Source organism: Solanum lycopersicum, chromosome 8 (assembly GCF_036512215.1).
Source record: "Solanum lycopersicum chromosome 8, SLM_r2.1".
Lineage (NCBI taxonomy): Eukaryota > Viridiplantae > Streptophyta > Magnoliopsida > Solanales > Solanaceae > Solanum > Solanum lycopersicum.
This window is the reverse complement of record NC_090807.1, coordinates 35,355,220-35,427,308: the sequence shown is the minus strand read 5'-3', so window position 1 is coordinate 35,427,308 and position 72,089 is coordinate 35,355,220. Positions and strand designations below refer to the sequence as shown.

General features: G+C 35.1%; 2 protein-coding genes across 5 annotated transcripts; both read right to left on the bottom strand.

Annotated features, from left to right (window-relative positions):
• Positions 1-18,996: 18,996 nt before the first annotated feature.
• On the bottom strand, positions 18,997-46,042 carry LOC138337619 (uncharacterized). 3 transcript variants are annotated; one of them, XR_011210959.1, is made up of 4 exons: positions 44,524-46,042; positions 39,099-39,163; positions 36,171-36,243; positions 18,997-19,143 (listed from the first exon to the last, which is right to left on the bottom strand). XR_011210959.1 is itself a non-coding variant. In XM_069287655.1 (3 exons), the coding sequence occupies exons 1-2, from the start codon at positions 45,599-45,601 to the stop codon at positions 39,132-39,134; spliced, it is 1,110 nt and encodes a 369-aa protein (XP_069143756.1). In that variant the 5' UTR covers positions 45,602-46,042; the 3' UTR covers positions 35,947-36,243; positions 39,099-39,131. The 3 variants fall into 3 exon arrangements, 2 of the variants coding, with proteins under 2 accessions (XP_069143756.1, XP_069143755.1); XM_069287655.1 differs by lacking the exon at positions 18,997-19,143 and having other exon boundaries at positions 35,947-36,243; XM_069287654.1 differs by lacking the exons at positions 18,997-19,143; positions 36,171-36,243 and having other exon boundaries at positions 38,889-39,163.
• Positions 46,043-55,230: 9,188 nt separating this feature from the next.
• On the bottom strand, positions 55,231-68,274 carry LOC101266353 (uncharacterized). 2 transcript variants are annotated; one of them, XM_019215415.3, is made up of 4 exons: positions 67,987-68,213; positions 66,835-66,947; positions 65,280-65,368; positions 55,231-55,512 (listed from the first exon to the last, which is right to left on the bottom strand). In XM_019215415.3, exons 1-3 carry the CDS (start codon positions 68,081-68,083, stop codon positions 65,288-65,290), a joined length of 291 nt encoding a protein of 96 aa, XP_019070960.1. In that variant the 5' UTR covers positions 68,084-68,213; the 3' UTR covers positions 55,231-55,512; positions 65,280-65,287. The 2 variants fall into 2 exon arrangements, with proteins under 2 accessions (XP_019070960.1, XP_004244857.1); XM_004244809.5 differs by lacking the exon at positions 55,231-55,512 and having other exon boundaries at positions 65,078-65,368; positions 67,987-68,274.
• Positions 68,275-72,089: the final 3,815 nt, after the last annotated feature.

Genomic DNA, 72,089 nt, shown 5'->3' with positions numbered 1-72,089 from the left:
TAATATAATTACTCAAAACATAGCTTAAAAGCTCTCTTTGAATCGATGTTCCCTTTCTTGATCAAATCTGAACATTTTTTATATTTTTTAAAATACATAGTCCCCAAATACATATTTGAAGCAATGAACTTCAAACTTTACTCTTTAATCAACTTGAACTTTATGTCTTAAAACTTCAGAGTGTATGGTGGGGCGCTCTGGCTAACGCAGCGCCCTAATCTCCTTCCCAGATTTTTATGAATTCCCTCCTCCTTTGTAAAACTCTAAACCATCTAAAATCATTTGGTTTTTCCAAAAAACACTTAGTATAATAAATTTCCTCAACATATATCTAATTCTACTAAATAATACAACTAAAAATATTGGTCGATCTCAAGAAAACTCAAACAACACAAACCATAAGGACTCAAACGAACTTCATCAAGAATTTAAGGGATTTACTTTCAAATCTAGTAAACTTTAATGAAAGAGAATGATGATTAGCGTATGGAAACTAACCCATCACTATGGGATCTTACTTATCTCATAGGGATCACCCCATAACAAAATCCACAAGCGATTCTTGAACGTTCTTGACGAATCTTGAACTTTTTTCTCTTTTCTCTTTTCTCTTTTCTCCAAGACCTAGCATAATTTGGTAAAAGCATAAACTGATCTTCTTCTTTTTGTATCTTAATTTAATTACCTTAAAAGAAATAAAACAATTAGTTAAGGAATAAACTAAAACGCCCTTTAAATATCTGGTCTAAACATTCCTTATTTGAACAACCAAACGTCCAACGGGAATATTTTCACTCATACGAACTTGGAATCGCGTAAACTCGATGGAGCTGCAAAGACTATTCCAACAGCTTTCCTACCATACCTGGAAGTACACTTAAAATATCCTAAGCTAGGAGTTGTTGTCATTGTATCTTGACCCAAAACTTATTTTAAACATAACTTCAAAATAAAATTGAGATTTCAATATTTTCCAAAAATCAATAATTTTAATTCTTAAACTAGCAAAATTGAACTAGTAGACGTCCCTGTGTTTTGTGAAGGTTTGGGAGTGTCGTATGAAGTCTAAAACTTCTACAAAGACTTTTCATAGGTAAAATAATAATTATAGGGTCAAAATTTCCTGTCACTACTCCCCAAGGACCACCTGAAAGGTTATTGAGGAGGACCCAACCATTGTCAAGCATCCTACAAGCAACAAAGATATGAGTACAGTCATACGTTGTGAAACCCGCACTTGATAGGAAAAAAGTGCCTAGATATGCGGGGCCTTCACAAGGCTCAGTGTCTCACAACCGGTTTTCATAAATAAAGATATAGAACTGCCCCTTGATGCGCAACCACTTGGCAAATTTGTTCGCGTCATTTTAAAGTCAATTTGATTTCAGTAAAGGACCCAATTAAGTTAAGAGTATTTTTGTAATTTAGGGGTGACTATACATTGATCTAGGTTCATTTTTAAGTCATTATTACCTACCCAAAAATCAATTCCCCAATATCAATCTCACTTCTCTCTAATTTCTCTCTCTAACTCAACCTCCATTGAAAGCATTGGAAAATTGGAGAAGAAGACCAAGTTCTCAACTTATCTTCTCATATTTTTGGATTTATTCTTTATTAATGGTATGGATTCTTCACGTTTAGGTTTCCTTTCATTATGTGGGTTATGGGGCTTCACATAAGCATTGGACTTGTAGGCATGGGAAGGGGTAGTAAGTAAGGGTCTTATATGGTATGATAATATGAACCCTATTACATGAAATGTTGTTATTTCTTTATGTTAAAGATATTCATGATGATATGAATTTATCTTGATGATATCCATGTTGACTTGACTTTATCAGGATGTTGGTCTTGTGTTGAATATGGACTTGTCTTAAGTTATGTTATGTCTATTGGCTTGCATATGTTCTTAATTGCGCACAAAACCTTTTGAAAGTGAATTAGCACAATTTTGAACTAAATGTCCTTTTAATCATGATTTCAATTGTTTTACTTGAATATGTTTCCATACTTAGGACATATGGCTGTAATAAACCATATTCTTTTCCATTCTTTAACAATGTATGTTCGGGCCATAGAAGTATATGAGGCCACTTTGCAAGACGACTAGGAACTAATTCCCCAAGTTATTGGTAGGTCCTCAATATTTGGGGATGTTACCATTTCACTATTCAAGCTATGAAGTTGTTATGTTTGAAGACACTATTTCATTCCTTTATCTTTAAGAATATTATTGTAAGCCTATATGTGTCTCTTTGTAATGAAGTATGGGCTATGCATAAATGTTTTAATACCCTTTAGATGGTTGAATGTGAGGAAATGTTATTAGACTATTTCCTATGTATTGGTTATGTAGTTTAAAAAAGGAGCCTATGTATGCTTCAATAAGTGAGAAGTCTATGTAAACTCCATAGATGATATGTGTGAGGTATGCGTATGCCTCACTATGTAAAAAAAATTTAATTTTCCGCATTTTTGACCTATGGTATGTTATGACGAATGCCAAGGGCTTGTCCAAGTCCTCTCCGAGGATGACGACCTTATGTCTTCGGGGTGCTACCCGGTCATGAAAAACTTGGTATCAGAGCACGAGGTTGAAGTAATCTTCAGATTAGTGTCTCACTAAACAACGTATACATATAATCCTATTCATGGGTGCGACGCGTGCCACACTTATGAAGGAGAAGCAATCTGATGCTTATGATGTCTAACTTTTTGGTATTCTTGAAAGTCATGCCTCAAGAATGGTAACTCGTTGTGTCCCTTTTATTTCTAATACTTTTCCCTGTGGATATAGGCCATGACTATGATAAGGGAAGCCGCAAAGAGAGTGGAGAAGAATTGGCTAATGTGGGAGCTCTTCCTCAAAAAATAAAACTCCTCCACAAGGCAACAAAGTGCCTCCTCAAGACCAAGCTCCGGTCATTCCTCCAACCATGACGGATGGAGAGATAAGGTTGACTTTTTTATGTTTTGCTCAACATATGACAATCCAAGCCCAAGCGGTAGCTAATCAGTCCCAATCCATGACGACTTAAGCAAATCAAAGAGAAGGACCCCTTGTTCAACCAAATGTTTGTACCATGGATTCTCACTTGAGGGACTTCCCAAGGATGAACCCTCCAATGTTCTATGGGTCTAAGGTTAATTAAGTCCCCCAAAACTTTCTTGATGAGGTCTACAAGATCCTATATGTTATGGGAGTTAATTCTATTGAGAAAGCCGAGCTAGCCTTGTAACAACTCAAGGATGTACCTCAAACTTGGTATACTCAATTCAGAGATAATAGGACTTTTAGAGTGGGTCCTATAACATGGGAGGTGTTTAGAGACACCTTTCTTGATATGTTCCTTCCATGGGAGAAAAGAGAGGTGAAAGTGTAAAAGTTCATCAACCTTTGTCAATGATGCCTAAGTGTGCAAAAATACTCCTTGAAGTTCAATAAATTGTCCAAGTATTCTCTTTCCTTGGTATCTAATCCTACGGATGATATGAGTCTCTTTGTGATTGGAGTATCCAATGATCTAGTTGAAGAACGTCGTTCGGCTGTTCTTCATGACAATATGTACATTTCTCGTTTGATGGTGCATGCTCAAAAAAATGACGAGACTACGCTTATTAGAAAGAATAGGGATTGTATGAGGGCAAGGTCTTATGTAGGAGGTGCTTTTAAGGTTAGTCTTGAAATACAAGAGAGTTCAAGAAGATGTTCAATAACCAAGTTCCTACTATATTTTCTAAGACTAGAAAGGATAGGGTGTCTAACTTAGGCCTCAAGGTGGATGAAGTGGAAATTTCACCAAGTGAGAAACCCACTTGTACCAAGTGCAGTAAGAATCATATGGGTAAATTCTTGGTGGGAACGGGTAATTTCTTTGTTTTTGTAAAAGATGGCCATAAGGTTAAGATTGTCCCATCAATAGTTCTAGAGGAATGGGGAGTAGCCAAACTCAAGCAAGCAGTCCTAATTCCAATGATCCAAAGAGGAACAACTTCTCTGCTCTCTGCTCTAGGGGTGAACAAGAGAAATCTCCCAATGTGTTCACCTGTATGTTACAAGTCTTTCTAGTGATTTTTATGGTTGACTTGAATCTTGTGACACTTGATCATTTGTAACTCCTCTAGTAGCTAAAAAGTTTAATTTTCGATCCAATATTCTAGTTGAACCTTTTATGGTACTACCCTTGTGGGTGACTCTATTATGGCTAGATGAGTTTCTAAGAGTTGTCATATATCTTTGCCCAATAGAATTACATGGTTGGATTTGGTAGAACTTGATATGGTTGATTTTGATGTCATCTTTGGAATGGATTAGTTTCATGCTTGTTTTGCTTCCATTTTTTTTTGTTTTTTTTGCTTCCATTGATTTTAGAATAAGGGTAGTTAAGTTCAATTTTCCTAATAAACCCATCTTAGAATGGATCGGGGGTAACTCAATCCTTTCTAGGTCGAATAATTTCATGTCGAAAAGCTTGTAAAATGATCTCTAAGGGGTATCTCTACAATATCATGAGGATCAAGGATTTTGAATACGACATTCAACCTTTAGAGTTGGTACTCATAGACACGGATTTTCCGAAAGCCTTTCTCGATGACTTGCTCGGAATTCGTCCCAAAAAGCAAATAGACTTCGGTATAGACTTATTACCGAATACCAAGCATATTTCAATGCCTCCTTATAGGATGTCCTCGGATGAATCAAAATAGCTAAAGATTCAACTCAAAGACTTATTAAACACTGGTTTCTTAAAACCTAGTACCTCGCCATGGGGAGATCTGGTGTTCTTTTTTAAGAAAAATAAGTCCCTTACGATGTGCATTGACTACTGTCAACTTAATAAGATCACCATAAATAAAAAGCATCCCCTCACAAGGATTGATGAGTTGTTTGATCAACTCCAAGGGACAAGCTATTTTTCTGAAATTGATTTGATCTCGGGGTATCACCAACTTAAGGTTATAGGTGAAGGCACATCTTAAATGGATTTTTGAACTAGGTATGGTCATTATGAGTTCTTAGTGTTGTATTTAGTATCACTAATTCCCCAGCGACTTTTATGGACCTAATGAATAGAGTGTTCCGAAATTACCTTGACTTTTTTGTAATTGTCTTTATTGATTATATCTTGGTGTATTCTAAGTGTGAGGATGATCGCATGGGTCATTGGAGGGTAGTACTGCAAGTCCTTAAGGAACACCAACTCTTTAGTACGTATGAATTTTGGTTGAGATAGGATGTGTGTCTTGGTCATATCATCTCTAGTGAGGGTATTGAGGTCGATCCGAAGAACAAAGAAGCGGTTAAGACTTGTCCTAGATCTTTGACTCCAATCGATATTAGAAGTTTTGTGGGTTTATCCTGGTATTATAGGAGTGTTTTTAATAATTTTTCATCCATTACTATTCCTTTGACTACCTTAACCCAAAATAATGCTATGTTTGAGTGGTCAGAGGCATGTGAAAGAAGTTTCCAAGTGTTGAAAGATAGGCTTACCTCCACTTCAGTGTTTACCTTACTGGAGGGTTACACTGGTTTTGTGGTGTATTGGGATACTTCCCGAGTAGGTTTGGGGTTGTTTCCTTATGCAACATGGTAAGGTGGCCGCCTATTCCTCTAGACAACTCAAGGTGCATGAGAAGAACTACTCAACTCATGATTAGTGGCCATTGTTATTGCTTTCAAAGTAGTAAGACATTACTTCTATGCTATTTATGTGGATGTATTTACCTACCATAAGAGTCTTCAATATGTGTTCACTCAAAAGGAGTTGAATCTCTAACAAAGAAGATGTTTGGAATTATTGAAGGATATGACATGGTTGTTCTCTACCACCCGGAAAAAGCCAATTTTACTGTGGATGCTTTAAGTTGTATGACCATGGGTAGTTGTCTCATGTGAAAGAAAGTAAGAAAGACCTTGTGAGAGATGTGCATAGATTTGCTTGTTTGGAAGATTCTATGAAAGGTGGTTTTATGATTTATCATAACTCCTACTCATCTTTAATGGTTGAGGTGAAGTCTAAGCGACATATTAATCCTATACTGATGGAGTTGAAGGAATTTGTACTTAGCGAATTCAATGAGTCATTCTCCCTAAGGGGGATGGTGTGCTAAGGTACCAAGGAAGATTATGTGTACCGGATGTTGATAATTTAAGGATTAAAATTTTGGAAGAGTCTTATGATCCCCAATATGCTATTTATCCGGATGTCACCAAAATATATTGTGATCTTAGAGAGGTATATTGGTGGGATGGTTTGAAAAGGGACATAGAGGAGTTCGTAGCTAGGTGTCCAAATTGCCAACAAATTAAAGTCGAACATCTAAAGACGAGTGGTTTGACAAAAGTAATGGATAAACCTACTTGGAAGTGGGAAGAAATTAATATAGACTTCATTGTAGGGTTGCCTCGAACCTAGAGACAAAATGACTCAATTTGGATTATTGTAGATAGGTTGACGAAATCCTCTCACTTTATAACCATTAAGTCTACTTATTTGACAGAGGATTATGCAAGAATATACATTAATGAGATAGTGATCTTACATGGGATTCCCTTGTCCATCATATCAGATAGAGGTTCTCTTTTCAGTGCTCGTTTTTTGATGTCTTTTCAAAAAGGGTTGGGTACTCATGTAAGCTTAGCACCGCATTTCATCCTCAAGCAGATGGTCAAGCAAAGCATAGTATTCACACTCTATAAGATATGTTAAGAGATTTTGTAATAGATTTTAAATGTAATTAGGACAATCACCTTCTGGTGATTTAGTTCTCCTATAATAATAGCTTCTATTTGAGTATTTCCATGGAACTCTTTGAAATACTCTATGGTAGGAGATGTAGGTCTTCAGTTGGGTGGTTTGAGGTTAGTAAATATTCACTACTTGGTCCTTACATAATCTATGAAGCCTTAGAGAAGGTTCAGTTGATGATATATAGGTTGAAAATAGCATATAGTCGGCAAAAATCGTATCCAACAATAGATTAAGAGACCTCGAATTTGAAATAGGTGATTTGGTCTACTTAGAGATTTTACCTACGAAAGGGGTGATGTGATTCGGTAAAAAGGAGAAGCTTAGTCCCCAGTATGTGGGTCCTTATGAATATTGCAACGGGTCGGGAATGTTGCATATGAGTTGAAATTACCTAGTGAACTAACTTCAGTTCATCCAGTATTTCATGTCTCGATGCTTAAAAAGTATATTGGCGATCCCGAATCCATTGTCCCTATTGAAGGGTTAGTCGTGGATGATACCATTTCCTATGAAGAGGTTCTAGTGGAAATTCTAGATCTCCAAGTGAAGAAGTTGACCAACAAAGAGGTGACCTTTGTAAAAGTCCAAAGGAGAAACCACCTAGTTGTGGAGCAACATGGTAGGCCGAGGCCGACATGAAGTCCCGCTATCCTCATCTTTTTCCTTAAAATTTTAGCAAAATTTGAAATTACTAATAATCCTTTACAAATAATTAAAAATGTTGAAGTTTTCTTGCTTTTCTAAATATGTGCATATTATTGGTAAAGGTTTATGCTAAAATAAATTTTGTTGTAAAAATGCTCTTTTGCTTTACGTGCACTTATTTGTGATGTGTAAAGTTGTCTTTATGAAATGATAGTAAACATGTTAAGGCGTGTTGAAAGAAGGTTGGCATAATTGACGCTGGATGTTCATGTTGAGCTCATGTTGATATTGAGAAGGTGGTACCTCGTGTTGTGATTTTGAGCTCTTATATGTGGTAAATTGTAATTTTAGTTTCTATGCATAAATGTCATGTTTATGTGTTGAATGGAGTTGTGAATTACTCATATGGTCTGTGATTAATGATGATTATATTCTTAATTGTTGTTTTTTGTTGGGCAGCTAGTATTGAGTCTCTTTCCTTCCCTATAAATGATTTATGTGTCTTTCAGGGACGAATTTTCTATAGCGGGATAATGTAACACCTCAGAATTCCTATAAACTAGAATAGATCCACATATATTAAATAAAGATTAAAATGATGTTTCCAAACCTATACTAATGTAATAGAGTATATTTAGGTGTATTAGAGCCTAAATGTCAACGAAAAACCTCGACGTCCAACAACTAGCGAAATTGAATAAGTAGACGTTCGTTTTTTGGAAAAGGTTTGGGAGTGTAATATATGAAGTCTAAAACTTGTAATAACACTTTAAATAGGTAAAATAATGTTTATTGGGTCAAAATATTAGTCACGACTCTTCAAGGACCGCCCTAAGTATCCTTGAGGAGGACCCGAACATCGGTAAATTGGCTGTCAAAATAGCCTGCGTGCATCTAAGATACAAGGGCTATCACGCTTCGCACAACCAGAACTTGGCAGGAAAAAATTTCCTTGCGACGTGGGGCCTTCATGAGGCTCAATGCCTCTAGCCGATTTTCAAAAAAAGATGTGGAATCGCCCCGACGACCTGCAGCCACATACCATATTCGTTCGCATCATTTTTAAGTCAATTTGACTTCACAAAAAGATTTCATTAAGTGAGTGGGTACTTTTTGAAATTTATGGGGTTATTATACATTGATTTAGGGTCAGTTTTATCTCATTATTACCCATCCAAATTAATTCCCTGAAATACTCTCACTTCTCTCTAAATTCTCTTAAAAACTCAAATTTTCTTCTCAAATTTGTGGATTTAGTCTTCATTAAGGTATGGGTTTTTCAGTATTGGGTATCCTTTCCCCAAGAGGTCCATTCAAAGTTTATTTCTAAATCACCAAGTCAAAGGGTTTTTCTCTACAAATGGGTTTTCTTCTAAACATGAAATTAATTATTAATTATGACGAATTGTGATTACCTATGACTAATTAAGTGTAAACAGTTGGGTAATTGATCTTGAATAAAAGGGAATTTCATGTGATCCATGTCCTTTCGAAAAATTCCCCAAGTGTTGGATTTTTCTTATGAATTGATTGGAAATAATGAGTACGTTGATTGTTAGCATTGTCTTAACTATGCCATTCCATTCATGGACTCCATGTTGTCATGTATTGTTGGTATTAAATTTACTTAGATATATTCATGGATAAACCCTTTCCCCTAACCCTAGCTTTAAATTTGGACTTGTAGATGATTGGTGTTGTTCGAATTGGCTATGTTATTGCTTAATTCATTATATTATTATGATGATGAGTGGATCATTGGATAATTGTGATGAATTGACTATATGATATTAAATAAGGTTTTGGAAGCTATTGGTAAGACCTTTTATGATTATGAAATCTTAACTTCAATGATGATGACCTATACTTAATTAATATTCAATTGAAGTATGATTATGTGATTAGATTAAGAAAATTATGATACGATAATTATGACGAAATGTCTTTAGTATGTGAATTTTGAGATCGTGTTAAGGGTATGATGATACTAGGTTGAATATAAATCATTAGCGTGCCTTACTTTGATAGTACTATGATGTGTTGATCTCACAAATGAAGGGTTGTTATGAAAGTAAATTCTCATACAATACCTAATGAGATAATTATATGATTATACAAGGGATTAGTCTCATATTTCCTATACTAAGATATGATGATAAAGAAAGGCTTAAAGACATTTCAAAAAGGAAATTTACCTTAGCACCGAGTAAACTTGAAAATGAAAGGTGTTGACTCCTCAGTGGAAGGAAGAATCACCAATGTTCTCATGATATAAAACTCTATTTCTAATGGGCATGAAGAGGGTTTAAGACAAATCTCCTTGTCCCTTAACTAAGTCGCCTCCATAGGAATACTACCAAGTGGATCCACCTTTAATTATATGTTAATGTTTTGATTCTACCTTTGAAAGTAGAGCATCTTCTTTAGGTGTAGGGTTTAATGACACAGGATTCAATTTTTAGCTCACATGGTCAATTGTCAGTTAAGGCGATTTGTCCCGAAAGTAAAATGAATGAATGAAGTAATGAAAGTGAACTCTAACTAGGGTGAATTTAGGGGTTCAACTATTGTAGGTAGGGTTACATAAATCTACTTATACATGGAAAAAGTTGACCTTGATGGAAGTCCTAGGAGGTTGTTCTTATGTACTTACGATATGAACGAAATGTATATGATGACTTTACAAGTTGATGATCCTATATGATGTTAGTTTCATTGATGAACATGCTATTGGTTTAAGTTGATGTACATGATTATGAATTCCTTAATATATATGAAATGTAGTTATTGCTTATGATCCTTTTCTTGGTTTACTTCATTATGTGGGTTATGGGGCTGCACATAGGCATTGCACTTGTAGGCTTTGGAAGGCGTTGTCAGTAAGGGTCTCATATGTTATGATAATATGAATCCTGTTACATGAAATTTTGTTATTTTTTATACGTTTAAGATATTCATGACGATATGAATTTATCTTGTGATATCCATGTTTATTTGAGGGCTCTACTTAGTGTAAGTAGGGGTATAGAACTCTACTTATACATGACACAAGTTGACCTTGATGGAAATCCTAGGAGGTTGTTCTTATGTACTTATTATATGAATGAAATGTGTATGACGACTTTACATGTTGATAATCCTATATGATGTTACTTTCATTGATGAACATGATATGGGTTTAAGGTTATGTACATGATTATGATTATGCATAATATGGATATATATGAAATATAGACATTGCTTATGATCCTTTGATTGCTTTACTTGATTGTGTGGGGTTATGGGGATTCACAAACGCATAAAAGTAGTAGGATTGGGAAGTGGTTGTGATTAAGGGTCTTATATGCTATGGAGTTATGAACCCTATTACATGAAATGGTTTTACATCTTTATGTTGAATCTATTTATGATGATATGACCTTATGGTAATTTTGTCCATGTTGACTTTACTATATGATGATGTTTGTCTTGGGTTGAATACGGACTAGTCTTAAATGATGCTATGTATTTTGGCTTGTATATATTCTTAATTGTTCATATAGGCTTATGCAAGTGACTTAGCATGGTTTTGAACTAAATGTCCTTTTAAACATGATTTCAATTGTTTTGCTTCCATATATTTCCATACTTGGTACATGTGCTTGTACTAACCCATATTATTTTAATTTCCCAATCAATGTAGGTTCGGGCAATTGAAGTATAGGAGGCCACTTTGCAAATGTTCGGGGATGTTACCATTTCACTATTCTACCTATGAAGTTGTTATGTCTAAAGACAATTTCATTTTTTATATTTCAGACTATTATTGTAAGCCTATCATTGGCTCTTTGTAATGAAGTATGGGCTATGTCCAAATGCTGTAATACTCTTTAGATTGATTAATGTCAGACATTGTTATTAGACTATTTTCTATGTATTGGTTATGTTGTCTAAACTTATGTGCGCTTCAATAAGGGAGGAGTCTATGTAAACTCCATATAGATATGTGAGAGGTCTATGTATACCTCAGTATGTAAAAAGTTTTAAATTTTGCGCATTTTAGACCTATGATATGTTATGAAGAATGCTAAGGGCTTGTCCAAGTCCTCTCTGAGGATGAGCATGCCGGTTACGTGTAGGTGGGTGCTCCCTGGTCATGAAAAATTTACCCCACTAGTCTGATTTATATAGAAAGTTATATTCTTGAGATGATCTTAGGCAACATTCAATGATTGTAAGAAAATTTTGACATATACCTTTTTTTGCCTACCCGTGAGCGTGTCAAACTCTCTTGAAAACCCTTTGGTCTTAACCCTTCTTTGAAAAACCTTGATTAATTCTAGAAGTTATGTTAACCATCACCTATAATCCTCTTGAGATGTGTGATATAAGTAAATAGCCAACACAAACCAAAAGACTAAGTTAGGGTGTTGTAAGGAACAAAGGAGAGTTCAAGAAGTGCAAGAATGTGTAGCAAACCTATGGTACTACAGAGAAATGGAATCCCTCCATATTAAAAAGGGGGGTGAAGAAGAAAAAGATAAACAAAAGAAGGTTGTGGAATAAAATCACAAAAGAAGTTCGATTGATAAAGAAAGAAAGGGAATGTTTGAGAAAGTCACATGTCATTGAGGGAAAAGTTACCGAGCCTAAATGACCATACCTTTGCACTTAACCCTTATTACAAACCTTAAAAAGACCTTTTTTTTTGTTGAGTGAGCCGGACAGAAAGTCAACAGGAAAATAAGGGAAAACTTATGGGTGAAAACATGGATTGTGTTCCTTTTTGTGCGTGTGAGTGTTGCGAAAAATTCCCTATACTAAGTTGACATTTACGTGCATGAAAATGGAATAATTCTTTGTGTAAGAACATGTATATACTTTGTTGAGCTTGAACTTGCATTACTAGAAAGTATTATGAGCTCGAGAATCCTTGGTAATGGCGTGTCACAACATGACTCTCTTAGTATACAAATATACATGAGTAATTTGAGTCATGCTGTATATATTCATGATTGAGTCTTGTGTAACAATATTTGAGACATCCTACTTGAACGACTGAACTTGAGTTTTACTTAGGTACAAACAAAAGGTAAAGTTGGAGATGTTGTCGAGTCCTCAAATTGGACTCATCTTGAGCCTTATGTTAATTGAAAATAATGTCCTTGACTTGATATCTGATAGAAACTCCTAAGATTTAGGTATTTGAGGATTTGGTGGGAGAATGGACAGGCGCAAAGCGGAAGCAAAAGGAAGTACAAGAGTGATGATGCAAAGATATGCATCGCCAAGCACACTTGGCTATTCACCGTATAACAGAGTTCTGCCTTCTGCTACAGCAAGTGAGCCCTAAAGGAAGTGGATCAAAAAACAAAAAAAAAGGATCAATCGGTTCATCGTTGTTCAGTTCCTTGAAGTAGAAGATTACTGCCCATAGATAAATAACACATAGAAAAAGAAAGCATCGAGCAAGCAGTGATCTAACAAAGGGCTATTTACCGAATCACTCGGTGAATCACGACTAACTTTTCCGTAAAGATTCTCTTGTACAATTGCTTTGTCCATAAATATTGAACTCTTCTATTGTTTATATATATAGAAATTTAGACAGTGAAACATTGTACACTTGATATTAATTTTAGAAATTTGTTCTTCAGTTTTCTTTCAAATTTTCGAGAGGGTTTTTGAGGAAGCTTGAAGAGAGAAGTTCTTCTTCAAATTTTGGAAGTGGGTCTTATCCATTCACCTTCCTTTTCTACTTTTAAGGTTTAATCTCATATGTACAGTTAATTTATTTATCATTTTTAGTATATTTGATTATTTTTTTATGTGTGGCTAAAAACCCCATTTTTGGTGCGTGATTTAGCAATTATGGGTTGATTAATTTTTTGGGTGTTGCTTGCTTGTAGCTTAGATTGCACCTTAATGGTGATTTCACCTAGTGGTTGTGGTTCAATCTAATGGATTTGTAGTTTCAAATACTAAACCACCCATGTGTATTACACTTCCTCGAGATAAAGGTCGTGAAACTAAGACCTCTAAATTGATCTCCATAAGAGTGGGTCGAAAAAAAGTTCAGTCCCAGAGGGTGAGCCCTAGTCCCATATCAAAGAACTCACGTAGAAAAAGCAAGTGTGATATGGCGTAGGTAGGATAGTTTAGATGAGTGGGTTTTTGAGAGGAAACCATTTTATATGGGGGTAAGTTACCCGAGAGGGAACTTGCTTTCACCCAAAGCTTACACTAGTCACCATTTTCTTGAGAAATTAGCTACCATAAGCATGTACCCACCAGTTTTATCTTCACATATAGCGAGACACCCCAAGAACTCTCTCACATACTTGTTTCTCTTTAGACTTTTTGTTGTTCTACTACTTGTGACAAAACCCCTTTTCGATATTTGACACTTCGGTGTTACAAATTAAACTTATATTGTTTTAACACTCATAAATGATGTAAACTATAACTATTTAGAATCAAATTCTAAGTAGCTATTACTTTCACTGCCACTCCCTCGGGATATGACACCAACCCCATGTTGCGCTACTATTCTCATTTAGATTCATAGACACTCGGATTGTAGGGTAAACGTAGTTGATCACGAGCATATGAGAAAACAAATAAAAGTACCAATTACTAAAATTCATTAAACCCTCGATCAAACCCATGTTCCCAAATATCAAAATTAGGCTTGTTTTAAGCATAGAATCTATGACAAAACCCTTTTCTCTTTAATTATTAACCCACTCTAGTATGTTTTACAGATTGAATAATGGATTAGGGGTTAAACGCTTAGTTTTGGACTCAATAATGATGGATACTGAGCATAAATCTCCTAAGGGTCTCTCTTTAGCTCTAAATGTAAAAATTTGCCAAATAAGGTTGTTTTGGAGTTTATTAATGACATTGAGTCACGTCTAGCCTACCACAACCATTCTCATCAAGGCATAGCGGCGGCACCAAAATTACTCAAGGGCCTGCTATAGTTGAACTTTTGAACTAGTGACCTTTTGATATTATATCTTAAATTTTATATCCCATCACACTCGTCACAGCGCCACATATCCTGTTAAAGGCCTTGCGAGTGCGACCAAACCTAGCGCCAGAGCGGTATTTCCAAACCCGTGAGAAATTAAGGAATTTCCAAATTTCCATTTCACAACACACTAACTCACGACGCTCAGAAAATACCCTTAATGAGTTATCTAACTAGCTATGCAATAAAAATCTTATATGTTCTTCCCGATTGGTACAAGAATTCCCTACACCTTGGTGAGTCCGATTTTCTCAAAATATGGACATGGTTGGGAAAAATCCAAATACAATGAAAAAATATCCTTCCCAAATTTCACCCTATAGGCATTTCAACGACGATGGGAGGTTGTTACAATAGATACCAATTTACCCATCACTCTTCCCCGAGTGACAAAACATAGCAAAATTTGGATAAGAGAAGAAAGATGTAGTACCTAATTCGCCGAAAAATTCAGGATACTTGTCTTGCATGCCCTTATAGGTCCCCCAAGTAGCTTTCTCGACTAGACGATGCTTTCATTGAACCTTCACGAATTTAATATATTTGGTCTTCCTTCACGCATATTTTGATAAAGAATAGCAACTCGTTCCTCCTTAAATTTGAGGTCTTTGTCTAGTTCGATTGAGTCCCACATCAAGATATAATCTCTGTTGCCTTGATATCTCTTCTACATGGATAAATGAAATATAAAATAAACACTTGATAAATTAAGAGGTAACTCCAACCTACACTCTACTATTTCATACATTCAAGGAGCTCAAATTGTCCAATTAATCATGGACTTAGCTTTCCCATCTTACAAAATCTCATCACCACTTTCATGGGTAAATACCTTAAGAGATTGAACACTCCCGTCTGATATACCATGTGTCTTACCTTATGATCTACATACTTTTTTTGTCTTCTTTAGGCTGCTAAAAGCTTATCCTGGATACTCCTAACCTTATCTTGAGCATTCTTCACTAAATTAAACCCTAAAGGTTTCACATCTCCATCCTCAAAAAAACATATGGGTGATCTACATCCTTCCCATATAATGCTTCAAATTTTGCTATATCAATGCTTAACTGATATCTATTTTCATTGGAAAAGCTTAAAGATTAGAAGTTATCACATTGCCTTCCAAAATAAATAACACATGATTTCAACATGTCTTCCAAAACATTAATAGCCCTCTCAGATTGTCCACGTGTTTGTTGATGAAAAGTAGTTCTAAAGGTAGTTGTGTGCCCAATTGATCATTCAATTTTCTCCAAAACTTTAAAGTGAATTAGGTACCAGGATTTGAGATTATAGAAAGGGTTACACCATGCAGCCTTACTATCTCCTTTACGTGCACATTAGCTAACTGTCTAACATTTTTGTGTATCCTTACTGAAATTAAATGAGTTGATTTATTCAATCTATCAACCACTATCCACATAGAATAAAAATTTTCCAAAGTATAGGGAAGACCAACCACAAAGTCCATGGTTATTCTTTCCCACATCCATTCGGGAATGGCGTTCTTGGACACAAACCTACAGGCCTTTAATGTTTATATTTCAATCTAGACAATTTTGACACTTCACCATGAATTTCGCAATGTATATTTAATACCCGACCATCAATAAATTTGCTTATTATGTCTATACATCTTGGTCACACCAGATGAATAGATTATTGTGAACCATCAAATTCTCCCAACAATTTTTTAACCAATTTCATCAACGTAAGAAACAAGAATTCTTCAATTAACACTTAGTACTCCATCCCCATCAAGATTGGCCTCTTTTTCCTTACCATTCCCCATCTTCTCCTTAAGTTAGTTAAGATTATTATCCTCAAATTGTTTTTCTTTTTTTTCCTTAATGAATGAGACCATAAGTTCAATGGTAGCTAGCATTTTTCCACATCCAGAGATGCCCAACTACATGAAATTGGACTTGAAGATCTAAATTTTCCTCGCCCAAGTTGCTTTGTTACACTTTAGTTATCTAAGTTACCCATACGTATTACTTTTCAACTCAAAGAGTCTGCCACAACCGTAGCCTTACTCGGTTGGTATTAAAAGGTAACATTATAATCCTTGAGTAACTTCATCCATCTTCATTGTCTCCAAATAGATCTTTTTGAGTGAACACATTCTCCAAACTATGATAATTGGTAAACACTTCACACTTAACATCGTAGAGGTAATGTCGCCAATCTTGAGAGCAAACACTACTGATGTCATCTCTATATCATGTGTTGGATAATTCTTCTCATTCACCTTCAATTGACGTGAGGCATAGGCTAAAACATTCTTACTCTTCATAAACACACCACCCAAATAAGAATTTAAAGCATCACAGTAAACGATAAAATTTACCTTCAACCGTAATGCTAGAATGGGCACGGTGGTCAATTGAGTCGTGAGTTTTTGGAAACTCTCTTAAATTTTTCAGTCCATTCAAACGATATCTCGTTCTTAGTGAAATTAGTCAAGTGGGTAGCGGTAGAGGAAACATTCTTAGTAAATCGATGGTAATAGATAGCGAGTCCCACAAAACTCCAAACTTCCGTTACCGAACTTGGCCAAATCCAATTATTAACCGCCTAAATATTTTGAGAATGTACCATTACATATTATTTTGAAACTACATGCCCCCAAAAATGCAACTGATTCAACAAAAATTTACACATAGAAAATTTAGCATACAACTTTTGCTTCCCAAGGACACGCAAAACAATGCGAAGATGATTGGCATGATCTTCTTCACTTTTTGAATAAAACAAAATATAATTAATAAATACTATCACTAATGAGACAAAAAATGTTTTGAACGCCCATTCTTCAAACTCATGAACACTGCATGCCATCATAAGTATGCGTGTTTCAATGATAAACACAACATAGGCTTGAAAAGAACTTACCTTTTTCTTTATTCAACTCATAAATAATTTAACTCAATATATAAAGCAATAAAATATATGCACTATATATAAATCTTGTAAAATATCGGAAAACAACTTAGCTCGTTAAAAAATGCAATAACAAACTTATCTTTACTTATGTAAAAAGTAATATATTTTTTGTGGGAAATTCTCTAACCAATAACCACCACTATGGGACTAAGTTGTGATACATCGTCTTGCTCATGTTGTCAGATATGTCCTATATATTACCTTCATATACAATGCCTTGACTAAGTAAGTCCACTAGTGTACGCTAAAAATATTTTTAAGGAGTCATCTAAAAAGTATGATCATTTACTACCCATGATGACTACATGGTTTATAAAGATTAGAGTTAATATGAACTAACATCCCCGTATCGGTGCTCAATACTACTCCCAAAATATACTTAGCTTGTATGTTTTTAAAACACACTTCTTTATTTGGTTGGAGATAATTCCTCAAAACTCATCTTAAAATTTGTATTTGAATCGTGTTCCCTTTCTTGATTGATTGTGAACATTTTTAATATTTTTGGAAATATATAGTCCCCATATACTTCTTTGAAACAATAACTTCAAACTTTACTCTTTACTCAACTAAAACTTTAAGTATTTAAAATTCAGAGAGATGGGTGGGGCGCTCTGGATAGTGCGGACCCCAAGACCCAAACTTCTGAGACTGTTTTGGGGCGCGGTGCACCAATCTCCTTACCCAGATTTTTGTTGATTTCCTACTTCTTTGTAAAACTCTAAACCATATCAAAACCACTTGGTTCTTTCCCCCATACACTTAGAATCATATATTCCCTCAACATACATCATATTCTAATAAAAATATAAGTAAAAACATTTATCGATCTCAATAGATCTCAAACAACACAACCCACAAGGATTCAAACAAACTTCATCAATAATTCAAGGGATTTATATTCGAATATAATTAAATTTAATGAATTTTAATCATGATTGGCGGAGAACTAGACCGTCCCTATGTGATCTTACTTACCTCATAGGGATGACCCCTTGACAAAATCCACAAGCAATTCTTTAACGTTCTTGACGAATCTTGAACTTTCTTCCCTTTTCTATTTTCTCCAAGCCCTAGCGTATTTTGGTAAAAGCATAAACTGATCTTATTCTATTTAGATCTTAACTTAATTACCTTAAAAGAAATAAAATAATTGGTTAAGAAAAATACTCAAACACCCTTCAAAAATCCGGTCTATACATTCCTTATTTGAATAACCCAACTTCTAAAGGGAAGGTTTCACTCATACGAACTTGGAGTCGCGTAAACTTGATGGCGCTGGAAAGACTATTCCAAAATCTTTCCTGTCATACCTGGAAGTACACCTAAAGCATCCTAAGCTTGGATTTATTGTCGTTGTATGTTGACTAGAAACTTATTTTTAACTTAACTTTAAAAAATTAGAGATTTAAATTCTTTCAAAAAATCAATATTTCTAATTATTATATCCTCTTAATTATTTCAACTTGAAATATGATACAATATCACAACCTTTGGAACATTCTTCAATGATATTACTCTTACTAGGCTAATGAAGTAACATTTAACATTTAATTCAAACACCTAACAATCAGTGTAATAACAAAAAGCCAACTTATAAATAAATACCAAGAAAAGGATTAGTACCTTAATTTGGAACTTCTCTACATACAAAGTGATATGGATATCTCTTGTTCATATCTTCCTCAGTTTCCCATGTAGATTTCTTTCAAAATTGTTTCCTCCAAGGGATTTTGACTGTTGCTACCTCTTTTGTCCTCAACTTGCAAACATTGAGATCTAAAATTTCAAAGTGTAATATCTTCGTAAGATAAACTATCCTTGATCCCAATATCTTCAGTTTGTATGATCAACGAAGGATCGCCCATGTAATACTCCGAATGTCTAAATCCTAATATAGGGCCTAACATTGGATTCTAAGAGTTGTAACATTGTTTTTACGTCAATTATAAGATACATAATTCATATAGGAAGTTTAAGAATCAAAACATCAAGGCACGTCCATGACGTCCGGAAACTAGTTCACAGGTGCTAGTGTGCCTTAGCCTATTTGACTAAGTTTTTAGAGTCAGAAAACAATAAAATTTAGTGATGAAGTTTCTAACACATACTAGATTTTGTTTATACTTTAAACATTCAGTAAAGACTCCTCAAGGAGGAACCAAGGGCCCTTACAGAGGACCCTTGCAAATTGGCAAAAAGCTGCCATGAGGCAGTGTCCATCCATGGATTGCAGGAGACGCGGCGTTGGTGAATCGACGAGGCGTATATGAAGAATTAGATAATTTTTTGGGAAGTAATTTTGGACAAATTCTTACCAAAACCATGGACTTTCAGCACGGATGCGACACTTCCCGTCGACTGACCTACGGTTCGTCAGTCCGGGTCTCGTAGGTCAGGTCTGTGGTTGACTATTTTGCTTTACTTATTTCATTTAATTAATTAAGGGGTAAATTAATTATTTAGGGGGTTAATGGAGGTCTAATTAAGTTAGATAATGACTTCTATAAAGACCCCAAACCTAATTAGACTAAATCCAACTCTTATAATTCCAAAAATCCAACTGCTCTTCCTTCTTTCTTCTTTCTCTCTCCCAAAGAAACTCCATAGAAGACCAAGAAAAGGATGGTTATATGGATTCAAAGGAACAATGTTTCTCCAAACTTCATAAATTAGTGAGGTGTGGGATTCCTTTCACGTTTGGGATCTCTTCCCCAAAGGATTCCTCCAAGTTGATCTAAAAAGTATTCAAGTGGGTTTTCTTCTATTACGAAATTGATCTTGTGAATTTATTGTTTACGATTCCTTTTTCTTATTATTAGTATATTAACATGTATTATGATTCAACTATAATACTTCTTGATTAATTGACCTACTTTGTAAAAAGATGTTCTTTTCCGGTTAATCCTAGGTTGTGATCTTGATTTGAATTATATAGTATTGATACAATTGGCTTGGTTAATGTGTGAATTACTATTATATTTGTAATCAAGTCAAATTAATAGTAGATTGTGATATATTTAAATCCAATTATTATAGTTCTTGAGTACCTAACATAGGTTGTGAAGTATATCATAAATTTGATCCAAGTCTCTAACCCTAGTCTATGAACTAGTGTGAATTGTTGTGTAGTGATTCAATTGAATTCATTATTGTGTTAATTACCATTGATTAATGATATTACATTAATTTTTTGGTTGAGTTGGATGGTTGATTGTAAGCCATGATGATGACTTGTGATAGAGATTGGGATAATTCTTGTGATTTCAATTTTTTACCTCAATTATGATTTCTTGTGTTTAGTAATGAAGTTTTATTGAAGTATACCTTATGATAGGATTGATTAGGGTTGATATGATGTAAAATTTAAATGTATTTAATTATGTGATTGTGAAAGTATCCTTAAAATCTATTAACTATGATATAATGATGTTAATGTGCTAATCTCACATATGAGATTGTAATTAAAGGTGTTCTCATGATATTCCCATTAAGATATAACTATGACTATATAAGGGGTAGACCCTATGACCTAAACAAAGTTATGGTTATTAATGAAAGACATTTCAAAATGGACTCTAGCTTAGCACCGAGTGAACTAGTAGTGAATATTGTATGTTCAAACATAGGGAAGGTAGAATAATTAATTTACTCGTGAAATTGGAGACTAAAATGAATGTAGAATAAAGAGGGTCCCAAATATATCTCTTAGTTCTTTAACTATGTTTCCCCCATAGGAATAGAAGCTAGTGAATCTACATAGGATCATGTTTTGGTACTTCCTTGGCAAGTAGTCCACCTTCCTTTAGTGTAGGGTTCCAGGACACCGGATTCCACATTGTCTCATTTCGTCTATGTCGGTTAAGGAATGATGTTCCTGAAAGTAAAATGATGTAATATAACTAGTATGACATAAGGTGTTTTATATTGTTTAGGTAGGGATATGGGACTCTACCTATATATTGCACTAGTTATCCTTGAAGGGAGTCTTAGAATAATGTTCCTCTATGAATTCATTCTCATAAATGTAAATGATATACATATGTTGATCTTACAAGTTAATGACACTATGTGATGTTGGTTTCACTTATGAACATATGGTTGGTCTCTATTGTTAAAGTATGATGAGGTTTACTCTTAATGATGTAGTATGTGGAGTGGGCATTGTTTATAGTTCTTGTTAGATTTACTTGATTGAGTTAGGTTATGGAGCCTTACTTAGTCATTGCATTAGTGGACTTAATGGGGTTCATGTCAAAGTTTCTTGCTTTTATTATGATGTTTTGAACTCTTATACATGCTTGTTGATATTATAACTTGATGATAGAGTTGTCTTGATTATATACTCAATTATGTAGATATGCATGTTGACTTTACTAGACTTACCATTGTTGGTCTTGTGATGTACAAGGTCTTGACTTAATGATGATGTGCTATTTACTTGTATTGGTTCTTCATTGGCATAATGTTTTTCTAAGTAAATTAGCATGCTTTAATGAAATGTCCCTTTTTAGCATGATTTCTATGTTGTATGTGCATATGAATGGTTACATGATGATATTTGAGTAACTTCATCCATATTCTTTATATCAAATTTAGATCCTTTTGAGTGAACAAATTCTCCAAAGTACAATGATTGGTAAACACTTCACACTTAACACCATAGAGGTAATGTCCCCAATCTTTAGAGCAAACACTACCTATGGAATCTCTAAATCATGTGTTCTATAATTCTTCTCATGCACCTTCAATTGACGTGAGGCACAGGCTAAAATATTCTTACTATGAATCAACACACCACCTAAACAAGAATGTGAAGCATCATAGTAAACGATAATATTTTACCGTCAATCGTAATGCTAGAATGGGTGCGGTGGTCAAGAGAGTCATGAGTTTTAGGAAGCTCTCTTCAAATTTTTGAGTGCATTCAAATGGTATATCCTTCTTGGTCAAATTAATCAAATGAGTAGCGATGGAGGAAAAATTCTTAACAAATCGATGAAAATAGCTACTGAATCTCACGAAACTCCAAACATTCATTACCAAACTAGGTCGAACCCAATTCTTAAACGCCTCAATCTTTTGAGAATGTACCGTTACACCTTTTTTTGAAACAACATGCCCCAAAAACACAACAAATTTTAACAAAAAATTAAACTAAGAAAATTTAGTATACAACTTTTTCTTCCCAAGGACACCCAAAATAGTGTGAATATGGTTGGCATGATCATTTTCACTTTTTGAATAAAACAAGATATCATTAATAAATACTATCATGAATGAGCCAAAAATGGTTTGAACACCCATTCTTCAAAATCATGAACTTTGCAAATGCATCGGTCGACCCAAATGATATAACCAAAAACTCACAATGCCCCTAACAAGTTCTAAATGTCATCTCAGGTACATCCTAAGGATTAATTTTCAATTGATGGAAACTAGGTCTTACATCGATCATAGAGAAAACTGCTTCCCCTTGCAATTGTCCAAAGAGAGCATCTATTCAAGGCAAGAGATACTTGTTTCAAATAATGACTTTATTTAATTGCTCGTAATTTATACACATTCTCATTTTACCATCCTTCTTCTTAACAAAAAAATGGAGGCCAATCGGGAAGCACTAGGGCGCATAAATCTCTTATCAAGAAGCTCTTGGGTCTGATCCATAAGCTCTCCAAATTCTGCCGGAGCAAGAAGATGTGGCGGAATGGAAATAGGGAGCATACCACTCTGTAAGTCACTGCAAATATCTATATCTCTCTACGTAAGCATGCAGACAAGTCATTGGGAAACACTTCACTAAATATGGACACCATAAGAATAGTGTCAATAGATAGAGCATCAATCTCAACATCACTAATATGAACCGAATAAGCCAATCACCCTTGCTCTAGTAATTTACTAGCCTGAATGGGGGATATAATATTAACTTGCTTAGGCTTGTACACCCCTTCCAACTCTAACATTTCCCTTCCTGGAATTTCTAGAGTAACAAACTTATATTACAATTAAGTTCATCATAATCGGGGAACAACCAAGTCATGCCTAAGACTATGTCAAAGTCAATTATATACAAAACCTCCAAATTAGTCCAAGTTTGATATCCCATAAACAAAATAGGATAAGCACGATAGACATGGGTAACTATGATTGACTTTCCAACTGGGTTGGAAACATGAATGGGGGCATCAAATACATCACAAATCATATCATATATTGAAGAAAATATCTCGGAAACATAATAATAAGTAGAACCCAGATACAAAAAACACATCAGCAATCTGGTCATAGACAACATTAGTACATGTGATCACTGCGTCAGACGCCTCTCCCTCATTCTTGTTCGGAAAAGCATAACATTGAGCTCTATCATCTTAACAAGCCCCTTCCCTTCCTGCTTGTGCATTACAATGACCTCCACCACCATTTCCTCTACCTCCATTGTCACGATGGGGGACCACCCCCTAGAAGTAACATGGCGTAATTGACCTCTCGTAAGTCTTGTACAAACTTATATACATCATTCATCTCATTTTCATAGGAAATTTAGCGGAAAATTTAAGACTTTTCATACTACATTATATGCTAGAATCATTACTTCATATTAACATAATATAGGTCAGAATACATAGTTAGACTCTAAATCTTTTTTGTAATCTTAGACTCAACATCAATAGAGTAGAATATGGACACGACCCTTATAAACATTTAATAATAAATAAGCTATTACATTAACTTTATATAAGAACTTTGACATAGGAAATCATTAAATCTTAAGGACCCCTTTCTTGAGCTTGGAAAACATCTATCAAGCCCTTAACTTTATGAGACATCATTTAAGCATCCTTATTCACACTTTGACTAAAAATATGAAAAATAATAGTATTTATACAAGAATGCACTAAGTATGATGACCATGCAAAAAATGCATTCAAAGTGGACATTTAGTTAGATACCATGCAACATGTCTTTGAAAGAATCTTCATAAACTTTGACACAAGTACACAATATCATTCATATGCTTTATGAAGGCATAGAGACTACTCATGTAAACACACCAAGTCACAATCATTGCGTTTAAAGAAAATCAATCATATTCATGTCATTACCTTCCTTTACCTTAATTCATTAGCCCTCAAGTAACAATTGGTGCAATGCATGAATAGAGTCCCATTCCACCATCTACACTCAATTATCACTTTAAGGTCATAAAGGTGAACATTCATACCACCTTCATTAACTAAAACATACACAATCATGAAACATAGCATATCATAAGATACATATATCATACATGACTCAACATGCTTTATAGATGACATAAGAGACTTATTCCAAGACAACATACAAGTCAAGACTTCCAACATCATCATAGAAACGCAATAGTCAACATATACATGCAACTTCATTTCATTAAACATCACAAAACCTTACTCATCCTAATCTAAACTTACTAGTGCAATGTACATGTGAATCCCCATAACCTCACACATACTAAGTACAGTCACAAAAAGAACCAAAAGCATACCATTTACTTCATACATCAACATAACCACTTTATCCAACTATATGCATATCAAGTAAGACCTTCATCATATTGAAATTAACACCAACATCATACATATAAGTTAATAACTCATCATATAGTCAATAAGACAAACATTATGCATCTAAAGTAAGACCTCATCATACAGACACAGTAGTACTCATACTATATATGGATATTAATATACAAGCAGGTCAATATCATAATGTCATGCATAAGAAACATATACATACACATATCCATATAGTACACCTTCCTAGAAATCCCTTCGAGAGCTATTGTGCAATGCATAGGTAAAGTAACATACCCTCACCCACACTAAGCTTTTTCCCTTAAGTTATCCTAGTTAGGTTTCATTACTTCACTTCCATTTTCAATTTTAGTTTAGGGAAATCCTAGCCTTAACCGACAATAAAACCATGTTAGTTAAACATGAAATTTGGTATTGTGGAGCCCCACACCGAAAGGAGATGCTCTACTTGCAAAGGTAGAACATTAACAACATGCTAGCATCTAGGTTTATTCACTTGCTAGGTCCTATGGGGAAACATAGTTAAGGAACTAGGATACGTATATAGAAACCCTCTTTATGCCCTTAGGCATTATACTTTCCACCTAGGTGAATCTCCCTCCAAGGGGAGTCAACACCTCATGTGAAACCTTAGGGTTAATCTCCCTCCAAGGCATTCAACACCTCATGTGAATCCATAGGTGAATCTTTCTCCATGGTGAGTCAACACCTCTCATTGTCAAGTTCACTCAGTGCTAGCTAACTTCCCTTTTAAGAAAAGTTGTTAATAGTATTATTTTTATAAACTAGGCTTTAGGAGATTTTTGCAATCAGATGCTTAACTCATAGGTTATAGATGAGAAGTATCCTTTCATTAAACTATCTCATGGGAGATTATCCTTTCACATGGACATAAAATATTCAAGCATTGTCTAATTTATAGTACAATTGAGCAAACCTTTCAAAGGTATCTACTTACTAGGTTATAATACATATTTCATTATGCATTCATTCATGTGTGTACACATATTTATACATGAGGAAAACTTTCGCACACTATATTGAGACACTACACATATGCATGCTTCAATATATCATATACTTAACATTAGCATATACTTTCATTTTCATATGTTAATCATGCATTCATATTCATGTACATAGAATATTACCCTATGAAATATTCTATCAAGGTAGGGATGTTCAATGTATAGGCAAAGTCTTATACTCTTACCTATAATAGTTCACCTATCAAGTCATCCAAGTTAAGATACATTTTTATACTTTCACGGACATATACTTTACATGAATAGTAGTAGACAATAGTGCATATTATAACCATCCTCTCATTAGACACTATGAATCCATCTTACTCATATACATGCATGAAGTGTGAGTGTGTGCATATTTGTCAACATGATCAAATTATGGCTATCAACATAGTATTGAGGCAGCCACCCTCCTAACATCACAATGCACATTCATACATAGACCACCACACCACATTATAGCATAGGAGACAAGGCATATTCATCATTTACATCTAGGACTCATAATCGTTCTTAAAACAATATGTAGATATATGGATTCATAGGTAGGGTTCATTCATCAATAGAACTTCATCAATGTCACACGTATAGACCCTCCTAATCATAGTATGATCATTTATATTTAGGAGACATCATCAATATACCTAAAGCATGATACTAGTAAAGGAGACTAGATGTATGCATTGCATTGTGTAATCATCATAACCACACATTAATAACTCATCAACTTGTCTTAAAGGACATAATCAACACATATAGAGATTGAAAAGAAAGCAAACACCCCCACCATAAGTGGACCATACCACACAATGTTATTCAAGGCGAATTCAGTTCCAATTCAATAGAAAGTAGAGGGAAAAGGGCAATCTTACGAATTTTCAATGTTTTGATCATCATTGAACAATTACCAATAATTGACCATCAACTCGTATAGAAAAACGTGCTATAAGCAATCAGAATTTTAGAATCATAATTCAATCAATATAGAATCAAGATCACAATGCCCAGATTATAGGCTAAAATGAGAAATTATGAGGGTCATGGATTCTTCATGAAATTGATTTGAAATCCTCATTAAAAAGTACGAAATCATAAATTCATCATAAATATACTTTTGAAATCAATTTGAGAATGAACCCATGGATAGATTGAACGACGGACAATTTGATCATGAGATATTTTTTGAAAAGTTTGGAAAGAACTACTTAGATGAATGGATAACTATGGATGAAGGACTACCATACCTCATTAGATGAAAAAGCCACGAAAACTTGATGAAGAATCCATGGAAATCCTATCTCTAACCCATCCTTGAGCTTCAAATCCAATGGAGGTTTCTAGAAGGATTTGTTTTGAGAGGGAAAATCTAATTTGAAGAATAAAGTCTAATTGGGTTTTTCATACTTTTAACTAACTTAATAATCTCAAAAATTGATAGAATAACTTATTAGGGTCGATTTATAACGTGGAGTAAATTTCCCATTGACCCCTTTAACGATCAGCGAGTTGCAGGTAGAACCTGCAGGTTCAGTCGATGTGCATGGCAACACACCGTAGATAGAACGACGGTGCCGTGCTGAAAATCCCTCAACAGTGACAAAGACTCCATTTTGGGGGGCAGTTTCTAGTAAGTCTTTGGGTCCTCTTCAAGGACCTTTTGAGTGGTCCTTGGGAGTTTTTTTTGGACGTTTCGAACCTAATTACGATCATATACATGTTAAGGTTCTTCCCTATCAATTTGAGCATAAAAAAACAGTAAAATGTACCAAGGAACACTAGAACACACTAGCACGCCTAAGGTCTACTTTCGAACGTCGCCAACGTTCTTCGACGTTTGACCTCCAAATCACATCAAATCAAGTATACACACTATAAAGCACTTAATGAACATATTATTTACCTTTTTAGGAAAATGTGAGGCTCTAGTAACCTTACATAGTTGTAAGAGACCTTACATGCATAGCCTCAATGATTACCTCTTTGCCAACGTTGAGGACGTCCTCTACAATCTATCCTCATATGCCCCGGTTCTCCATAATTATAGCAGTTATGATCCAAATATTGTGTGATGCCCATCGAAGGCACGACTCATTGGTTGTCCTAAAAATTATAAGATGTAGTTTCTTAGTAGTTACCTTTAGAGGCAGACATAGGGGACTGAATTGACTTGGCTGGCAGTGTTGGTCTATTAGATCCTCTAGAATATGTTCCCTGAAAAATTAGTGGAATTCTTGGTCTCTTAGCCAACGCCTTAGCGTGACCGTCTCGTTTCACCCCTTGTACTTTCTGAACCAAGTTTGTCGCCTCATTAAATCTTCTTCCTCTAGAAGACATATGAACAAACAACACTTGTAACTCACAGTTTAATCCTCGAATAAATAACTGGATTCTCTCCTCCTCAGCAGTTCAAAACTACGTAACACACTTGTATAAATCATCGAACTTGGACTCACAAGCTACCACAGACATACCAAAAAGCTCTAAGGCCATAAACTTATGCTTATTGTCATCCCTCAAGGTTCTAGGTACGTACTTTTGTATAAACAAAACATGACATTAAGTCCAAGTAAGTGGAGGTAAAGTAGAACATATGCACTCCATATAAGCTCTCTACTATTTCTTGTCCACCTTGAGTTCGAAGGACACAAACTTAACCCAATGTTTGTGAATACTAACCAATATACACATACTCGCATAATAGTTCAAGATAAACTCATAAGCATCTTTAGTTTTAGCACCCAAAAAAATTGGAGGCTTAAGATTCAAAATTTCAGTCAACATCTTGGGCTCATTACGGGTCATAACGGGACCCAACAAAGGCTGAAAAAAAGCATCCCAAACTACTTTTCCACCCGTCTTGGGCACAGTGTTATCAATAGGAGGATTAGCTTGTACTTCAGTTTGTGGAAGAACTCCTTGACCAGCCTACCCTTTTAACAAAGATGTATATTGTTGAGCTAACACCGGATCGATGGGGAGAAAAATTGTAGTCTCTACCGGTATCTCTTCCTCTAGTCCATTTTCCTCAATGTCTCAAACCTCAATATCCTCATCTATCTCATTATTATGGACTGGTGGAACCTCATTTTTGGGAACATTGTCAACTAGTACCTCATTCTCAAGCCTCTTCCATTTTCTCTTTCTCTTCTACTGCCTCGGTCGCGACCTCGTGCTGCAGGATTCTCACTTGGATCATTGAGAGGAGTTGCTGTAAGAACAACGTCAAACTTTGTATTAACCATCTACTGAGAGAAGTGTCAAGGAGCTTAGATATTTATTTGTATCACCTACAGAACAATTAGACCCACGTTATAGCACGAAAGGGGACAAGAGAAAAATGTAGAGATTTCATTAAGTCATATAGCCTCTCGAAGAAATGTAAATGAGTCCCCATACTGTTCCACAAGACTTTGTTGGACTCGTTTCATTACATCGAGATAAATGAACCATGGATTTGATTACAACTTTGTCACGATCCATACCATCGTGATTGATACCCACACTAACCCTCCGATAGAAGAACCACTACTACAACCCAAATCAAGAAATTTACAAAAACTAAGACAATTAAGTTATGGAAGCAAGTTAATAACTAAAGAAGGCGGAAATTAGAACCTAGAATCTTAAATTCAATGTACCAAAACATCTAACAAGATTCATAAATCTAACAAGTAGGGATACATCTCCATACTAGTGAACTACTCTACTATTTAAAACAAATGTCTTTGTTAGAAAATAGTGGACATGGAAGAAAGAGAACCCCATGGATACTCAAAAGAATTGACTCACGCTTGAGGTCTGTCAATAGTCGCGTGAAGATGCGCTATACTAAATAATACTAAGAAGATGTGCAATATAAGTAGAGAACCATAGGATCATGCGGCTATCACACTATTGTAATACAAACAAGTCAAACAACATTTTATCACATGTAAATATATCATAATATATAACATTATCATCATGAGGAATTAACAACACATTTCACATTTATCATCACATCATTGGTCCTCCCACGGAACCAAAACCCAAACAATTAGCTTGTAGAAACGTGGCAATCTGATCCACTACTTATGCTGGAACATTGAAATATGATCTAATATTATGACGGAACATGGAAATCTGATCTTAAGATACATTGGAACGTGGAAATCTAATCAAAGTTAGTTATTCCGGAGCATGGTAATCTAATCCCATTCACACCCTACAATCACAAACACAAGTTTATCATCAAGATGATACATTCAAGTCATGAATTTATGTAAATGTTCATCTATATCATTTAAAACAAGTGTGATCTGTATTGCCACATTCATACATATACATGTATCCTAATGAAGAGATAACAAGCATACATCACACAAAAATAGAATCACAACCATCACCTTCGTTGAAACAATCTTGAACCCTTAGAATTTTGATCCTTCCCTTTAAAAATTCATTCCTCTTGTTCTTGGTCTACAATAATAAATATAATACAAGAACCAATTAACAATTACTAATTACTCAGATTATAAACAATTCTATGAACCCTAGATCAAACCCATGATCCCAACTATCCAAATTAGGGTTGCTTCATCATAGAATCAATTAAAAAACCTTTCCCCTTTATTATTAACCCATTATATTATGTTTTAAAAATTGAAAAATGTATTCAAAAAGTGAAAAACCAAACCTTAAGCATCAAGAATTATGAAAAACAAGCAGAAATCTCCTAGGAGTTATTCCTTAACTCTAAAAGTTTAAAAGTTCCAAATATGGTTGTTTAGGTTTTTTTTTAATAAAATTGATTCGTGTCTGGAATACCTCCTCGACCCTCATCCTACAATAGCAGTGGCGCCAGAGTGACTCAACCACCCACCAAAGCGGCACTTTTGAACCAATGATCTCTTAATATATTATCTTTGATTGTAAGTTTCATCACACCCACCACAATGCCACATATCCCACTATAGTGGCCCTCCTAGAGCTGCAAAACCTGGCGCCAGGGAGGGATTTTTGAACTAGTGAGCAAATTAAAAAATTTTTGAATACCCATTTCAGAACACACCTCTAACTCATGACGATCATAACATACCGTTCATGCTTAGTTCGATGGGCGTTTACTTACCCAAATTCAATTTTGTAGAGTTCTACAATTTGTTAATGATTTTTTTAACTAACCATACATTCAAAATCATAAATAATCCACCCAATTGCTACCATATTTCCATACACTTTTGTGACTCTAATATCCTGCAAATCATGACAAGGATTGAAAAAATCTTAATACTATGAAAAAGTTTTTTTGGCCCCAATTTTCCCCCGTGGACATTTCCCTAGTGATGGGAATATAGCATTTCATCTCTGATGAGAGAACTACTAATACTAATTAGCTAAACCAAAAACTAGTCATTTAAGGATACAGAGGCAGTTTTAGATGCAGAAATAAGGTCGAGTTCCTATAAACTTCGAAAGTCTAATGAATCATCACTAAAACATTGCAAAAAACACCCCTAAAATCTTAAATGTGCCATAACAATGACAGCCTAATTTAACTGGCTTACCCTTGAGTATGATCCTTCTCACTCTCCTAAATAAGGTCGTTGAGTAGTTGTTTGAAGATTCCATGTACTTATCAAACAAAGATCAAGTGTACTATTAGTACACAACCACAATGTACAAGTTGAATCACACGACCGTTCTAGTAAGTGAAACACGTATAAACAGTCACATCAGAGTAAACACATTTATATCCAATATACACAATATCAAATGTCTTTTTAGGAGTAATGTACCATTCCATATTCGGAATAATGCACATACATGAGAAGTCAACGGTCCTCTCATAGAATCCATACCTAAACAATTAATGAGCCAGATCGTGTCATCCAATCAAAGATAGTGTGTGAGAACATGACACCCGTTCCAATATGTGCGTTGGTACCTGACATTCAATCCCAGAAAGTGTTCCGGAATGTGACACCAGATCCATTCAACATGCCACAATCACAATCACAATGTACATTCTCATAATCATACAACCAAGTGTAGATTCATGGCTTACAACCACTCATTCATACTTATTTGCATTTGGTATAATAAATATTCAAAATTCGCATACACTGATGCATTACACTAAAGAAAATACTAACATACATCACACGAACATGAAATCAAATCACGAACTTGAATTTTTAAAGAAGCTTGATTCTTCCCTTTTTGGATTCTTTCTTCTTGTTTTTGGATCAGCAAACAAGTTATATAATGCAAGGATCAATAAATAAGGCCTAATTTTCACGGATTATAATAAATCGAATAAGACGAAACCAAACCAATAACCTAAGGTTAAGCTATGACATTTTCCCACCATCCAATCTACTCCAAAAACCATCCCTAATGATTAATATCTAAGAATCTATTTTCTATGAAGAAAAATGGATTAGGGGAGTAAGAACCTTAATTTTTGCACCAAAAGTAATGGAAATCTGTCAAGAAATAGCATGGGGTCATGTCCTAGCTCATAAGAATGATGTTTGCAAAATAATGACATTTTGGGGCTAAATCCCGACTTAAGACGCGGCTGGCATGTCGTTGCGGGACAAAGCCCGCCACATAAGCCTATCCCAGGTAGCTTTCATAGAAACAGCGAGTCGAAAGTTCAGTTCCAAACCCCCATTTCACAACACACTTTCTACCCATAACAGTTAGAAACTAATTGTTCACGCTAATGTCAGTTTCAGGAGTTCTACTCACCCGAATTTGATATTGTAATATTGTACGGTTCCGTTATGTCATATATATCTACTCGTATGATAAAAACCCATAATAATGTATCTCATTAATTACCAGATTTTCCTAGACCTCCCTAGTTTAAATATAGAAAGTGAAAATTAAAAATTACGAGTCACAAGAAAAGGAAAAAACACTTTCTTGTTTAGAAGGAAAAAAACAAGAGAAGAAATTGAAACGAAGAAGGTATTAAATAAAAACACATTACATTCCATGATCAACATACTGAAAGATAAATTATAATCAAAGATAAAATGAGCATAATTATTAATATGACAATTATAACTCAATAAGTATCAAATTACGTGATAGAATCTTCATTAAAGCAAGAAAATTCTATTCATTGGATCGAGATGGCCCTTCATCAGAATCAGACAAAGAATGTTCTGTAACTCTTAGAGGAGAAAATTCTCTTCCAATGGTTTTATTAGGAAATTTAAAACCGTGCTCTTTTTTATGCTTACCATTCTTTGAATTTCCTCATCCACAACTTTCAAGGCGTTGCACAATTTTAATTGTCAAAGGAACAGAGGTTTTTAATTTGAGGTTCTTTTCTCGATGCTTGGACTGCTTCCCCATATGTTTTTATCTTTCTAGTGAAACCTCCAATATGTTTAGCTTCCTATTGATTTCATTAGTATTTGCATTTTCATGAGCAATAATGATAGACTCAATGGAAGGTGTCCACATGATTTATGTTTATTGTTCGGAGAGAAAACTATAACAACAACATCAGCACCACATAAATTGGAGAGCTCATTTGACTATTTAAAGACTTCATTGCATCATTTTGAGAATGTTACTTGTAAATTCTTTGATTTGGCATAATCACTATTTTAACTCTTTTACAACAATAAGGTTATCTCATGACTAAGCTTCTGTTTTGAGAATGTAAGAAAATGTGAAATTGTGTTTCTCTTCTAAAGATATATTTATATTGATAAAATCATGATAGAATATGTTGAAAATGAACTCAAATGACAAAAAATTAAAAATATGCATGATGTTTCCATATTTTGTAGATTTGAGAACAAATCATTTCATATTAATTAAATTTCTCTTTTTGGTTTATTGTATTGTTAGTCTACAAGTAACGATGGTAATTACAAATGACATTTTTTATTTAGATTTATGTTATTTGATTATTAAAAAAATGGTTTCATTCTTTGTAACGAATGTTTTAGTAAGTTAATATATAAATTGATGATACTTTTTAGGTAAATATAGTTTTTTATTTTGTTTGTATATTTTCTAAATTTTCTCTTGATCTATTATGCATATTTCGTAATAAAGTAATGGTTAATGAAATCAATCAAATATTATTAACAATATTAAAATACATACCGTCTAACTCATATTCAACAAATAAAAAAATATAAGCACATTTATTTAAAATTTTAAGTTAGTTGTGTGTGTTCTAGTGTGTTGCTAAACTCGTAAAAAATACTTGTCACTTATGAAAAGTTAAACAATATAGCAAATAAATAACAATGCACTTTAACATGTATAGACTACTTTAGAATATTCTCGAGCACTTTATAATTCATTTTAAATTCTTAATATGATACAACAAATTTAGTGTCTCTTTTTTTCATTATCCAAAAATCTGATATTTGAACACTATATGATGCATTACGAAATAATACATAATAACCATCCAAAATAGTATAAATTTCAATTTTTCTATATACTTGAAATCATTTTACTCATACTCATCCATATCTCTATTTCATTATTATTTATTTATTTATTTATGTAGGTTACTAACTTTTTTTATTGATGCTTCTTCTTTTTATCTGTAGATATCTATATGTTGTAAAAAATCTATTGCTTTTATAACATGTTCCTTTCCTTAATAATTTATACATGTAAATGAACTGTACACAGTAAACTTTACCCATCAAAAAATATAAAGAGAGTATTTTACTTGAGCAGTTACCTCCTTAAGAGGACCTTTTAAAAACTTATCACAACCAAGAGAGAGAGTTGTTACTTTAACATTAAATTAGATATTTTTTAGTAGTATTTAACACCGATATGGGGAAGATTTGGAATATCTCAAATTTCCCATAAACCATGTAGCCAGCGTAGGTAAGGATCACACTAACTTTGGGGCGAGTCCTCACTGTCTTTTAACAAACTTTATAGTGGATTCATGAGTTGAATTTTCTATATACCCCTGCATGGTATAGGATAGTTCTAGTTTTATCAGTGAGACGATGTATCATCACGAGGCTTATAATAATGGTTGTCCGGTAAAGAGATTCTAACTTGATTTACTAATCACTTTAGGATTTACTATTCTTGCATCCTTATGGTAAGAGCTTAATCATATTTCATCATGATTTATACTATATTTCAGTTGAATTACCTTAAAACATATAGTTCATTTTTTCATCATCAAACTATATTACATACTCGTGCTTTCAATGAATTGATATATTATCTCAACACAAACCGTCATAATTGGCACCCACACTAACCCTCTGATGGGAGAACCATTAATACTAATCAACTAACCAAAAAACTAATCCTTTAAGTATACAGAAGCAGGTTTAAATGCACAAATAAAGTTTAAATCCCATATACTCTGAAATTTGAACGAACCATCACTAAAACATTGAGGAAAACACCCTTAGAATATGAAAGTTAATGTGCAAAAAAACATCTGAAGTTCAACAAGTCTAAGAAAAATGGGTACAACACAAACTAAACATACGAGTAAGTCTAACTAGAAAGTCTCAGTCTGAAAAGAGTGGACTTAACATTAAGGACCCAATGCAGCCTAAAGAAATGACTTACCTTTGAATTTGATCTTTCTCACTAATCTCTTAATTGATGTTTGTTGGTAGTTTCCTGAAGATATCATGTACTCAACAAAAAAGATCAAGTGTATTATCATTACACAACAAGAGTGTACTAGTAGGATCACGGGACAGTTTAAATTAGTGAAACTTATATAGGCATTTACATCGTAGTAGACAAGCAGATACCAAACATGTTAAATATTAGTTATCTTTTTAAAAGCAGTGTATCATTCGACATTTTGAATAATACACATATATTACATATCAATTGTCCTCTTATAGAACACATACGCAGAATATTAGTGTGTCGAATCGTGACACCTGATCCAATTTAGTGTGTCAGAATGTGACACTTGTTCAAATATGTATGTTGGTATGTGAAATCAAATCCCTGTTAGTGTGTCAAAACGTAAAACCTGATATATTCAACATGTCACAATTACAATCACAATGTACATTCTCATAACCATACAATCAAGTGTTGATTCATGGATTATAGTCATTTATTCATACTCATTTGAATTAGATGTTATCATGAGTACAAAATTCGCATGCACACATGCATTACAATGATTCAAATACTAACATACATAACAAAAACATTAAATTAATCCATTACTTACCTCAAAACCAGGTTTGAATCCTCCTAAGAAAGTTGATACTTCCCTTTCCGAATTCTTTCGTCTTGTTCTAGGTCTACAAACAAGTAATTTAATGAAAAGATCAATAATTAATGTTCTATTTTTCCTAGATTAAATAAGATCCTATAATCCAATAACTAACTTATGATCATGAGGTGCAGCTACGGATTTTTTCCACTATCTAATTCATTCCAAAAACCCTCGCCAATGATTAATATCTAAAAATATAAGTTCTATAGATCGAAAATTTCTATAGCGCTTATGAATTATGTTTCCAGAATAATGACATTTTTGAGATTTAATTCCGAATTGAGTCGCACGTGTCCCACCGTAGCGAAACACAAAACGCCACAACGGGCCCCCCTTGGCGACTTGAACACAAATAGGGAGTCAAAATTTCAGTTCCAAACCCCAATTTCACAGCACATCTTCAACCCATGACAATCAAAAACTACCCGTTCACGCTAAGATCAGTTTTGGGAGTTTTACTCGCATGAATTTGATATCATAAAGTCGTAATGGTTCCTAAATATCTTAGTTATCTACTCGTGTGATCTAATTCATAATTATATCTCTCCTTTATTACCACATTTCCTTAGACCTCTCTAACTTTGATTTCATCCAAATTTGAACTAGGCTAGGAATTCTCAAGCTACTACCAAAAAATCTTACTGCCCAAAATTTTTCTTCGTTGTCTTTTTTATAATGACCGGAGAAAGTCATTGCATATAATCCCTTTATTTTCCAGTAATTAGAAGGAAGAATTTTAACCAAACCAAAAGGACTCTTACATTAAGACGATTTCTATTGAAAACTCATAAACATATACATTAATAATACAAGAATTTGAAGATTGAAGGATCCTTTAATTTATCTGAATTAAAGTGTTATAATATATTTATCAATTTTCACTTTTGATCAATATATAACACTAGATAGTATATGTAGTGTCCTTTTATTTTCATGCCCTTAGCCTACACCCAGACGTGGCTAGCACTCAAGAAATATTGATGACCGCAAGCAAACCCTTGGACTAGCTTACTTACTCTGATGGAGACTTAAACACAAGAATATAACTCACGCAATAATCTTAAAAGATTATAACTTATCCAAAATGACAATTAATGTCTTAAATGTATACATATAAAATGAGAAAGACTAGAGGACTAATATTGTTTATATATGAAGCCTCTAAAATAAAAAGGAATGTCAGGACAAGACCCCTAATCATCCTAACAATGAAATAATGACAGAAAATGATAAAAAGGAGTCCTCCATAATGCAAGGACGCTCACTAACAAACTAAGAGTTCTTAACTGAATCAACGAGGTACTAGATGCTCATTTTAGTTACATGTGTCTTCATCAATAGATGATGCAAGCATGTCATGACTCGAGCTTACACTCGATACGGGGATGGCATTCGAGAACAATTGTTGGACCCATGTAAGTCCTTGGTATAGCTTACTTACTCAATAGATGACTTAACTAACAAGCTAATCTCAAAACATAACTTTAAGGAGATATAACTTAGGCAAAATGGTTACTTAAGTATTTAAGCAAAATCTGAATGATACTGTAAAGAAAATTAAACAACTAACTATCTATGAAAGCTCTAAAATAAGGAGGGATGTAAGTAAAAAACCCTCAATCATCCTAACAATGAAATAGTTAAAGCAAAGTAAAAAGAATTCTCCGAAATGCAATGAGCCTCACTAATCTGACTGTGAGTGTTCAACTTGATCAATGAAGTGCTACATTGATCCTAGTTACCCTTGTATACATCAGTTGACAATGAAAACCATAATTTATCAGTCATTCATGCGTGAATTTAGCCTTAGAATCATGCTCCCTCAGTTTGTACTTGCATTTTCAGTGTATTTGCATATTTTTGGAACTCAATTCAGTCAGAAACTCAGTTCTAAGTGTTTACTGGTAGGGATTGCATCTTTCTACCTCTATTTAAGCTATTTTAGTCTTCATTCGACGGTGAATGTTCTCAAGGGAAGATAATGTAACACCCCGTATCCAAAACAGACCAAAATCAGCTTTTCAGAAAAATCATAGTTGCAATCGACGATCACCATCTATGGATCACAGTGTGATATACGACTTATACTGTTGGTCAGTACATTGCCACAGTATCCCATCCCAAACTCAGCTCAGAAAAATCAGTTAAATCTAGACCCACAGACAGACCTACGGTCCATAAGTCAGACTATGCTACATAGTCGTTGTCCATGGATGAAGACCCCATTACCTAATCTCTGATAAGAACTATGGATGACCAGTAGAGACCGTTGTTTGATCTACGTTCCATAGGTCTTCTCGTAGGTGAAAGTTAGCATTCAGTCAGTGGGAAAATGTTGTCGGGTCAACTTCAAATGGTTATAACATTTAGCACAAAAAATGAATTAGGTGTCCCATTACCTATGAAATGATAGACAATTGAATTATCTCTCTAAGTCCACCGAGTTTGATAAAATCCAACCTCCGAGGGAAAAGTTATGCCCTTTATAGTGAAGGCCTATTGGGTAAACCCGAACGATGGACCGTCGATTGAACGACGACCCGTCAGTCCAGGTCGACGTTTGTCACGACCCAAACCGGGCCGCAACTGGCACCCACACTTACCCTCCTATGTGAGCGAACCAACCAATCTAAACCTTAAACATTTCAATATAATATCAACAAAACGTAATGTGGAAGACTTAAACTCATTAATAAAATCAATAACTATTATTATCCCCAAAATCTGGAAGTCATCATCACAAGAACATCTACTTCAAATTACTAAATCTAAGAGTTTCTAAGAAGCTAAAAAAATACATAAAAGCTAGTCCATGCCGGAACTTCAAGGCATCAAGACATGAAGAGGAAGATCCAGTCCAAGCTAGAAGCATTAGCTCACCCTGATATCCGGAGTAATGAAGACTGGCTAGAGTTAATGTTGAGTCGAAGATGACGGCACGTTTGCTGCACTCCACAAATAAACAAGAAGAAAACGTAAAAGTAGGGGTCAGTACAAAACACGGGTACTGAGTAGATATCATCGGCCAACTCAAAATAGAAATCAATATATACCAAGTAATATCATAAAATCAACTATGATACACAACATGTAGCAACAGCAAGTACTATATCATTAACAATTACCGTCAAGTTCACACATGAGGACTCAAGCCTCCATACCATACTCATTTGGGAATTAGATTCATTAGATTGAGTATATTAACATCTTTCAAGATTCATTATCTTTATTCCTCTTGTGTCAGTACGTGACACTCCGCTCCCTCATATTCATTAATCCTCTTGTGTCGGTACGTGATGCTCCGATCCCCTACTACTATGTGTCGGAACGTGACACTCCGATCCCCTAAATCTACGTGCCGGTTCGTGACACCCGATCCCCTAAATCTATGTGTCGGTTCGTGACACCTGATCCCCTAAATCTACGTGTCAGTTCGTGACACCCGATCCCCTAATTCTACGTGTCGGTTCGTGACAACCGATCCCCTAATTCTACGTGTCGGTTCGTGACACCCGATCCCCTAATCTCATTCTATCAATTCATCAAGCCTTCTCCCTTACCAAGGCATCATCAATAAAAAAAGATTAGGTTTTTATCAAGATTTGGGATTCAATAACTTCATCATGTTTAATATAATCACAATTATATAATCACGTTCATGCAAGCATACAATTAAGCACATAGCAGAGTTTACAATACTATCAATACATATAATTCTCTATTAAGAGTTTACTACGAATAGCATGAAAACCATAACCTACCTCCACCGAAGATTAGTGATCAAGCAAGCAATTTCCCAAGCTTTGTTTCTCTTCGTTTCTCCTCTTTCTCGTTCAACTTTCTCTCTCTTTCTCTTGTTATTTCTATTTTCTTTATTCAAACCCTCTTTCTTTTACCCTAATTAGTATATAATTAAGAATAAAAGATGGCAATAATAACCCACTAATTAACTTAAGGTTACCTCTTTTAACCCCCAAGTAATTAGACTTATTAACATTAAACCACTAACTTTATAATTAAAGTAGGAATAGTCAAATACGTCCCTTAAAACGTATAAAGAAATCCGACCCAGACTGGGATTACGCAGCCTGCGACGGCCCGTCATGCCTGCGACGGTCTGTCCTGCTGCTCCGTCACAGACTTCAGAGTCTGTGACGGTCCGTCACACTTGTGACGGTCCATCACACCTGTAACGGTCCGTCACACTTGTGACGGTCCATCACACCTGTAACGGTCCGTCCTGCCATTCCGTTACGAAGTTCAGAGAGTTGATTTCAGTACTCAATTTTCAGATTTTCTAAGTGTTTTGAAACGAGACCTTGCGACGGTCCATCGTGCCCATGACGGTCCGTCGTGGGGTCCGTCGCCTCAGCCTGTTTTTCCAGAAATAAAATTTGCTGCTCAAAACGACTAAACAGGTCGTTACAATAGATACAAATTTACCCATCGTTCGTCCCCGAACGATCAAGAAGAAGGAAAACAAGGGCGAAAAGGAGTACCTGAATCTATAAACAGGTGTGGGTATCTTTCTCGCATATAGGCCTCCTTCTCCCAAGTTGCTTCCTCAACCGGCCGATTCTTCCATTGCACCTTGATGGATGCAATCTCCCTTGACCTCAACTTGCGAACTTCTCTATCTAAAATAGCAACAGGCTCCTCCTCATAAGACAAATTTTCGTCAAGCAAAACTTAATCCCAACAGATAATGTAGTTTCCATTCCCATGGTATCTTTTCAAGACACATGAAATACCTGATGCACTCCGGATAGCCCTGGAGGCAAGGCTAACTCATAAGCCACCTCCCCTATGCGCTTCAGAACCTCGAAGGGACCAATATACCTTGGGCTTAGTTTACCCCTTTTTACAAACCGCATCACCCCTTTCATTGGTGAAACCTTCAACAAGACTTGTTCACCCTCCATGAACTCCAAGTCTCTAACCTTTCGATCTGCATACTCTTTGTGTCTACTTTGAGCCGCTAACAACTTTTCTTGAATAGATTTCACTTTATCTAACGATTTCCTCAGAAGGTCAGTACCCCAAGGTCTAACTTCAAATGCATCAAACCACCCAATGGGAGACCTACATCTTCTCCCATAGAGTGCCTCAAATGGGGCCATTTCAATGCTTGAGTGATAGCTATTGTTGTAGGAGAACTCTGCTAAGGGTAAGAAGTTATCCCAATGACCACCAAATTCTATCACACATGCACGAAGCATATCCTCTAACACTTGAATCGTTCGCTCAGACTGACCATCAGTCTGAGGATGGAACGCGGTACTAAGGTCCAACCTAGTACCTAATTCCGCATGCAATGTTTTCCGAAACTTGGAAGTAAACTGCGTATCTCTATTTGATATGATGGAGAGTGGAACCCCATGCAACCGAACAATTTCTGAGACATAGATTTTGGCTAACTTCTCTGCATTGTAAGTCACCTTGACCGGAATGAAATGAGCAGACTTAGTTAGCCTATCAACAATCACCCAAATAGAGTCATACTTACTCATTGTCTTTGGAAGACCAACCACGAAATCCATTGCAATCCTTTCCCACTTTCATTCAGGAATGGGCATTCTCTGAAGTGTTCCTCCGGGCCTTTGGTGTTCATACTTTACTTGTTGACAGTTTGAACATTTGGCAATAAAATTCACAATATCACGCTTCATTCTACTCCACCAAAAGTGTTGCCTTAGGTCACGGTACATCTTGGTTGCACCAGGATGTATAGAATACCTTGAACTATGAGCCTCTGTCAGAATAGTGTTGATCAAATCGTCAACTCGGGGTACACATACCCTTCCCTTGATCCTTAAAACACCTTCCTCATCGATTTGTGCTTCCTTAGCCTCTCCTCGCAACACTTTATCTCGGATCCGGATCAATTTCTCATCATTAAACTGCTTTCCCTTAATCTTGTCAAGAAAAGAAGATCTTGCCTACACACAAGCCAACAATCCTCCCTTCTCATTTACTTCTAACCTCATAAGATCGTTAGCCAGAATCTGAACTTCTCTAGCCAATGGGCGTCTAGAAACTTGCAAGTGAGCTAGACTTCCCATGCTTCCCGCCTTTCTACTTAAAGCATCCGCTACAACATTCGCCTTCCCCGGATGATACAAAATAGTGATGTCGTAGTCCTTCAGTAGTTCCATCCATCTCCTCTGTCTCAAGTTCAAATCTTTCTGAGTAAAGACATAATGTAGGCTACGATGATCCGTATAGACCTCACACTTAACCCCATATAAATAGTGTCTCCATTGCTTTAATGCAAACACTACCGCGGCCAATTCCAAATCATGAGTTGGATAGTTACGTTCATGCACTTTTAATTGTCTTAAAGCATAAGCAATCACATTCTTCTCTTACATTAGCACTGCACCCAAACCCGAATAGGATGCATCACAATAGACAATGAAATTCTTACCTTCCACTGGCAAGGTGAGAATTGGTGCAGTAGTCAACAGAGTCTTGAGCTTCTGAAAGCTTTCCTCACACTCATCTGACCATACAAATGGAACATTTTGCTTAGTCAAGTTCGTCAGTTGGGAAGCAATAGAAGAGAATCCCTTGACAAATCGGCGGTAGTAGCTAGCTAACCCAACAAAGCTCCTTATTTCTGACACATTAGTAGGTCTTACCCAATTCTTCACTGTCACAATCTTAGAAGGATCCACCATCACTCCATCCTTAGAAACCACGTGCCCCAAGAAGGACACTGCATCTAGCCAAAACTCACACTTAGAGAACTTGGCATAAAGCTTTTTCTCCCTCAACATTTCCAATACCATTCTCAAATGCTCCTCATGTTCCTCCTTACTTTTAGAGTATATCAGTATATCATCAATAAATACGATCACAAAGAGATCCAAATATGGCTTAAAAATTCCGTTCATCAAACTCATGAACGCAGCAGGGACATTCGTAAGACCAAAAAACATCACTACAAATTCGTAATGCCCATACCTGGTTCTAAAAGCAATCTTTGGCACATCCGTTGCCCGTATTTTCAATTGATGATAACCGGATCTCAAGTCAATCTTAGAGAAGACACAAGCACCTTGTAACTGATCGAACAAGTCATCAATGCGAGGAAGAGGATACTTGTTCTTTATAGTTACCTTTTTCAATTGTTGGTAGTCTATGCACATCCGAAAACTCCCATCCTTTTTCTTTACAAACAAAACCAGAGCACCCCAAGGAGATGCACTTGGTCTAATGAAGCCTTTTGCTCAACAACTCTTGAAGTTGGACTTTTAACTCTCTTAACTCCGCAGGAGTCATTCTATAAGGGGGTATAGAAATTAGGCGAGTACCCGGTTCAAGATCAATGCAGAAGTCAATATCTCTATCCGGTGGCATGCCAGGAAGGTCTGCGGGAAACACATCTAAAAACTCACGAACTATCGAGACCGACTCAATTGAAGGTATAACCGGATCTCAAGTCAATCTTAGAGAAGACACAAGCACCTTGTAACTGATCGAACAAGTCATCAATGCGAGGAAGAGGATACTTGTTCTTTATGGTTACCTTTTTCAATTGTCGGTAGTCTATGCACATCCGAAAACTCCCATCCTTTTTCTTTACAAACAAAACCGGAGCACCCCAAGGAGATGCACTTGGTCTAATGAAGCCTTTTGCTCAACAACTCTTGAAGTTGGGCTTTTAACTCTCTTAACTCCGCGGGAGTCATTCTATAAGGGGGTATAGAAATTAGGCGAGTACCCGGTTCAAGATCAATGCAGAAGTCAATATCTCTATCCGGTGGCATGCCAGGAAGGTCTGCGGGAAACACATCTAAAAACTCACGAACTATCGAGACCGACTCAATTGAAGGTACTTAGGTAGTATCATCCTTGAGATGTGCCAAGAACGCTAAACAATCCTTACTAACCATTTTCTTAGCACGAAGGAAGGAGATGATACGAACCAGAGTGGAAGTGTAGTCACCCTCCCACACTAACGGATCTTTCCCAGGCTTGGCTAACGTCACCGTTTTAGCATTACAGTCCAAGATCGCAAATTGCAGAGAAAGCCAAGTCATACCCAGAATTACATCAAAATCAACCATTTCTAATATAACCAAATCTACATAAGTGTTGCTCCCCACAAAGTTCACCAAACAAGACCTATATACCTTTTCAACTACCACAGACTCACCCACCGGAGTAGAAACACGAATAGGCATATCAAGTAATTCGCAATGTAAATTTAGACCATTAGCAAATGAGGAAGATACATAAGAAAATATGGATCTAGGATGAAACAATACAGAAGCCATGCAATCACAAACCAGAAGATTACTTGTGATGACAGCATCAGATGTCTCCGCCTCCGATCTCCCAGGGAAAGCATAACAATGGGCCCTTTCGTTTGTTTGTCCGTTGCCCCTACCATGTTGTGATGTAGTTGCTCCAGTTTGCCCATCACCCCGGCCGTTTTGGTGACCACCATTACCTCGACCACCACGTCCTCCAGAATAACGGCATCTACCATGACCACCTCTACCTCTAGCTATTGGGGGTCTATAACTCTGTTTGGGACAATTCCTCCTAATATGTCCAGTCTCCCCACATCCATAACACTCTCTAGAGTCAAGCATAGGTCTCTCAGAGAAGTGTTGACCGGTCTGAGGTGGACCCCCAACTACAGTTTGTAGTGAAGACTGAATGGGTCGAACTGAGTAACCTCCGGAATCCTGTCCTCTAGAGTAAGAACCATTAAACTCACCTCCCTTTCGAAACCTCTTTGATGTCGATGCCATGGTGAATTCATCTGGCTTCACTCCTTCCTTCTCTACCACGAAATCTACCACTTCTTGGAAGGATTTTGCCGTAGCCGCTACCTGTAAGGCTGAAATCCGCAACTCTGACCTCAACCCCTTCACAAAACGACGAATCCGCTCTTGTGGACTGAAACAAAGTTGGGTGGCATATCTGGATAGTGCATGAAACTTAGCCTCATATGCGTTGACCGACATCCTACCTTGCTCTAGGCTCAAGAACTCATCCCTTTTCCTATCCCTCAAAGTCCGGGGGATATACTTCTCCATAAACAAGCTAGAGAATGAGGCCCGAGTCATAGGTGGTGCCTCCGTTGGTTGACACTCAACATGTGACCGCCACCACATTTTGGCATTTCCTTGAAACTGATAACTCACAAACTCAACACCAAACCGTTCTACTATACCCATCTTGTGTAGTAGCTCATGACTGTCAGCTAGAAAATCGTAAGCATCCTCAGATTCAGCACCCTTGAAGACTGGAGGTTTCAATTTCAAGAACTTACTGAAAAGTTCAATCTGATCATTTGTCATTATAGGCCTAGTAGTCAGACGTGGAAATGTGTCTATGTCCAATGAGGCCTCCATACGAGGAGCCATAGTGGTTGCATGTTGTACTTCTGAAACTGGAGGTGTTGGCACAGAAAACACTGGAGGTGCCTAACCTTGATCAGACAACCCACTGAGATAGGCGAGAACCTGATTGATCATCTCTGAGGTAGGTTGGGGTGGCAATCCCTCATTCTGCACTTGTTTAGTTTCCCCATCCTCCCCTTCTCTTATTACTTCCTCAGTCGGTGGAGGAGTCACTGCCCTAGTATCAGATGGGCTAGGCGCTCGTCCTCTTCCCCAGAGGACGTCCTCCCACGACCTCTACCACGGCCCCTTGCCGCTGTTCTTCCTCGAGCCACAGCCCTAGTGGCTGACTCAGTTGTTTCTGGTCTAGCCGGTGTTGGTGTTGGCGTAGTCGTTGCTCTAGTTCTAACCATCTGCGAAAGAGAGTGAAGATGGTCAGATACCAATTCGTATCGCCTAGATACCAATTGGACTCAAGTAGTAGCACGAAAGAAAGAATGAAAGAGTGAAATTTTCCTAAAGTCTTATAGCCTATCAAGGAAAAGTAAAGGCGTCCCCCTACCGTTCCTTAAGACTCTACTAGACCCGTTCTTGTGTGATGAAACCAACGAACCTAATGCTCTGATACCAAGTTTGTCACGACCCAAACCGGGCCGCGACTGGCACCCACACTTACCCTCCTATGTGAGCGAACCAACCAATCTAAACCTTAAACATTTCAATATAATATCAACAGAACGTAATGCGGAAGACTTAAACTCATTAATAAAATCAATAACTATTATTATCCCCAAAATCTGGAAGTCATCATCACAAGAACATCTACTTCAAATTATTAAATCTAAGAGTTTCTAAGAAGCTAAAAAAAATACATAAAAGCTAATCCATGCCGGAACTTCAAGGCATCAATATATGAAGAGGAAGATCCAGTCCAAGCTAGAAGCATTAGCTCACCCTGATATCCGGAGTAATGAAGACTGGCTAGAGTTAATGTTGAGTCGAAGATGATGGCACGTTTGTTGCACTCCACAAAAAAACAAGAAGAAAACGTAAAAGTAGGGGTCAGTACAAAACACGGGTACTGAGTAGATATCATCGGCCAACTAAAAATAGAAATCAATATATACCAAGTAATATCATAAAATCAACTATGATACTCAACATGTAGCAACAGCAAGTATAATATCATTAACAATTACCGTCAAGTTCACACATGAGAACTCAAGCCTCAATACCATACTCATTTGGGAATTAGATTCATTAGATTGAGTATATTAACATCTTTCAAGATTCATTATCTTTATTCCTCTTGTGTCGGTACGTGACACTCCGCTCCTTTATATTCATTAATACTCTTGTGCCGGTACGTGACACTCCGATCCCCTACTACTATGTGTCGGAACGTGACACTCCGATCCCCTAAATCTACGTGTCAGTTCGTGACACCCGATCCCCTAAATCTACGTGTTGGTTCGTGACACCCGATCTCCTAATTCTACGTGTCGGTTCGTGACACCCAATCCCCTAATTCTACGTATCGGTTCGTGACACCCGATCCCCTAATTCTACGTGTCAGTTCGTGACACCCGATCCCCTAATCTCATTCTATCAATTCATCAAGCCTTCTCCCTTACCAAGGCATCATCAATAAAAAGAGATTAGGTTTTTATCAAGATTTGGGATTCAATAACTTCATCATGCGTAATATAATCACAATTATATAATCACGTTCAACTTTCTCTCTCTTTCTCTTGTTCTTTCTATTTTCTTTATTCAAACCCTCTTTCTTTTACTCTAATTAGTATATAATTATGAATAAAAGATGACAATAATAACCCACTAATTAACTAAAGGTTACCTCTTTTAACCCCAAGTAATTAGACTTATTAACATTAACCCACTAACTTTATAATTAAAGCAGGAATAGTCAAATACGTCACTTAAAACGTATAAAGAAATCCGACCCAGACTGGGATTACGCAGCCTGCGACGGGCCGTCGCGCCTGCGACGGGCCTTCCTGCTGCTCCGTCAATACTATCAATACATATCATTCGCTATTAAGAGTTTACTACGAATAGCATGAAAACCATAACCTACCTCCACCGAAGATTAGTGATCAAGCAAGCAATTTCCCAAGCTTTGTTTCTCTTCGTTTCTCCTCTTTCTCGTTCAACTTTCTCTCTCTTTCTCTTGTTCTTTCTACTTTCTTTATTCAAACCCTCTTTCTTTTACCCTAATTAGTATATAATTAAGATTAAACGATGACAATAATAACCCACTAATTAACTTAAGGTTACCTCTTTTAACCCCCAAGTAATTAGACTTATTAACATTAACCCACTAACTTTATAATTAAAGCAGGAATAGTCAAATACGTCCCTTAAAACGTATCAAGAAATCCGACCCAGACTGGGATTACGCAGCCTGCGACGGTCCGTCCTGCTGCTCCGTCACAGACTTCAGAGACTCAATTTCTCTGAAGAGTCTGTGACGGTCCGTCACACCTGTGACGGTCCGTCCTGCCATTCCGTTACGAAGTTCAGACAGTCGATTTCAGTACCCAATTTTCAGATTTTCTAAGTGTTTTGAAACGAGACTCTGCGAGGTCCGTCTTGCCCATGACGGTCCGTCGTGGGGTCCGTCGCCTCAGCCTGTTTTTCCAGAAATAAAATCTGCTGCTCAAAACGACTAAACAGGTCGTTACAATGTTGCTCCGACATCAATTAACATAGGGGTCTTTTGGTCTATTAATACTTTGTTGGAATCCTATAATACGTCGTTTTGACTCTAAATCATTATATTTTAGTCAGTTTAAGCCTAATAAAATAACCAAAACTTACCCAAGTCAAATCATTAATCAAATCTTAGAAAATTAGAAGCAAAAATAAAAGAGAAAAAGGTCAAAAATCCTTTTTCAAGAACGCAATAAGGTTCCATTAGTTCCAGCCCCAAAATCTAAAGATTTCTCCATGGATTTCATCACTAGTTATGTGGAATTTAACTAGTGGGTTCCTTTCACCCATAGGGTCCTTAACTTTCAGACAGATTCTTGATTTCCATATCATGATTAGACCTAGTGTTTCTAAAACTTCAATGGAATATCATGAATTAGCTTGTTATATGTTCCAAATCAGATTATCATGTTATTACTCAGATTATAGCAAGAATCTATGAACCCTAGCTATGTCTCAATTATGAATGCATCGTTATCAGAATTATTGTTGCATTCTCAGTATGCATGTTCAGTTTTGAGCTATCCAATACATACAAAAATTCAATCATAATGTGTTAAACATTTAATTAATTGTGAGTAACATATTAACGAGTTGGACTAAGGTTTAGCTTACACAAATAGTCACATAACAAGTAGCCAAGTGGGTTGTAAGTTTCCTCTGTAGGCATCAGTTAAGTGACTACATCAGCATACATTTATAACTCTGGCAGGGTATATTAGATCCTCTCTATGGGGCATATACATCAGACTCCACATTTAGCTCATGTTGTTTTATTATCTGTTATTAGTAGCTCCCACAGTTAAATCAGACTCTATTGCATTATCCATATTTATAGTTCAGTTAGTATTCAATCTCAACATGTTATAAATTTGGTTATTGGATCCAGTTATCTCAACGTTCAATATATCATGTTCAAAATATTATACTTGTTTTTGTACTTGTTATGTTTTGTTTCAGTTTTACTCTATCATACATGCTCACTACCTATCAAGCACTGACGCATACGTGCACTACATTTTCTCTTGATGTAGGTTTAGGTTCTTAGTGTCCATAAGCACTTAGATCAATTCTCGATCTCTAGTTCAGCAGAATCAGTGGTGAGTCCTCATTCTTAGAGGACAATAGTCATGAGTTTCTTTGCACTATTTTTAGTTCTTTAGGTTCAGTTTTGCTAGACTTAGCTAGGGCCTATTCTAGCATTTTTATTCAGTTAGAGGATAGTTTTAGACATAATTAGTTTTAGCTTAGTATTGTGTTAATATTTTCTTTGTTTTAAACTCATAAGTTTCAAATATCTCAGTTATAGTATATGGGTATTCCCCATCTTTTCATTTTAATTATTATTTAGCTTCCCCATCTTTGTATGCTCATGATCATACCAACAAGGTTAACTTTGGATCTCTTGTGTTCCTAGGTCCCATGTCTGTGTCTCGAGGGTAGATCGGGGCATGATAATATATCAACATGAACATCATACTAGTAGTGACACCATATCTTCAAGGCGAAAACTACAAAAGCCAACTCTAAGTCATAGGTTGAGTAATTCCTCTAATGAATCTTCAACTGTCTAGAGGCATAAGTTATAACCTTGTCATTCTACATTAACATGAAACCCAACCCAACTCTAGATGCATCATAATAAACCATAAAACCTTGAGTTACCTTTGGTAATGTCAAAACCAGAGTATTTGTCACGACCCAGATTCTGGAATCCGAATTGCAACCGGCGTCGTTCACCTCTGAGAGGTCGCAGACAAGCCTCATCTTGCATTCATCACATTTATATGGTTAATTTTAGCGGAAAAATTAAAACTTTTAAACATATGAAATATACATAGACTTCATATAGTAATTTCATGAATTCATTATATACAAAGATCAACATAAATGTAACAACCATCTATTGATGACTGGTCATCCTTCTTTAGATTTATGAAATGTGAATTTTCCTTACATATCATTCTTTGGTGTTAATGAGACTGGCTCACACATTCTAACACCTTCATACGTGAGTATTCTTTTAACATAGTAGCTTAGGTGTAAGTGAGACTTGTCTCACTTCCTTTAACACCCACTTACTTACTTTATACCCCTTTAATTATGTTATAATTCACGTTACTTACTTACTTTAGTGTAGTAGATTAATATCATCGTTTATGGATGATGAGCACTTCATTCAATAAGTTTTATGAGTTCATATGTAATTCTTTCAGAGCATGTTAGGAGTTGTCCCAATGAGTGGCATGACCTTGATTATGGGTTCATTGAATTAGTTTAGAATTTCTTATATTATCATTTGTTACTCTAATTACAAAAGATTGACATATGATTAGTATCGTCCTCAACCTTTGAATATTTAACTACATAACTATTTTTGTTGGCATGTGCCAATTTTACATATATTAATATTTAAATTTAATATGCATGAACCAATTGACATTATTTAACATAATATTATAGCCATTTACATGCATCAGTCTTAGACAATGTATCGTTACCCATTTTATTGGCATACAATAAGTATTGGCATAAACTATTGGGCATAGATTTAATAACCATATTTGTTGGCATAAGCCAATTTTCATGTTCAACATGCTTAAGTATTTAAACATTATACATTAGCCAATCTTTTAGTTATTTAACATAACATTACAGCCAATTCCATACAACTTGTTTGACAATGTAGTGTTAGCCAATTTATTGGCATATGATTAGTATTAGCATGAGCAATTGTCTATAGATTTCATAATTGTTTTGTTGGCATAAGCAAAAATTTCATTCAATCATGCTCCATATGGGATACGTTATTCATTAGCCAATATTTTACTTATTTAGATATAACATTATAGAAAATTCCCATTTAAATTCTGAATAATGTTTTTGTTAGCTATTTTATTGACATAAGTCAAACATTCACTCAAATTATGATTTCACAGAGATCTTTTTAGATAACCTTATAACAAAAATTTAGGCATAACATTTTTTTAAACATCTTGGACAACATCATATTAGAATTTGATGAATATATCATCTTTATACTATCATATTAACAGCAAGTATGCACAACAGACCGTAACATCTTCATAAATAACATTTTCAGACATATCTTTAACATAGTATCATTCTTTTACATAATAACACTTAGCATAAAACAAGTCCAATTAATAGGTTCATTCAATCATTATTTAATCAAAAATCATACACATTATGATCAGACAGCACCACATACCAACATGATGATTTCTAACCTACTCAACATTGAAATCGTAAGAAGGATACTGGGGAAAGGAGTTCGACAACAACGACGGGAAACAACCCTAGTTTTCAAGATCTTTGGATCATTTGAAAGAAAGTTCTTTTGGAGAAAGAAGTCTAGGAGAGAAACCCAAACCTTAAGTACACTTAATCTATAAAGACCACCTTGAATGAAACCTTGAGGAAACCTTGAAATCTCCCTAGAGATATCGACAAATTTTCTGCCTTTTTCTTTCGTTTATAGCTTACTATTTTTGTGTCGCCTTTACTATGAGTTTGAAAGTGATTACAAGTCTTATAAATTGATCTTGACTAATTAACTTAGGTTTTAATAATTTAATTAAATAAATAAATTAACTAATTACTAAAAATCCCATCCTAAGTTGACTAAACATAGTAGAACGTTGACTTGACCCAAAATCTGGAATTTTGGTGTTGACTATGGTTTTGGTCAATTTTTTGACTTTATTTTATTTAATTAAATCCTTAATTCAATTAATATATGGACCTATGGTAAGTACTAAAGTACCCTTAGGTCATTGGAACCATAATCAACCCTTTAGGATCATCCTAGGTTAAGTACTAGGATGTTTCTTTAATTGTACGAGTTAGCATAAGATTTTCAATTTGACCCCTTTAATTTAATTAATTAAATGTTTAATTTAATTAATATAGTTACATTGGTTAATTACTACGGTATCCTTAAGTCGTTATAACCATAACTACTTCTTTGGACCATCCTAGGTTAGGTATAGAGTTGTCTTTTTCTTGTCTTAACCAAAATCTGGAAATCATTTTGTGATTACGGTTTTTACCCTTAAAATTAATTAATTAAGTTGATAAATTAATTAATTTAAGTAGCTGATGGTAATTACTAAAGTGACTTTAAGTCTTTGCGATCTTAACTAACTCTTTGGACTATCCTAGGTAAGGTACTAGGTTGTCCCTTTCTTGTCTTAACCGAAATTTAAAAATTTCCTTTTTATTTTGGAATTTTGCACTTTTAAATTGATTAATTAATTTGATAAATTAACTAATTAGGTAGTTTACGGGAATTAATAAATTACCCCTAAGTTGTTAGGACCATAACTTACCTTTTGGACCATCGTAGGTTACGTAATAGGTTGTCTCTTTAACTAGTGCTAGGTTTGTGTCAACCCGGTTTTGGTCCTAGGTTGTTGGGTGCACTAATGGGTCCTTTTAGGTTAGTCCTAGGTTATTTATCTATATAGGACAGTAAGTTAGGACCTAGATTTGGTTAGATTTTGTCCCCAAATGGAGTGGTTCCTTGTGCACGTTTTCCCCCCTAACTACCCTAACCGAATTCAATTAGGGTGGTCCCCTCTTTTGGCCGCTTCTTCACATGTCCTACATATGTGCTTGCACACATGTTTGCTGTACTTTCCTCACTCTATTATTTATGGTTACTTTAGGAATGTTTACTTATTGTCCCAAGGACCCTCACTATGTCCTTGGGCACTGCGCACTCTACATGATCATTTTAAATAGTTATGTACTTAGGACACTAGGATTGACACTTGGATGCCTACAACATAATATGTTTGCGACTGATGAAATTCTGAATTTTAGCTTAGGGTCTTCATTGCAGGTACATTTCCTAAAAAAACTCATTAATACTTAAATATATATATGGCTAACACCCTTTACGCAAATATTTTCTATATACCCAATATTTTGCTTATTAGGTATTATATAGAAATTGGCTATTACTCGTTAGCCAATTTATAATACTATGCCCAAAACTTTTCAATATTAAGCATTGAAATGTCTATCTATTCCCAATACGCATTCTTAAAGACCTGTTGGGATCTTCACTAGATATAAAATTTTCCAAAATGTTACAGTAGTAGTCAATCTCTTTTTCAAACTTTGAGCTTCAGAGTATTAAAGTTTAACTATGTTCTAAGTCAACTTGGTGAAGAGAGATGAGATAGACAACAAACCTTCTATAGTAGCAAGCCAAACCCAAAAACTCCTTGCGACAGTTGGATAGGTGGGTCTAGGACAACTTTGAATTGGTTCTATCTTTTGGGTATCAACTCTAATCCTATCACCAAAAACTATGTGGCCTAAGAATGCCATAGACTTAAGCCAAACTCACACATGGAGAAATTGGCATACAACTCCTTATCTTTCAAAGCCTGAAGGACTATCCTGAGAAACTAGCATCATCTTCTTCATTTCTTGAATATATTAGGACGTCATCAATGAAAATGATGACAAACATATCTAGAGAAGGTTTGAAGACTCTATTCATAAGATCCATGAATGTGGATTGTGCAATCATCACCCTAAAATGCATGACTAATAATTCATAATGCCCATATATTGTTCTAAAAGTTGTATTCAGAATGTCACATTCCCTAACCTTTAACTGATGGTAGCCAGATCTGAGATCAATTTTCGAGAATCATGTGACAACCTAAAATTGATCGAATATATCATCTATCCTTGGTAAAGAATACTTATTCTTAATGGTAACCTTATTTAGTTGGCGGTAGTCTATACATATCCTAAGAAAACCATCTTTATTTCTTACAAACCAGATCGGAGAGCCCCAAGGTGATACACTTGGTCGAAAACCTTTATCTAACAGATAGTTCAATTGTTCTTTCAACTCTTTTAACTATGTAAGTTTCATTCTATACGGAAGAATAGATCTAGGAAAAGTATATGGAATGATGTCTATGCCGGACTCTATTTATCTCTTAGGAAAGACTTCTAGAAACTCCTTTATTATAGAAACTGACGGAAGTGAATGTACCTCAACACTTGAGTCGTTAAATTAGATTAAGTGATAGATACATCCCTTGAAAACTTTCTCGCCTTAAGGTACGATGGAAACAACCTTTAGGCACTGCTAAACTACTAATCCACTTTATAACTTGCTCATTAGGAATCTGAGACTTGACAACTTGAGTTCTATACTCTATTGATGCATAACAAGCATGACGTCAGTCCATACCTAGAATAACATCATAATCTACCATGTCTAACTCCACTAGGTCAGCCACGGTGCTCTTGTGATTGATAGAAATAGAAAAATCACGATAGACTCTTTCACTATAATAGACTCTCGAATGGGTGTAGAAATATATAAAGGTTCACAAAGTTTCTCTAGAAGAATCTTAAACTTATTTGCAACATAAAGAGTAACGAAAGACAAACTTGCTCCTAGGTCTAGCAAAGCATAAACATCCAAAGTAAAGACTTTGATCATACCAATAATAACATCTGAAGAGTTCTCTTGCTTTTGGTGGCTAGTGATTCCATAGAGTTGGTTTGCCCCTCCGCCAGTGCCAGAAGTGGATCCTCTAGGTGCAGCCTTGTCTGACGGAGCAACCAACGAAGATTGGACTTTGTTGCCCAGATTTTCACTACCCTACCAATTATTAAGGCACGCTCTCTCATGAAGTAACCCTCTTGACCACAGTTAAGGCAACTTGTCTGTACCACACTTAGCACATGCATGTTATGACCGGAGTCTAGACCCCATACGAGACCGGTGTCGTTGACCATTAAGAGGTCGCAAACAAGCCTACATACGTCATCGTTACTTCATCCAAGTTAATTTTAGCGGAAAATTTGAACTTTTTGTTACTTAACATTCATATAAGACATTCTACTTAAACTCATAAGCGTTCACAATCAACCATCTAATATTAAGATCATCAAATGAAAGAAATAGTTCCATAGTGCATTAAGTGTATACTTGCCAAAATGGCACCAATGCAATGTCTGAAATAAGATGAGAAAGAAACGCTAGTGGAACATACTCCACTAACTCAAACCTATATCTAATCTAGAATATAATGGGCAAGCGTCCTCGAAATAATAAGGTCCTACCAAATCTGAATGAATGATCCACGTTCGGATAGCTTGAGCTTAGATTTGTAAGCTCTAACGTCCACCTATGGCTGCACCTACAAATGTAGAGCTCTGTGGGATTAGTACACACTTGTACTAAGTATGGGTATATCCAAGCATACACCAAGGGCATGCATGATTAAAAACAGATCTTTCCTATCAATATGAATTAAGGAAAGTTAAGTCAATGGACTTGCCAATTTCATATTAGGAAAGTCATGCCATGAGAGTAACATGCATTATCATACTTATCATTTTGAAAATAGCACATAACATATTACACATACAATATCACATAGTTAACATCATTCCTTTATATGCCATGAGACCTTGGAATAGTGGACTTTACATTAGGACTTCCCAAGTGAGGGATCAACATATGGGACCTCAACTAGGGAGCCTTCTTAAACAAACACAGAGTCTGCTTCATTCAAACATACGTACTTCATTCATTCTTTCATATACTTGTGCAGCCACTAGTCATACCTAGGATGCAGTTTAAGACTCTCATCGGGTTCGATGTGCAATGACCAAGAATAACCTAGTGTTATTACTTAAGTCTAGCTCACCTCTTGATCATTCTATCCTAACACCCTTGGCATCGTTCATTTCATTATATTCATTCATTGAGGTTGTCCTCATTCTTTCTTTGGGAACTTTAACCTTACCCGACATAGATCATGTGAGCATCATGAAATACAGTGTGTAATCCCCACACAAAAAAGAGGTAGAATTACCGGCCAAAGTGAACCAAAACATGCTAGCGTATATAGGGAATTGAACCCTGCTATATCCCTATATTGTCAATATAGGTTCAAAGACTATGAGATATAAGAAGACTCTTACCCAGTATTTCCGGACAGTCTCATCTCATGAGAATTACGTGAACCTCCGCCCTTTCCGAAAGAAGGCATCACAGCTCATAGCTAGCCTATCGGTGTTTAGTATTCATTACATTCAACTCATACATCATGGAAGCTGGGTTTTAGCATGAGGATATCATAACTCATTAGATGATTTTTCATCTCATCATTAGTATTAAGTATGCATTAACGTCAATAATTTATCTCTTAACTTTCTCACCTATCCAAGAGGTTGTGGGTTCAATCCCCACACTCCATATTTATTTTGTCCTTTATTTTTCTCCTAACTCTCTCATCCATTCAAGAGGTTGTGGGTTCAATCTCCACTCACCACATCTATTATTCCTTGCATTTCTCATAAAATTTTTATGAAATTTTCATTTGATGAGGTTATGGATTCAATACACAATGACCTCATATTTAAGAAAAAAAACATAGCTAATTTTCCTCATCCTTTGTCAAGACTTCAAATTTCCAGCAAACTGGAAATTTGGTCTCTTCCAATCAATTTTCCTCTCAATCTTTTGTTGATTTTTTTTGTAGCTTTCATGTAATGATGTCTTGGGTTCAATCCGTAGTGATCTCAGTTATTTTACATTCATTGTTCATTACATTTTGTATCACTTTGTTTGGCCGAACCCAACCTACCAAATGCTGGAAATTTGTTAACTATTTTTAGCTTCTTTTTATCATCATTCATACGTTAATTTTTAAGGCATTTCGTGGATCATTTGGTGCATCTTTAAGTGTAATCTTTATATGATTATATTCATCCAAGAATTACCATTGAATTCAGCAACATTACACCACTTTTACACCTCATAATTTACACAAACATTCGCACATAAAATTCAACCATAAAAACATATAATTATTAAGGCTTAAAACCGAAAATCATGTCACGGCATACATATACATTTGCACGAAATTTCGGCAGACATACATCATCGTTCATACAATTCCTAAATCATGAACACATTATCACGAAAATCACGATTCATACCTAATCTACCAACAAACATACCAACCTAAGATCAGTGATAGGAGCTAGTGACACGAAACATATAGTGGGGAACTATCCTAGTTTCGGAATAGAATTATCTGAGTCTTAAGGGCCTCTTAGTAAAGGTACCAAGAGTAAGAAAACCCATACCTGATTTTAACGTTGTTCAACACTTGAACTTGCTTCTGATAACTTCTCCAAATTCACGTCCAATCCGGAAACTAACACCTTACCCACTAGCGTATTACGTTTTGCTTAACGTTTTTGGATTGCTTTCTCGTTTGTGTTTTGCGTGCAAGTTCTTCAAGTGTGTAGAAATTTTGTTTTCTTATTTTTATTCTCACGTTTGGCAGCCAGAAAGAAAGTGTGAAATGAGAGAGAGATAGACGTCAAGCAGAGAGAGATAAACGTGAAAGAGGTGAGTGGCTTAGCATTAGGTGAAGTTGTTTAGACTTAGTCAACTAGGACTCTTTCAAACTTTGGAAATATCATTTAATTAGTTTAGTGAAATTACCATAGTTCCCTTACAAAATCATATTATAAACCTCAATTTAATCCACTTAAACGTTGCTTCCGTCGAGGTTCGAACCCGTGATAACCCCATCGCGAAAATAGATTCCTCCGGGTCGACCCGACCCAAAACGCCCCATTAATTAATTAATTAATTAATAATCTGATTTTCTTTTTTCTTAAATAATAATTTAAATATTAATTAATTAATTAAATTAATTCACCAATATAAATAATCAAGTCAAAAATCATTGCTCTCACCTAGGTTCGAAACCAGGTGAAGCAAGATTTTGCTCAATGGGTAATTTGTCCCTTTCTACCCAAAATGCCCCTCTACCTTATCAATTAAATAACTAATTACATATTTAGGGTAATTACGATACTACCCTTATCCTGGAAAAAGACTATTTTACCCCAAGACCGTCTAAGCTTAAGATTTTCCCTTTTTAAGTCCGATAAAGACTCATCCGAGTAAATCTTCATATTCAAGAGCGCTACATGGATGGACCCAACCTTTCCTAGCTCAAATGACTCCCCAAATTAGTTGGCTTAGATGTCGCAAGGGTTTAGAGGTCTTGTTCTACGCGCATCAATCCGTGGGAACCCTATCTAATCGTAGGCATTCTAGACACATTAAGCATTACTTAGCATATCCATTTTTTAGGGTTCTTACACTGCATTAGACCAACTTCCTACTTGTGCCACAATTTCTTGAGAATGTACTGGGCAGGCTTTGAAATTCTGCGAATTCTAGCTATGATGTTCACCTTTGTTTCTGAGTCTAGGAACACTAGTAGATGATGGTGCAGGCCCCTTTTGTTTCTGAAATTGTGTCCAACTAGGATAACCTTCTCAACTTTAATATGTCCATGTCACCTATCAGCATTGCAACTCTGTTCTCTTTACTTGAAGCATAACCAAAGCCAGCGACAAACAAGCTCATTGTGCTCCTCATATCCTTAACCATTTTAGGAGCATAGCGGGACGTCTCGGTGAACTTCAACACATACCCATGCACACGCAAAGAGTCCTCTTTCAGTGTAAGGAACTCTTGCACCTTTGCCTCTTTCAATTCTTGGGAAAACAAACGCCCTAAGAAAGCTTTTTCAAATCAAGCCCAACTCGAACGCGGTGCATCCTCATCTCCGCCCTCCTTCCACTAATCGAATCAATTCCTAGCCACAATCTTCAATTGATATGCAACAAGTTCATATCTTTCAGCATTGATGACATACATCACATCAAAAACCTTCTTTAGCTCCTCAACAAAATTCTTCAAATCCTCAGTAGAGCTCGAACTGATGAAACTGGGAGGATTCATCCTCAGGAATTCACGAATCCTCAAGCTGTCAGGCTCTTCTTGTCGATCTCCTCGTTGTTGCCCGACTTAGTTAGTCATTGATTGTCTTAACGTCCGGATAGCCTCACAACATTTAGCATTAGTGACTTCTCCTTGAGGTTGCACGTTTAGTGCATTATGTACCTCAAGTTCCTCAACATTCCTTCTGCATAGACGACCTCTTGTTTCTCTTCGTGGAGGCATGATGATTTGAAACACGTGCAAGCACGAATTATTGAGAAACATTTTAGAGATAAACTCTAACGCACAAAAAGGAATATGAAAGAAGTGAGAACTTCCTAAATGTTGTACACTCATAATAGATGTGGTGCGCTTCACATCGATGACTAGGACTCTGCAGACAAAACTTTATACTCTCCCTCGGACTCTTGAACTCTGTGCTTTGATAGCAAATTTTTCACACCCCGAGCCTTATCTCAAGAAATGGCTTGAACCCAATAACTATTGTTGTCCTTAAGCGGATCCTTGGTCTGGCTTACTTAGCTTAGAGGAAGACTTAGCTTATATTTATAATCTTGTAAAACAATGCAAACACTTAGTTCGTTAAAGAAAATACAATAACAAACTCAAACTTTAGTTATATATAAAGTAATACACTTTCAGTAGGAGATTCTCTAATCAATAACAACCATTATGAGCCTAAGTGGTGATACAACTTCTTGCCCACGCTGCCAGAATTGTCTTATACTTTTTCTTGGATCCACTAGCTTAACTTACGTGATCATCTAAAAAACAAGAACCGTTAATACCCATGATGACTACATGATTTTCATGGATACTTGAGTTCATATGAAACTAATCTCCACATTGGTGGCTCAATACTACTCCGAAAATATACTTTAGCTCATGCTTTTAAACAACTTATTTTTCTTGGATTGAGAAAATTTCTCAACACTTAGCTTTAAACTCTCTTGGAACCAATGTTCCTTTTTATTGTTCAGAACTATATTGGGTAATGTTAGTTTCCTCTTAACTTAAAATGTGAAAACATTTGTAAACTTTTAGGGAACTTTAGTTCCTTGTAACTTTGGAGAAATGAACGCAACTCTTTATTCTTTGCTTAACTTGAAACTTGAGTCTTAGTCAAGTCTTAGAGAATGCTTAGCTCCCTTATATTTATTTGAAGGAAAGTCTTAAACTTGTTACTCTTTACTTTAAATTGAAACTGAAGCCTTAAAATGAAGTGTATTACCTGAAGCCTGCGCCAGGTCCCAAGTGACTCAGGCCAATTTCTGGCGTAATGCAGGCGCGACGCACTGGCTTTGATCAGGTGCGTCTGACAAATTTTTAAACTCGTTTTTCATCTCTAGACCTTCCTAATTATTTCACTAAACAATTGGGACTATTGGAACCCTCAATACACAATGGATTCAACTCGAAAATAACCCGGAGAAACAAGAATCAAACATCAATAGGCATCCAACAATTCAGTCAACGAGAATTCAACATTTTTCTTTAAGCACTTCTACTTTTAACATGTAAACAACTTATAAATCGCAGAATTGGAACAAATTGTCGTGTAGGTGAATAAACCCTATACAAAAGATCTAACATACATCGATAGGGATCATCCCGGACGAATTCTCGAAGTTCTTGACGTTATTGCTGAATTCTTGATTTTTCTCTCTTCTACAAGCCCTAAGCGTGAATTTATTTTTCAAAACTTACTTAAGGCTTATTTTTACCCCTAATAAACCCCTAAAATGAATCAGGAAAAATAAGAGTTGAAAAGACTAGTTTGCCCTTCCTTAAAATCGAAATAGGACATTCCTCATTTCAATAGCCCAACTTCCGATAGGCTTATCTCCCTCATACAATATCAGAAATACACAATCGTGGCTGCATTGAAAAGATCTCTCCAAGGCTTTCCAACTATATCAGGAATTACCTCTAAATCATCTTGAGCTAGAAGTTACGACCGTTTGAAAAGGATCAAAACTCACTTCTTAAACTTAGAAATATTTTCCAGATTCTCCCCTTTCTTTCCAAAGGTGATTATTTTAGTTTCTTAGCTATTTTGGGTTATGAGATGTTACAGAGCTAGTTTGTTAATGTGAAGAGGAGATGTGTAAACACTAGTGAAGAGGTGTGAGAGTTAAGATATAATAGGTATGAAGAGAGGTTCAAGTAGGACAAAGAAGTATTGGAGAGAGTAAGTAGACAAGACATGACACACTTTCAACTTATCGAAAACGTGACCTTAATAAGAGGGTATGGAGGTCACAAATTAAGTAGAACTTAATAGGTAGTTGAGCTTCTCTCGCTTTTCAAAAGAATGATTAGGCTTGGTGGGAGACTGGTAGAATAGTGCTTGTCATAATATTAGTCCTATGTATGTGGTTTCTTGCTTTTGATCTTTATTACCGAATGTTGTTTATTGTGTTTCAATTACCACATTATTTCACTGTTGTTATTGTTCTTTTTTGATTGCTACGTATTGTTGTCTTTTTTGCAGTATTTCCTTTTTTCATAACTACTTTGATTTGCAATACTTGAATCGAGTATCTTTCAAAAAGAAATCTCTACCTACACGAGATAGAATTAAGGTCTGCAGACACTCCACATTATCCCGACCCAATTCACGAGATTACATTGCGTCTATTTTTGTATGCTAAAAGCATCAAATAATATGGATTACGAAGAGTATGAAATTACACTTCACATTATTTGCTATTATACATTTTTGTAACTTTGGAGCCATATTATTGTTTACAATGGGAGAATTTAATAGATCTTACGAATTACTCCCCCTTGTTTCAATTGATATGACACTTTTTATTATCGAGAGTCTATTAGATTAAATTTTGAAACTAACTTAAATTAGATCAGGTTAATATTTTAAATTTAAAATTAAGATTACTTAAAACTATAATTTTTCATTTAAAATGGTAATTGTTTTTTAAGCATAAACACTCTATGAAGAACTAAATTGATTCTTGAGGTTCATTTAATTAACTTGGTTTTTTCCTTAAATCATCTCATTTAACTAGCATAAACTCTTGTCGCGAAAATTATTGTGAGTGAAACAAAAAATTAATTAATACTATATCCGTTCATTTTTATTTGTTATATTCGAACTTAACAAACTCATTAAGAAAACAACGATTGACATGACTATTGCATCGTACTATCCTCTATTAATTGATCTTTAGTATTAGGTTTTGAAAAGAAAAATTGCCTAAATACACAATTTTTCCATATTCTTTAAAATTTCCTACCGTTTGAAAAAATGACACAAATCCCTACTCTCTCCTATTCTCGCATATATTATTTCACGCGATGTATCAGGACATCGAGATGTATTGAAAATTAGGACGTGATGTAATATGGATGTTTTGGGATGTATTCGCATTCCACCAAATTTAAGAGACTTTTCTAATTTAAACAAAAAATAGTGATAGAATGTAATCAACTCTTAACATGAATTTTTTATTTTTTGTCTTTTCTTGATATGTTAAAGAAGACGAGTAAAAGTAAAAATATATATTTAAAAGTGTGGACAACTAAAAGTGAATGAAGGGAGCATCAAAAATATTTGTTTCTATCTATAAATAAAGATTATATACCCACAAATTAATAAAAATGTCAATATTTTCCATTGAGAATATAATTAAGTAACAACAATGTGTTCTCTCAAATAACTTTAGCTTTAAGATGAGATGGTCACATACTTTAACTTGGTATCAGAGCAATCAAAGTTCTTGGATAGTGTCTCACTGCCACTCAAAAATTTTAAAAAAAAAAATTCAAAATGCTTGGTCATGAAAAGAATCGGGCCCAAACATCTAAATGTTTTACCTATTAGAGAGAACACATTTTTATTTGTTAATTATTAAAATTCTTTTAAGTTATTAAGAGAACACATTTTTTATTAATCAATTCTATAAATATAATTTTCCCCGAGTTGTAATTTCTTTACATAATTTAAATCATGTTACTTTATACAGTGTCAAATTGCTTGTGTCCCCATTGATACTTATAATTCTCCTCAAAACTTCATTCTTCATATATAAAAATCACTTATTATTATCTAATTAGGTCAACAATACTCATATTAAATGTGCCACTGAATTACATTAATTATGTGATAAGAATATCATTGCTATCTAAAGCAAAAAAACAAAAAAAAAAAAAAAGAAAAAAAAAAGCTTTAAAGTTAGATGGGGCTCTATGCACAAAGTCCAAATAAAACATTGACTTTTAATGAAATAAGGTGTAAAGGGAGAAAAATACAAATACATATATATATATATATATATATATATATATATATATATATATATATATATATATATATATATATATATATTCCAGAATTGATAATTATAAGCATGAATGACAAATAGATGAACAAAGTTAAATATTTTTATGATGAAGTGCAAAAAATCAATTTCTTAGTATTGCCTCTTCAAAGAGATTCTATTTACAAGGGACATGATGCCTTAAAACCTTCATCACAATACTGAAGCACACATTCAACGAGGCAGAGAGAAGTTAGGAGCGGCTTTGCGCGCTTTTAGCATGCCTTTGACAACTTTGGACAGTATGCTATAAAATATATTTGGCTTAAGTCATCTACAGCCCCTTAAAGTTGTTCGCATAATTCACTTAGACACTTCAACTAAGATTTTTATCTATTGAACACCTTTACCCTCTCAATTTGAACCATCTGAACATTTTTTGCTTACCTGGCACATTGTTTGTGTTTCACCCCAAAGAGGCGCGTGAGAGGCCTTTAGGTAGGCTTTTTTTAGGAAAAAATTGTTCTTCTTCTTCCTCCCTCTTTACCCATCACTTCCTCCACCACACTAGTCATTGCCGCCATTCTACATCCATCTTTTTCCTCATTTTTTCTCCGGATACTTCACTTCTATCTCCATCATTGTTTTTTTTTTCTCCATTGCCTTCTACCTCCATCAAAAAAAATTTTGTTTTTCTATTAACATCGTACTAGGAGAGGATTGGTGGTACCTTCATTGCCGCCATGGCAGCCACCATCATTAGAGAGCTTGAAATTTGAAATTTTTTTCTTTGTTGTTAATGTAGTGTTTTGGTGTTAAACTGATGGAGATTTGTGTGAATTTTGTTAAAGGACTTTTCTATTTATTTTTTATTTTGCTCACATTTTTGTGGGGTGTTCTTCAATCAAAAAATATAATCACCTCTGGAACTCAAAAAGAAATCCACTATTCATCGAAAACTAATTAATTTTCCGACGAAGTTCATCTTTTCGTCAAAAATGAAACGAGGAAGACAAGTTAAATTTTTATTTTATTTTTTACCTATGGCCAACTCTTCCGTAACTCATCAAAAATAGCAATAAATCTTAATCCGTTTGCTTGAACTCTATGATGCAGATGAACTAAGAAGATTAAAAAATAATAGAATATTTACAGAGAGGGTTGTCGTGGGGGCTGGGGCACTGTAGAAGGAGAAGAGTTTTGGACTCCATGGAATAGAAGGGTAGGTAAGCTATAGGATTTATATGATTTCTTTTTTAATTTTTAACATAAAAATAATTTCTTTTTTTTTTTACTTTATAATATATTTTATATTAAATTTTTTGGACTCTAAAATACCAAATGTCAGTATTTAATTCGTCAAATTGTCATGTCATCGCGAGTGTATTTCACACACATTATACTTTTAGCTTATTGTCAAAAAAATGTCTAAATGGTTCAAATTTGGGAGGGTAAAGGTGTTCAATTGGTACAAGTCTTAGTTGAGGTGTCTAAATGAATTATGCGGACAACTTTGAGGGGCTATAGATGACTTAAGCCAATATATTTTCTAAATTAAATTGTAACTCGTATTATTTTTATGGCATGGTCCTCATGTAACTAGCATATGTACTCAACTTACATGGATTCTATGATTGATCCTGCTTCATCAACATACTTCTCTTTACCTCTAAAGTGATATAACAAAATATAATTCATCTTAATCTTCAGTAGTAAGCTGTATCTATTAGATTTAACAAACTAGTAGCTTTCTATAATCCGTAAAAGACAATTTCCAGGTTGCCAATGCTAAAAGGCCGAGAGAATCTTTCAAGAACGCATAGAATAGATTGCGAACATATCTTACATTAGGTGCTAACGGGCTTTCTTCATACGTTTTGGGGGCCTCATTGTTTCTCTCCTTGACTCTTCTGCAGCTTTCATTTCAATTAATGACTGGAGCATTTGAAAGGGAAAAAAAAGGTTACTATGATGATGGATAGAACAATACAAGAAAAATAAACACAGCAATTAACGTATCTTTCTGAAAAAGGGGAAACAAGAGCCAGTGGGCATCATACTTGATACATATCCATCTTTTTACTACTAGATTCTAATAATTGGGAAAAATGAGTAGCTATCAAAGAAAGAAAAAACAAGGCCTAAACAGAATTCAAAAGTCTTGAGACTTTATTTAGGAGTTAAGCAGTTTCTTTTTATCATACCACTTTAGACACGAGCACCTGATACATGGAAGCTGAGTGATTAAAAAGACGAGCGAACACGACAAACATCAATTGCTGAGTTAATTTTTTTGTAATTCACTCAAACTGACATTCATCATTTCCAAGCAACTCTCAAAGTTTTGAACCATTATAACTGAACCTCCAAGTAAAGATGCTGTTACAACAAATGAATATCCAGTGCAGATGCTGTTACAACAGCGGAACCTCGATACAAACACTTCATTCATCTCTGGTTCTTTGTCACTTAGTAATTATCAAGGAACTGTCAGAGCGATTAAGTGACTGTTAGAGCTAGTTTCTTCTACAAAAAAAAGAATACATAACCTGGAATGACCAACATTTTCTTTTGAATGGGAAAACAATCTTTTTCTCAGACATAATAAAATGCTTGCATCTTCTGATGAGCTTCCTATCTAGCCCCTCAAGTTGTACGTAGCTCATGTGGTATCAGATGGTTGCAAACATCATATTCTCATCAACACATGTACAAGCTTCATATCCTTCTCTTAAAATTTCCAACCACAATCCCATAACTCCTCTCTTTCCTCCATTGATGATAGATACTTCTCAGTAATGTATGTATATCATTTTTATGTTTTCGATGCAATGTCTTTATAAGCAAGAACTAGACAATCATTAAATAAGGACCACAGGGAAAGAAGTGAAGCGAGGAGCACCATTATATGTCTACAGCTAGCAAATGAAACCGTCTAGTAAAAAATGAAGAGTGCGAGCTTTTGGGGTTAAGTTAGGCTCTAGCGTCATATCTTTTCAATAATAAAAACAGAGCAATTAAGGACAAGGACAATGACTAGTATACAAGTCTGCAAATGCAAACAACTCACTTACCTATCTTCCTAAAAAATAGTAAAACTGCAACTAGCAACTAGTGGGAGAAAGAAAGAAAATTTTCAAGCATAAGCTTGTTGTTATGACCATGATATGTTGATGGCTATGTAACTCGGATTCTTCAATAATGTCAACAGGTGTGTGTAGGATTCTTCAAAAGAAGAGTCCACGCAACTTAGGTTAACGGTAGATATTAATCTCATTAAGTAAAGACAGAAAAAATAGGTTTCAATCATTCCTTGAAGCATGAATTTCACAACACAAGTGAAAGCAGCGGCCTTCTTCAAAGTAAAATGAACATAAAAGTTGCAGGACAATATTGCTAACCTCTTCTGCTTTTTTTTGAAGTTCCAAAAGTTCTTGACAATATGCAAGGCATTCTGCATGGTATATAGCAGCTAAGTCTTTTATCATGGCCTTCCTTCTGATGATACCAATCACTATGATACTCAAGAAGAAACAGTACAAGTTAGATCAAACAGCTGTAATAATCTAGAAGAGACAGCACATGTTAAATTAAACAAATCAAATCCTCCTTCATTCCAAAACAAAAATTTTATGGACACAACAGATCAATAAAGTTATAAAGAAATATTCAGTTAACAAATTCTTTGGAGGTGATGTTATTTATCTCGTAATATTTCATTGGAAGATAAGTGTGCAAGAGACAACGATAACTAAATTATCTATTTACAAATAATCACTGTCTTATCTCATTAGCAGAAAATTGCTCAAGATACCAAACTCACAATTAGATAATCTATTAGAGAAAATCACCATTTCGGAGTTTGCAAAGAGAAGACCACAGCCTCAGTGACACACAACAATGGGAAGCGAAAAGAAAGAAAACGAAAAGCCAACCAATGTGACGATGACGGATCCTATGTTCACATATATTATAAACAGGTATCAAGAAGGTAGAAACTTGGGGTTAATCCTTTTTTATTTTAGGATCATAACAAGAAAGTTGTTTTCTTTGATAGGTATATCTACCATTTGTGGCCCTTCAACTGTGACACTCCCAAACATAAGTAAGACGACACATATTATTGCAATGGTCATTCTTTTTTATACATCCAACCCCACCCGGATCCTCCCAATAGACAAAAAAGACCACAAATCTTTAGTTTTTTCTATAAAGAGTCTATTTGGTCTTTAGGGTTTCAAGAAAATCCATTGAGATAGACGAACAAGTGCAAATAAAGAATGACTCTAAACCAAAAGAGAGACAAATCAAATCAGATTGTTTTCAAATTTCATCCCAAACATTACACATCAGTTCAAAATCATGAAACCTTAATATCATTCAAATACTAATAGAAGTTTCAATCAAGACTCTAGAATGACACCCAGATATATATATATATATATATATATATATATATATATATATAGGGAGAAAATCAGAAAATAAGAATTGGGTTGGGTTCGCTTAAAAATAAATTCCCACAGTCCCAATTCTACAAATCTTGCACTTACTTCTGCTGGGATTGAACCCAGTTTGAGGATGTGGGGTTGTTGGATCTGTTGGAGCCGGATCAGAAGGAGGAGACGAATGGTTCTCAACTTCAACCATTCTTGAATTGAGATGAAGGAACTCCCTGCAAGTAGTAACTTTTGTCGCAAACGAGCCCTTTTAAGCTCTCCTATTCTGAATCCATCTTGCGCCACCTTCTTCTTTGTTCGACTCTATTTGCACGAAAATTGAAGGTGTTACTAAAATATGTCACTCTCACAAATATTACTACATCTAGTTTGACTTGGATCAGTGTTTAACAAAAAAAAAATTCAATTTTATGATTATAAATTAAAATTATGTGAAATTTATCAAAATATCTTTAAATCTTGTGCCGTAAACATACCACGTGAAAAGTTAGACTTAAAATATTGCCAAAAAAGAAATGGGCATTCTTTTTTAAACAGTCTAAAAAAAATACGGTCATTCTTTTTTAAACGGAGGAACTAACTCTTTACTTGTTCGAGGCTCGATTTAAATAGATTATTGATTAATATTAATATCAAATTAATTTAATTAGCTTTTTAATTTCTAAAATCAAAACAATAATCATAGAATTTCTGATTAGTTCTATTCTCAACCTTGAGGACAATGACTTTTCAAATAACACATATATCATTCAAATTTAACACATAAGTATGAACCTACGTTTAGGTTGTGAGCCATTTTGGACTCAAGGTGAGCTTCTAATGGGCTCAACATGTCTTGGGTGTTTGTTCGACATAGTATAAAATGCGATATAAATGAGGATTTGATTTCGCTCTACGCTAGGCGACTAAGAGTGGCTTTTGAATGACCAGGAACCCAAGCGTACAACTTAGGTTGGAACTCACGATAACCATTAGACACATGAAGAACCAATAAATTTTTTATCATTCCAAAAAAGAGTTAAGTATAAAAAAGTACAGTCTTTGATGTCAGTTTTGAAGAGTTTGGAAGTAAAATGTCAAGAGACAATCAAGGCGGCTGAAAACTAGTCTTTTTGTGCTAGTGTATTCTAGTATGTTTTCCTTGTTGTAGTGGTCGTTTTGACTCTAAAATTAGTGGAGGTGACCCTAGTGTCTTAATAGGGTAAAAACTTTCGGGTACGACTCCCAAAGGACCACCTTAATGGTCCTTGAGGAGGGCCCAAACATGGGCCAAGAAGCTGTCAAGACAGCAAGACCAAGAACAAGATGAGGAGATCAATGTGCGTCACGAGCTTGGAACTCAACAAGCATCCACATCGCGTGTCCATCACGAGTCTTACTGCCCCTAAAGTAATTCATGAAACAAATCTAGGAAATAACTCCGCGACGTGCAACCACGTCCCAAATGTGGATAAATCAATAAAAATCGAGTTTGACGTTTCTAAAAGTCCAACTTAAGTCTAAGGGTGTTTTGGGTATTTTGGAGACAATTATTTTACTTATTTTTGGGCATTTTAAGTAGGTTAAATCCTCTAAACCTAGAATTAGAATTTATTCCTCAAAAAATTGAACCCTTCTCTCCCAAAATAGATTCTCTCAAAACTACATTGGAGGCCACGCTCAAGATCAAGCTAGGATATGGGTTTAAGGTGATTTCTTCTTCAATTTTCATGGGTTTTCAATCAATAAGGTATGGTAACTCTTGATTCTTGAATAACCTTTCATTCAATGATTTTCCAAAGAGTTTAATGATCAAATTTTCCAATTTTCAATCTACGTATGGGTTCCTTGTCAAATGATTTTCAAAGTCATTATAATGATGAGAGAAACGACATAAAGTCACCACTAATGTTGTTTCGGATTTCTAAAAAGAAAATTTAACTTTGCAACTGTCCTATTACCCATTAAATAATTTTTAAAATATATTATTATACCATTTTTTGATCTGAACCAAGTTTTAAGAAGCAAGTGTATTCACACATCAATCATTATATGACACCTGTTAATTTAATTTAAAATATATTTTTTTTATCTTAAGTTTTTCCTTTATCTATTTTTTTAAGTTTATTTCTCTCTCTCTTACTTTTGACTTTTAATTTTGATTTATCTTAAATTTCACTTCGTCGCCCACCTCCCACTTTCAAGGGATTCATTTTTCCAATATCTTTTTTTTCTTCACCTCATCCACTCCATGTAAAATTGAGCCCTACTTCCATTTTTTTTTTGTTCTTTTGGTCAAATTCTTCATAAAATTAATATTATTTTGTTAGACTTTATTAAATTATTGATAGCAAAAATTAATTATTTTTCTAACAAAATTTAGAAGGTATCATAAACTACTCATTTTCATATAAATTTTGAATTAGAAATGATAATTTAAAAAAATCAATTAATTCACAAAAATTGAAAGAACTCAATTAAAATCGGATAAAAGAAAACTATATGATATTTCCTGATCATCAAGAAATCTAATGTGTTTATCAAATTGTTCGAAATTAAAGAAGATATTTAGATAAAATTTTAAAATCAAAGACAGTAAAATTAATAGTAATAAAAAGGAAGGTGAAGTTGTGGTAAGAATGATGACATTGAAAGTACGAAACTTTAATGGATGAGATGAGATTGGATTTTTGAAGAAGAAAGAAAAAAAAAGAGAAAGAAAAAATAAAAAGGAAAAAAATTAAATATAACAATAAAAATAAGAAAATATATTTTGTAATAAAGTACTTACAAAAATAAAATTATATAATATAATTATATCTATTCAAAATTGTTTAGTGGGGTAATAGGACGGTTGCACAGCTAAGGTGTCTTTTTGAAAATTCGGGACAACTTGAATGTTGACTTTATGTCTTTTCTCTAATGATGAATAAATGATGAATTAATATTTTTATGATGATTTCCTATGGAACTTAGAATCCATGATCCTCCTTATTCTCAAAATTGGCCTATAATGTGGGTCTTTGTGAATATGATTTTATGTAAATGAATTCTACTTGGATTGGATTGGATTGTAAGATAACTATTTATATCCATTGATTATGATTTGTGAAGGATCGATCTATTTTGATCATGTCTTGGAGATTTTGTTAGTTGACCTAACTTCTAGTCTATATTATGTGAATTGATGGACTTGAGGGCAATAGATGCAAAGTGAATTGTTATTATGATGAACATGAGTATGAATGTTTGTCATGAAGATTATGTATGTAATCCTCAATGTTATTATCATGATAAAGGTGTATTGATAATGTGAAATATAATGTGTATGTGAATGTTACAGTGAGGTAATTACATGTTTGATTGTGATAAGTACTAGTTTGGAATGACCCTTACCTATATGGTCCCTATATGAGTATGTGAACTTATGCATGTTAGTAGTTATCTGTTCAAATGTTAAATGTACTCTTGTCTTCTAATATGGAATGTGGGTGTGTGGTCTAGAATCCCTTTAATGCGTTATAAGTGAGTTGATCATGACTTGAGGGATATTGTAAGTGTGTTGTGATCCTTTGAAGGGAAGTTTCCTTGATGCCAATATGGTTGCTATTTTGTCATTATGAGGACCAATATGTACACACACCCCATGCATAGCTATGAGTATGATATATTTAGGGTGTTGATTGAAAGGAAAATTCTCATATGCACCTTTATATCTCCTTATGCATGAAAGTATATGATTAGAGAAGTATGAACATGCGTTATCTAAAGGTGTTTATGTGAAAGGCTTTCTTACATATGTATACACACACATGAATGTATGAATGAATAAGGTTTATGATAATCTAGTGAAAGTGAGTCTCTTGAAAGGTTTCCTCAATTGTACTCTAAACTAGAATATGTTATGAATGTTATGATTATGTGAAAGGACATCCTCACATAATGTAGATTTTATGATTAAAGGTCATTCTTATCTTAGAAACCTTTGAAATATATGATATATGAGGGATTGAGTCCCTAAAGCCTACTTTGTGATCTAATCTTAAATAAAGGCTTAAAGATGTCTAAAAGGGAGTTTGATCTTAGCACCGAGTGAGGATGAAAGATGAGAGTGGGGGTCTCATATTTATCAAGTCTGGCTTCCCACAGAAGAACCTTAAGTTTAGCAAGTCCAGTTTCCCAATATAGATGTTGTCTCATGAGATGAAACCTTCACG

Coding starts and splice junctions, on each gene's coding strand:
- LOC101266353 (XM_004244809.5), bottom strand. CDS start 68,083: ATGGTTGAAGTTGAGAACCATTCGTCTCCTCCTTCTGATCCGGCTCCA. Junction 66,948..67,986: donor TGGGTTCAATCCCAGCAGAA/GTAAGTGCAAGA, acceptor TGAGTATCATAG/TGATTGGTATCATCAGAAGG. Junction 65,369..66,834: donor TTCAAAAAAAAGCAGAAGAG/GTTAGCAATATT, acceptor CAAATGCTCCAG/TCATTAATTGAAATGAAAGC.
- LOC138337619 (XM_069287655.1), bottom strand. CDS start 45,601: ATGGCTCCTCGTATGGAGGCCTCATTGGACATAGACACATTTCCACGT. Junction 39,164..44,523: donor ATCTGATGCTGTCATCACAA/GTAATCTTCTGG, acceptor TGTGGAGTGCAG/CAAACGTGCCGTCATCTTCG.